The sequence below is a fragment of the Sorex araneus genome, chromosome 7 (genome assembly GCF_027595985.1).
Source record: "Sorex araneus isolate mSorAra2 chromosome 7, mSorAra2.pri, whole genome shotgun sequence".
In the NCBI taxonomy this organism is placed as follows: domain Eukaryota; kingdom Metazoa; phylum Chordata; class Mammalia; order Eulipotyphla; family Soricidae; genus Sorex; species Sorex araneus.
Genome location: NC_073308.1, coordinates 29,915,646 through 29,975,235, shown reverse-complemented (window position 1 = coordinate 29,975,235; position 59,590 = coordinate 29,915,646). Strand labels below are relative to the sequence as shown.

Below are 59,590 nucleotides of genomic sequence, written 5' to 3'. Positions count from 1 at the left end.
AATGAATTAATAATTTCAAATAAAATAAATACAATAAAAACAATTCTTAAAAACCCTTAAAACTGATGAATGCACAAAATGGATGTTTTCAGAAAATTCTTTAAATTTATATTTTAACTGTGGCTGGAGAGAGAGTACAAACCACATGGTGTTTGTCTTACATGGCTCTGAGCTGGATCCGATCCCAACCACTCCAAGAGGTCTTCCAAGCGTGGTTAATAATGAACGATAATCATATAGCCAAAAATAAGCCCACAACACCACCAGGTGTGACCCCAAATCTCCAGTGTTTGCTGAGAGCTAGAGAGATATTTCAGAGGCTCCTGTGCTTCCCTTTCATGCAGCTGACTCAGGTTCAGTTCCCAGCACAGCGCATGCTCCCTGGGTATCACCACGGTGATCCATTAGCATGGATCCAGGAGTAAGTTCCTGTAAATAAGAACAGTCACATGGACAAAACATGCTTAAAAGCAAGCTCCCAGAAGAGAACGATGCAGAGGGTCTATTGCCCGCATGACTGGCTGTCTTCCCTGGGGCCCCTCAGAGAGGATAGTCTCCAGGTTTCCTCCAGCCCTGAGCAGAGCTCCCGGTGGCTGAAGATCAACAGAACCTAGCCAATGCCATGCTCAAGGCACCACTCCACACGTTTGGATGAGTCAAATGCATGAAGGTACCAGCAGAGTAACCCAGGTGTGTGTAAATCCATCAACAGCCAACATCTAGAGACTTAAAAGCAAGCTCCCAGAAGAGCGTGGCCACAAAGTGGCCCTGTGATATCTTAAAACCTACCTCTCCCTCTGGGAGAAACTAGCAAGCTACTGAGAGTTTCCTGCCCACATGATACACATGGGACAGCCTCGCAAGCTTCCCATGGTGTATTCATATGCTAATGCCAGTAACAAGCAGGATCTCATTCCTCTGACCCTGAAAGAGCCTCCAGTGTGGCATCGTTGGGAGGACCAGTGGAGAGATGCTTCTAAAATCTCAGGGATAGGATGAATGGAGAGGCTACTAAGCCCACTCGAGAAATCGACGATCAACAGGATTTTGTGATTCGTGATTCGTGAAGTAAGAACAGTCACATGGACAGAACATGCACCCCTCCCCAAACACATACCCAGGGGTCCCAATTCTTCACAAATGGAAGTAGCACTGCATAAACTTTGTATAAGTTTCAGGTGTGTCATTATAATTTAATACAGAAGTTCACCATGGAGTGCATTTCTAGCCTTTTTGAAATAATTGACATATTTTCTACAATGTAACCCCCTCCTTTGCCTTCCACTTTCCTTGCGGGACAGACATAGTGGTGCTACCAAATTTTGCTCAGTCTCCAAAGCGACTTCTGCACTTACTTTGCAACCTTGCTAGCAGTTCACTTGAGGTCATGCATTGCTGGAAATCACCTGGGCTACCCTGCCAGTACTCCTTGGCCCCAGAGTCACATTCTGCTAAGTAATCCAGCTCTCTGGGCCCACATCTAACAGTGCTCAGGATTCACAAGGTGATGAAGAGTCTAGCAGATCAGGCAATGTCTTGGAATTCCTGAAATATCTGGATCAGGCACTGGTTGAACTCTTCAAGAAGAAAACATCCAACCCCATCATAAAATTGGGCAAAGAATTGAACAGAAAGTTTCTCAAGGAAGAGATATGAATGGCCAAAAAGCACATGAATAAGTGTTCTACATCACTAATCATCAGGGAGATGCATATCCAAACAACCATGAGATTCTACCTCACACCACAGAGACTGGCACACATCCAAAAGAACAAAAGCAACCACTGTTGGAGAGGATGTGGGGAGAAAGGGACCCTTGTACACTGCTGGTGGGAATGCCGACTGCTTCAGCCCTTTTGGAAGCAATATGTATGACTGTCAAAAAATTAGAAATTGAGTTCTCATTTGACCCAGCAATACCACTACTGGGAATATATCCCCGAGAAGCAAAAAAGTATAGTTGAAATGGCATCTGCTTGTATATGTTCAACGCACTGTTTACAATAGCCAGAATCTGGAAAAAACCCGAGAGCCCTAGAACAGATGACTGGTTGAAGAAACTCTGGTACATCTATACAATGGAATACTATGCAGCTGTTAGAAAAAAGGAGGTCACGAATTTTGCATATAAGTGGATCAACATGGCAAGTATCATGCTAAGTGAAATGAGTCAGAAATAGAGAGACAGACATAGAAAGATTGCACTCATCTGTGGAATATAGAATAATAGACTAGGAGTCTAATACCCAAGAATAGTAGAAATAAGTACCAGGAGGTTGACTCCATGGCTTGGAGGCTGGCCTCATATTCTGGGGAGAGGGCAACTCAGAGAAGGGATCACAAAGTATAATATGGTCGGAGGCCACTCAACACCTTTATTGCAAACCACAACACCTAATTAGAGAGAGAGAGAACAAAAGGGAATACCCTGCCACAGTGGCAGGGTGGGGGGTGGGGTGCAGGGGGGGGAGATGGGATTGGGGAGAGTGGGAGGGATGCTGGGTTTACTGGTGGTGGAGAATGAGCACTGGTGAAGGGATGGGTTCTCGAACTTTGTATGAGGGAAACATGAGCACAAAAATAAGTAAATCTGTAACTGTACCCTCACGGTGATTCACTAATAAAAAATTTTAAAAAATGTAAAAAAAATATTTTAAATGTACTTAAAAAATAGACTCTCAGAAATCCCTGGAAGTTCTAGAAAGAGGTGGTACAATATTAGAATGAAAGGAGGAAGTAGGCAGAAGAGTCTAAGTCAAATTTCAAAATATAGACATTTTACAAATAGGATACACAACATTATTTGTTAGAAACTTTTAATGTGTTACGTTTAAAATGTAATTCATGGGTCTCTTAGATTAAAACTGCATCAACCACATAATGTGTACCTAGCTTGCTAACTATGAATAAAGTTTAAACATTAAAAATGAGTTGAGAGTAATGGATTATCAATGAATATTCAAAACAAATGTATATATTTTAAGTTTCTGATTGCAATATAAATATTAATTTAAAATATTCCAATTTATATTTAAATTAATATTTCTTTAAATATTAATTTAAAGCACAAGTGGGAAATGCTAGTTTTACATCACTACAGGGTGTTCGAAATGATTCAGGTGGTGACACTCTATGATATCCCCGTTTACAATCAAATTCAACATAGTCCCCTGACTCAAGATAAAGTTTCTTTTTATCCACCCATCGGAACGCTATATTATGTTCAGTCAAGATGTCTTCTGATATTACACAGGGTTCTGTAAAGGAAAAATTATAGACTTTAAATAGTATAAAAATACTACTCACAAATGTCAGACTTTCAAGCAGAGTTTCCTACACTCATCCAAAAATTTAATACCAAACTTTTGACAAACCAAAATATTGACAACCCATCATGTGAATTTAAAATTTTTAAAGTGTGAAAATTAAGAGTTATAGTGAAAGATTCCTGATGTCATTTATCATATTAAGAGCCTATGTTAAAGAGAGTTTCACTGTTGTGCTTCAAACAAGGAGTATTCGAACTTTATTTCCTTTTATATTCATATTTTGTAGTCATGTATTCAGGAAGATTTGTTAATCTGTGAACTTTTTTTCTAAACATCAAACTGTCATTTAGATCCTATCATTTTCCTTGACTCCTTCGGCATATTAAAATAATTTTTAAAAAATAAATAATTAAAATATAATACTTTCTTTTTTCCTGTTTTGGGTCATACCTGGCAATACACAGGGGTTGCTACTGGCTTTGCACTCAGGAATTTCTCCTATCAGTTCTCAGGAGACCATACGGGATACTGGGAATGGTACCCAAATTGGCCTTGTAAAAGGCAAATGCCCTACCCACTGTATTATTGCTCAAGCCCCAGGCATATTAAAATACTTACCTATGCATTTGGGTGGTTCTGACCACTGCCCATTTTAGCATACTGTAGTCCTGTGTCCTTCGAGTCTATAAAGGGATTGGCACTGGTACTCAACTCTTGATTCTGGAGCATATTCCTTCTGTTGCTGTGAAATGGTATCTCCATTTGCTATCGGTGGAGGGGGACCACACTTTCCTACAGCGTCTGAAAAAAATATTTGGTTTATTGAAACATATTGATTTCATGGTAATATCCATTACATTTACTGGGAGAGAAAGAACAAATGTTTAGGATAAAAAATAAATGGGTCAAACTGTAACGTACACAATATAGTCATAATGTTACATGATCAAAAGATTCAATGAAAACTTTCGATTTATAAATTGTCATGCTTATAACCATTTCCTTTCAGCCTGCATAAAAGCAGATAGAGCATTAGCGAATGTTTGCTTTAGGGACTCTAATATTACAAGTATTTTTTCATGGGACTGGAGTGATAGTATAGAGGGCAGGGTGTTTGCTTTGCACACAGCTGACCCAGGTTCAATCCCCAGCATGCTATATGGTCGCCCCAGTCTGCCAGGTATGGCCTAAAAGGCAGAAAAAAAATAGATTTTTCATAAACCAATTGTGCAGAACAAAAGACATCTGTTACAGTGGAAGTGGAGGAAAGGTGAAGGGCACCACACCATCTCGTGATTATGTGGTGAAATCTTCTTCTTAAACTTTAATTGGTCTTTTAAATTTTAGCAACTGAAGAGGTACCCAGAGAAATAAAAAATGAAAATGGTTGGGGGAGTGGAAAACAATGTGACATCAGAGGGTTTATGGCTGGTACCAGCCTCTTTGACCCCTCCTCTGTGCCTGGGTGGATGGCAGGAAAGTGGCACAGGGCCCAAGAGAAAGCAAACTCATGGGTCAAAGAGCTGAGGAGATGCAAGACCCCAGTGAAAGGAGACAGAGCTGCTGTCACTAGCAAGGAGACATGGGTGTCAGGCTTCAGTCACTGAGCTCAAACCCAGAAGCCAGGCTCTAGACCAAATATGATGGGGGACAGGACCTGGTCTTTGGACACTGGGAGATATGGGATAAACAGGTTGAGTCACACCACACGTAGGTAAAAGAATGAGACCAAGACATGGGGAAGGACCTAAACCATCCTACTTAAACTGTCAATGAATGGTGATCATCAATCTAAGCCTTTGAAGGTGAATATTTCATACATTACTCAAGGATTGGCACATTTAAGAGATAATCCTATTTCACAGAATAAAATGAAGTATCTGGTTTTCATGAAAAATTACACTGAAGTTTGCATGGGATCTCTAAGATTTTACTGCTGTTGATTTATTCCAATGTATTTTTAATTGTACCTTTATGCATGAGGCCTGTCCAAATGTGTGGAGAGGGGCCTCGAGCATACCTGTGGCTAGGTTCCGGTGGTCATGTGGAGAGGTCTACTTCACCCTGTGGGAGAAACTAGCAAACTTCTGTGAGTTTCCTGCCCACATGGGACAGCCTTGCAAGCTTCCCATGGTGTATTAATATGCTAAAGCCAGAAACAAGCAGGATCTCATTCCCCTGGCCCTGAAAGTGCCTCCAGTGCGACATCCTTGGGAGGGCCGCACAGAGAGAGGCTTCTAAAATCTGAGGGATAGAAGAAAAGCCAAAAAGTATAGTCGAAGTGACATATGCACTTATATGTTCACCGCAGCACTGTTTACAATAGCCAGAATCTGGAAAAAACCCGAGTGCCCTAGAACAGATGACTGGTTGAAGAAACTCTGGTACATCTATACAATGGAATACTATGCAGCTGTTAGAAAAAATGAGGTCATGACGTTTGCATATAAGTGGATCAACATGGAAAGTATCATGCTAAGTGAAATGAGTCAGAAAGAGAGAGACAGACATAGAAAGATTGCACTCATCTGTGGAATATAGAATAATAGACTATAAGACTAACGCCCAAGAATAGTAGAAATAAGTACCAGGAGATTGTTTCCATGGCTTGGAGGCTGGTCTCTCATTCTGGGTAACTCAGGGAAGGGACCACCAAGTAAAATGTGGTTGGAGGTCATGTGGGGGAAGGGTGATGCGGGCCGAATACAGACTAGAGATTGAACACAATGGCCACTCAACACCTTTATTGCAACCCACAACACCTAATCAGAGAGAGAGAACAAAAGGGAATTCCCTGCCATAGTGGCAGGGTGGGGTGGGGGGAGACGGGACTGGGGAGGGGGGGAGGGATATTGGGTTTACTGGTGGTGGAGAATGGGCACTGGTGAAGGGATGGGTTATCGAACTTTGTATGGGGGAAACATGAGCACAATGATGTATGGATCTGTAACTGTACCCTCACGATGACTCTCTAATTAAAAATAAACTAATAATAAATAAATTAATTAATAAATAAATAAATAAAATAAAATCTGAGGGATAGGAAGAGTGGAGAGGTTACTGAGCCTGCTTGAGAAATCGACAATCAAAGGGATGTCGTGATTCGTGATTCATGATTTTTAATTAAGACACACTTATTTACAAATAATTCAGTGTACAGTGTCAGGAATACAGTGTTCTAACATGAATCCCACCACCAGTGTCACCTTTCTTCTCCCAGTTTCCCCACATTCCCTCCCACCATTCTGTATCCTGGACAGACACATTTTAAAGTTTGGTTACTGTGGCTTGGATCTCCTGCTGACAGCGTGGCTGGCTCTGTGGTTTAGATATGTGCCTTTAACATAATTCTGTGCCACAGACATGGCTGAGGCCCCTCAGCCTGAACAAGTAGCCAGAAAGAAGTGCTCCAAGAAACCCACAGGGAAGATAATAAAAAGGAAAGAAAAAACAAAAGAAATAGCAAGAAACTCACCTGATAATGAGGAATCCAGCATCTAATTAGCAATAATTACTGATAAAAGTCTAGTATGATAGAAAATGGGCTAGAACTGGCAAGGAGGACACAAAGACAAGATGTATCTGTGTTCTATCTTCAAGAAATTCTTCATACTTAAAACATAAGTGGATTCTAAGAAAGGGCTTGGGGACATGTATGTACCAGTAAAAGTTATCTTGAAAAGCTAGAAGTAGCCCATGTCCTAATTTCTTCGATGGCTCTCCTGATTTTCTGGACATGCAATTCAGGAGTGCCCCATGACCGAGATGTCAGACTTCTCTATAGATCTATTAATTTCCTCCATGAGCTACGCAAGACAGTATGTCTTTAAATGTAATTCATGTACTGGAGAAGTCCCACTTCATTATACCTTCTAGGATGACTATTTGCCTAGTCTATGCCTCCAAGTGAAGTGTTGAGCATGCAAGGTTTGGTGACCCTAGGGGTTCCAGATTGCAAATCTGAGTGAGCCATATGCAAGGCGGGGACCCTACCACTCTCTGTCCCCTGCCCCACACTTATGCAATTTTAATACCTTTGAATTTAACTCAGGAAATAAGAGCCTGAGACCTTAAGTCCAGGACTAATTTTCTATGACTCAGATAAAATATTTCATAAAAATCAACCATTCATAAAAATAATTTGATTTTCAGCATACTCATTTTGTTAAAATATGTCATAGGATTTCCCATATATGCTTGCATGTCTGTAGCACTGTAGTACTGTTGTCTCGTTCATCGATTTGCTCAGGCGAACAACAGTAATGTCTCCATTAGGAGAATTATTGTTACTGTTTTGGGCATATCAAATACACCATGGGGAACTTGTGAGGCTCTGCTGTGTAGGTGGGATACTGTCAGTAGCTTGCCGGGCTCTCCGAGAGGGATGTAGGAATCGAACCCAGGTCAGCCATGTGCAAGGCAAATTCCCCACCCACTGTGCAATCGCTCCAGTACATATATGTTTTAATATGTTACCTTAGCATATTTTATTCAGGACAAATAAATAATAACATAGGTATAATAGCAAAGGGAAGTCAGATACGCTACCTTTACACTGAGGAGGTGTTGTCCATTTGCCATCTAAACACTGCACTTCTGCTGTGTCTTCGTAGAGCTTAAAAGGTTTTTCACATTCATAATGCAACTGCGCACCAGATGGATACCTCACCATCTCATTTTGTATGATAGCATGTTCAACCATGGATGGCCGACCACAAGAAACAAAGAGAACCTCCAGTCCAATGGCTAAGTAAGAAATCAACAAATGGAATTTGAATCATATTTTAAAATCCAAACTTCTGGGGACTGGGGAGTAACATAGCTAATGAAATCAATTTTGTGGTTCAAATCTTTTTCTTTTCCTTTAATATCTTGAAATTGGTGTCACACCCAGGGACTACTCCTAGTTTGCTGTCCAAGATACAGTCCTGGCCACAGATCTGCCCCTCCTGCATGCAAACTTGTTATGTGTCACAGGGACACAGACCCTATTTCAATTTTTGTCTTCTATCCTTCACAGACAGTTAATAGACTCTTTAAGAAAAGTGAATAATAAGAATTTCTATTTGTTCCCCTTTGGTCTAATCAAATTCATGTTATTAACTATATAAATTTTAAATAAATATATTATAATAAATATTATAATGAATTCATTGACATGAGAATTTGGTTTGTAATCAGTCTTTTAGTGAACCATAATTTAAAGCACATTCCTTAGGGACAACAGCAACGAACACAATTTAGAAGACAAACTTGAGGGAAAAGGATGACGAGAGGATTCAAACAGTGTACTTGGAAAAATAACAGAATGGATGCATTGCTTATGAAAACACCCTTTTACAACTTTTCCTTTACAAATGGTTCAGACTACTCCAATGAGTAAGAGTAATTGCTCGGGAAGATTCAATGGCTATGTAAGATAGACAAGACTACAGATAGAATGCACAAAGATTTCTTTGGAAGTTAATTTTTTTCTGAGGGTCACATTTCTTACTGAATTACCTCGGCGTATTGGCCCTCCTCTCCATTTGCTGTTAACACACTGTGCATAACTGGGTCCATCTAGTTGGTAATTATCTGAATATTTAAAAGTCACCTTCTCTCCTGACTTATAGGAGTTCTTCACTGAACCTACAAGCATGGCGTTATGGAATTTGGGTAAGCTTATGCAATCTGTTTCAAAAAAAAAAAGAATATAAAGTATATATATACTTATTTTAAAAATCTGTCAAGAAAATACCCATAATGTCCTTTAGTTAAATTCTAGAATAATAGAAGCATATCAAAACATATATGTCAAAATATAATATAATTTTTTAAAGTCTAATATAATTTTTATTAGTAGCACTGTAGCACCATTTTCCCATTGTTTATCAATTTGTTTGAGCGGGCACCAGTAACTTCTCCACTGTGAGACTTGTTCTTACTACTTTTGCACATCGAATTTGCCATGGGTAGCTTGCCTGGGTCTGCCATGCTGGCGGGATACTCTCAATAGCTTTCCGGATTCTCCAAGAAGGACAGAAGAATCAAACTTGGGTTGGCTGCATGCAAGGCAATCGCCCTAACTGCTGTGCTATCGCTACAGTCCATAATTATAATTTTTATTATAATTAGAAAAATACCAACATACTGACTTAACTGCATCAAATGATTTGTTTTACATTTATCCAAAGTAGAACATGGATATGGTGATATTGATATGGTGATAAATGTATATGAATACATGTGTGGTGTGGAGAGCATCCACAGGACCGTGCTTCGTAAACAACACCTGTTTCTTGTTAATTTCACCATGCTTCGAAAATAACTCCTAATAAGAAAACAGGATGTCCTGTCATGCCCACAAGGTGTAACTAGCCTATCAGCTGCAGACACTTGGGCGTAAACAAGCAGCGAGAGGTATATAAGGAGGGAAGCTGCCTAGCTAGTGGGTTCCTCCTCGTTTGTCCTCCTCGTTTCTCCTCTTTCCCATTTCCAATGATGAGGTCTCTGAATAAATCGCTGCAAGAATAATCTCTGGGTTGCGTGTTATTTTACAGTGTGGCTTGACGTCATACTTCTAATATTCAAATTCCTTTCTGCCCACATAGGTCGGTGCCAAAACATGTGTGTTTTATATGTGTGTGTATGTGTATACTGTCTGTGAAAATCTGCTAAGTTGAATGTTAAATGTTTTGTAAAACATTTCTTAATAAAGAAATCATAGAAAGTTGCATACTAATAAAGTTGATGAGTTATTTAACAAATAGGAAACATCTAATGGCAAATGTACATTAGAAGTACAGATATATCAGAAAGAGGATTGGAGAGAGAGTGATAAAGAAAGACAGAAAGAGAAAGAAGGAGAGAAAGAGAGAAAGAGAAAGCGAGAGAGAGAGAGAGGAAATTTGCTTGCCATAGACACAATGTGGGTGGAGGAACAGGAGAGGAAAACTGGGGACCTTGGTGATGGGAAATGTACACTGGTAGAGGGATGAGTGTTGGACCAGTGTATGACTGAAAGCCAATTGCGAACACCTTTGTAACTGTGTACCTCACTGTAAAGTAAAATGTGTATTGGAGAGGGAGGATGTTGAAACCGTAACCAAAGTGATGTGAAAATGTCATAATTTAGCTCATGTCGTCAATTTTTATTCCTGGGGAAAATACTTCTACCAATTTCAAGAACTTTCCAGTGATAGTTTTATAAATTTTAGAATTACTGCTTAGATTAATATTTATAGTATCTATGTTCTGAATTAAAAATATCTGTTAGCCTTAGAAGAATATAGTACACTATACCTATGGATTCTGGTGGACTGGACCATTTTCCTCCTAAACATGTTGCAATTGCAGATCCATCCATTCCATAACCTTCAGAGCAGCTGTACATAACTTCTTCTCCGTATTGGTAACCATCTCCCTCGAGGACTGAAGGATACCATGGGAAATCTGTGGTGGAGGACCACAAGGAAGTCCTATGAAAGAGAGGAAAGAATGACTCTATAATTTACTAACATTGAAATTTGTTGATTTTATTAACTGCTAATGAAATGTAATATGCAGTTTTAACACTTGACAATTTAATTTTCTTTTTATTTAATTAGTATTTGGTTTGGGGGCCACATGTGGCAACGTGCAAGGCTTTCTCCTGGCTTTGTAGTCAGGAAACACTCCTGACGAACTGGGGGCACTGGATGTGCTACTGGGGATTGCACCCAGGTCGGCAGCTTGCACAGCAAGCGCCTTATGCTCTGTGCTTTTGCTCAAGACCCAAATTTTATTTGAAACTAAATCACAACTCAGCAGCTAATATAACATAGAAGGTGCACATACAGATCTGAAGTCAGCCTTCTAGCTTGTATCTAGCTGCTAATCTGAGCAAGAATTTGAAGCTGGGGGCCGGAGCGATAGCACAGCGGGTAGGGTGTTTGTCTTGCACGCGGCCGACCCAGGTTCGATCCCCGGCATCCCATATGGTCCCCCAAGCACTGCCAGGAGTAATTTCTGAGTGCAACGCCAGGAGTAACCCCTGAGAATTGCTGGGTGCGACCCAAAAAGCAAAAAAAAAGAATTTGAAGCTAAGAATGTACATACATATATCTATATATGTATATGCATAGGAGAATATATGTTAGAATGTATATATATGAGAAACTATCATTTATTTCCTAGCCACTAATAACAGTAAAAGAAAACACTATTGAAATTAACTATCTTAAGAAATGTATCTTACATTGTAAAAAATTGGGACAACGTGGAAGAAAATAAAAAATCTGACTGGAAAGTAAACACTACATTCTAGGAAACACTGCATAGTTCCCATATAGTACTTATGTGCTTTTAGAGGCACAGTATATGAATAGTAAGCTTAATTTCATTCTACACTGAGTTATAACAGAAAAAATGTTCCATTTTTACAAGTGATATTTATAATGAACTTATATTATTGCCAATGGTAGATTGATTTGAGCATACCAAAATTGTTTGTTAGAGTGCATAACTCATGCATACCAGAGTATAAATTTATAAACCTGAATAGTTCTCACATATCATTTTGATGGAAATTGGTTCTTTTTACAAATTTTACTGAAAAAAATGTTCTTGTTCTATGCTCATCTACTCATCGAGGTGGAGAACTACACTGTCCCATGGAGCATGTTATCTTGTTGTCTTCTTCAAATATCCTAAAGTCAGCTTGACAAGAATAATTCAGTATCGTGCCATGTGGGTAAACTTTGGGCCCTAGTGAAGACCTAGCTAATGTAGTGCTTCCATGTTCAATCTGAGGTGGCTGAGTGTAGGATAATATGGGGTTTGTCCTTTTAACCTTGCCGCAGGGAACTTAGTTTACCTTAAAGCAATGTCCTTTCTTTATGGACACAGGAAGACAGTTAATATTATGCTTTGTAACTTGGGAGCTGGTTGACTCCAATAATATTTACTCTTGGGTATCTGCTTTCGCAACTCAGTTGCCCTTAGGTCCCAGCACCCCAAAAGCAGGGTCCCAATGAGAGTGGAATGGACCCAGGGCAAGCTGTGAGCTACCCTGGCATCAAAATGGGCCAGGCCAAAATGCCACAATACTCAACTCAACTCAGGTTGAGAGCATGGTCATAGACAAATGCTGTCATGATCCAAAAGTAATGACGAGACTAGGACCCTGCTGGGGTTAGGAAGACTAACCTGACCTGAGGACTGGAGTCTAGAAAATATAGTGAGATGTCCTCAGAAAGAACCAAACTTTAAGTTTGATATATCTCTTTCTGTGCTCATAGAGAATGACATTGCTAGAATATTTGAAGTAGATTTACTACAGCTATTTAAGTGGATTACTAGCTGAGGAAGGAAGAAAGGGACACACCCTGACACACCCTTGTTTGGACCCCACCCTTGAGCAGAACTCCTAGTAATCTGGAGTAATCTCCTTAGATGAGATTTTTGTTAATCTCCTGGAGGAGTGATTTTACCCCTCTTTGTTGATTTGTTAATGTCAACCCACCTTTCTGTCACCACCCTATGTGATTGCTATATAAACTAAGACTGGGGGAAGAGATGGGAGACAACAGAGATAGAAGAGGAGAAGCAGAAACAGAAGAGGGGACGGCAGAGACAGAAGAGGGGACAGCAGAGACAGAAGAGGAGACAGCAGAGACAGAAGAAGAGGCAGCAGGACACAGAAAGTGATAGCAGGACACAGACAGAAGAAGACACAGCAAGGGGAGGACAGAGGCAAGACAGAAGCAAGGAGAAGACACAGAAGTGGGGAGAAGGCACAGGAGTAGAAACAGCAGAGAAGACACAGAGAAGAGACAGAGGCAAGAGAGAATCAGAGAGAAGACACAGAAGCAGAGACAGAAAGAGGTCAGAGAGACCAGAGGAGAGACTACAGAGACAGAGACATAGATAGAGAGACAGACAGAAGAGAGCACAGTAGCACACACAGAAGCAGAGCACAAGGAGGAGTCATCCCTATCTAGTCCATACAGAGTGGCTCGAGAGCACAGAACAGGAGCTGCACGCTCGAGAGAGAATTGCCCCGAGAGCCCTCGAACAACATGACACAACACCACATCACCCCTCCTGCGCACGTGTGTCTTTGTAATATTTTTACAGCTGAGAACATGGAAGTTTTTCTAGAGGAATAACAGAGATAAAAAAGAAAATGTTTTATATAAATTTGGTATTGATTAAAATGTTAGATTGAAAGAAATCAATACAGCACTGGCATTTTATATGAGAAAAACGTGGACAAATTAAATTGCAAGTTCCCCCCCAAAAAAGAAATGAAGCCTGCATGCTTAGATATTACATATATGTTTCAATGTGCCCCAACCCACTTGTCCAATGTTTTTATGAGTAGGAAAATAGTTGTAAGTAAAACTTGTAGCTGCTTTCACATAGCAACTTCCATTTTTTCCCATTTGTTCCTCAGGACAAGTAGAAAATTTTTAATTAATCGGTTTACTTGTATTGGTAATTTACTATTTCCCAGGAGAAAGTAACTTAACATAAAATTTTCACTGCTTTTATTTAAACAAAACAACAGTTTTGAAATAATTGTTATAACTATAGAATACTGACCTACACAGCGTGGTACTGACTGCCAGCTTCCATTTTTGCACTCCATTTCCTCTGATTCCTGCATTAGATAATTTTCTAGGCAGAGAATTGAAATTTTTTCTCCATCCCAGTAATTGACTGTGGTCGTCATAATTTGACTATTGGAATCTGAGGTGGAGGTGGGCAGACTTGTATTGGTTTATCTAAAAATAATAAAATTAAATTTCTTGATAAAAATCAGGTTAAAGGGTTACAAAGATAATTCAAGAAATGCAAAACTCAATAAGAAAGTATCCTAATGAATACATGAGAATATGCTCTATGTATAATATGTCATGGTTTTGGAATTTCTTGCTCTTATACCTTTTGTGATCATATTTAATAATCTTCAAACTTTTATAATTTTATATCTATTACAGACTCATTTATAGACACTTAATATTGCTCAAGAAATTTTAAACAAATCTATATGCATCTGTGAGTACAACAATGTTTAAGGATTGTTACATTACAAAAGGTAGGGGGATACATCAAAGTGCTGGAGTTCTTGCTGGGAAGGCCCAGTTCATGGGGAAGGCCCAGGTTCACTCCTTGGCACCACATGGTCCCAGAGCACTTTCAGAGCAACTGCTAGTGCACAGTACCCGGAAATCGTCCCTGAGTCCTTCTGGGTGTGGGCCAAAAATAACAGTTTTAAGACCAAAATATTTTCAGCACAGTTTACCAGTGGATGCTGATTTATCAGAGGAGGATATGTATTTCGAGAGTAACAAACATAGGAACGTATTTGGGCCAAGATAAAAATGAAATATTTTCATCAATTACAAGATTTGAAATTCAAAACTTCCCTGGAGATACAATAATTAATCTGCTTCTACTGCCTAGAGAGAAATATTTAAATTAACAAAATGTACCTGGTTAACAAATTATTAGCCTGATATTCGTTTGAAGAGCAGCAGAAGTCAAAGATTTCTTTATAATCTATAATCCTGTGTCTAGGTTCTTGTAAAAAATATCTCAGCTATTTCTTTGAAGCTCATAATCTGGAGATCTCTTCAAACAAGGGGATTTTTGGACGTCTATACCTAGAAAAATTTGGGCTCCACTATTGCTCATTCATTTTTCTTTCTTCTATCATACTAAGTTTATCTCATTCAAAACTATATGAGAATATGTGTAATGACACCTTACAAATCTTTCAATTTCCAAAATTGCATACTCAATTCAGAAAAATATTTGACTAAATATCCTTTATTCATACTTATTAACACCATCAGGTTTTCCAAGTTAATAGAAATATTTGTAATTAGTCAAAATATTTTTCTTAAAAGTGGGGAAAGTATAGCTGGCAGGGCAATGCCTTGTATGCAGTGACCCAGATTAAATCCCCAGGCCCCCATGGGGATCCCCATTCTCTCCAGGAATGATCCTATACCTGGGTGTAGACCAATCCTCCCTAAAATATTTTAATATTCCTGTTTTTAATAACTTGGTGGATTTCTCTTTTCAATAAATTCACAAGGATTTATTTTCTTCTATGTCTGATGTTCAAACACCTTCACCTACAAATCTAAATTTGCACTGCCACTTGGTAGCTTTGCTATTTGTTGGACCAAACATGAAACTTCACTCATCATTTTGAGTATCGCTGTTTAGCTTTTAATTTTTTTTCTGTCAATTTACATTCTAGTTACACTTTTGGTGTATGTCCTTTCGATGAATATTTTCTAGGTACTAGATTACAATATTGTCTTAACTTTGTTCCTGGTTTTCAAATGCCTTTGTAAAAGCTATAGATATTTTTGCTCATGCAATATCCAAAGATTTCAGTGTCCACTGCTGTCATTGTAATTTTACTTTTTGAAGCATATTGGACTAGTGAACTCTTGGTAAGAGCTTGTTTATCTTTCCAGATTTTTGAGACGATGGAACAGCAAGAGTCCTTATTTTTATCTTGGTTCATAATTTTGGGAATGATATGAGTATATTTAGTTATTGCAACAAATACTTAATGTTGAATAGTATTTTTGAAAATTTCTTCATCACAGGAAATTACTAATTTTCAAACTAATCTGTTATATTAAAAGAAAAAAGAAGAGAATTGATTTGAAAACAAAAAACATTAAAAATGTATTTGATCTACGGGTCTACATGGTGTAGGCCCGCCAGAGGAGCTGGGAGAGCTTCAGCTCGGTGTGGTCTCCCCCACTTCACATCAAAACTGTGCGGCTGCTTATGCAGCCATGCAACATCTATTGTCCCCGTCCTCACACCTTATCAACCTGCTGGAACACCACAGGGATACATGGTAGAATTAGTCCACCTTAAAACTTCTTCCATTTCCATTGTGAGACCCACTCCTATTGCCTCTTTTCTGCACCACAGTAGTCCTACTCCCTCTGATCCAGCATCATTTGTCAATTTCACCCTTGAATTCTAGACCAACATCACCTGCCTGGACTTGCATCTTTTCTAGCAGCTCCATAGTTACCAACCACAAAATAAAGAACAAGAAAATTAGCTCCTAAGGCATATGGGACATATGTCCAGAGGTAAACTCAAGCAATTACAATTTTTGATGCACACACAGATTTTGACACTATTTGAGGATGAGCAATTTTCATGACAATAGAGAAATTGAGAGAAGTTCTGAAAGAGAAACTCAATAAACTCAAAGAAAAATGGATGCAAAATATTAGAGAATACATTGATGGAATGGAAAGAGATCAAGAAGACAGTATCCACTAACAGCAGTAGAATTCAGATAGAAGATTGTCAGTGAAGACAAAGCACAAGCTAGCATCACAGAAGTGCAAAAAGCTTCTACAAGTGGGAAATAAAAAGGCAACCACCATTGACTGAGCTTATCCACAATCCTTTTTCGCAACAAGAGGAAACAGGAATACTGATTTTCAAGGTCTCTCTTCCATACCACCACAACAACATGAAGAAACACCGCAAATCCCCACCGCAAGCAGAGGACGATGAAAGGAGTCCAGAAACCGCAATTGGCATTTCCTACAAACTTCAGCTCTCTGATAAAGAATTCAGAGTTGAAATCCTCAACATGTTCAATGAACTCAATGCAAAGATTGACAACTTCAAGGAGGACCTGGCAGAAACAATACAACAGACAGCCGACAAAATACTGGAAGAAATGAGAGCAGAAATAAAAAAAACCTTCAAAAAGAAATGAAGGATTCGGAACATGAAATCAAAAACTCTCTGGCTGCCCTCAAAAATAGAATGACTGCAGCGGAAGACAGAATGAGTATGCTTGAAGATGAGCTGCAAGAAGCCTACAGGCAACAACAAACCATGGCAAGAGACCTCAAAATAGCTCTAGCCAGAATCAGAGTCCTAGGGGGATGATTTCAAGAGGAACAACATGAGAATCACTGGACTACAAGAAGGACAGGGAAGCAACCCCAACGAAAAAACCACAGTCAAACAAATCATTGCGGAAAACTTCCCAGAGCTGGACAATGTGGGCATCCAGATTCAAGGCGCCCGAAGGGTGCCAGCTAAAAGAGATCCTAACAGAAAAACCCCAAGACATATCATAGTTACAATGATGGACATCCTTCAGAGAGACACAATACTGCAAGCAGCAAGGTCCAAGAAGGAAATCGAATTCAAAGGAGCACCCCTTAGATTCACAGCAGATCAGAGGAAACCCTCCAAGCTCGAAGGCAATGGTGGGATATAGTGAAAAAACTCAATGAAATCAACGCTTCACCAAGAATACTTTATCCAGCCAAACTCTCATTCAAACTCGAAGGAACCATACACTACTTTGGGGATAAACAACAGCTCCGGAACTTCATAGACGCAAAACCAAACCTAAAAGAAGCACTAAAGGGGCTATTGTAAGACAAGAAGAACCCCTACAAGCACGACAAACCCTTACACAAAGATGGCACAAAATCCGATAACAATAATCTCCTTTAATGTCAATGGTCTTAATTCACGAATTAAGAGACACAGACTGGCAAAATGGATTCAAAGACTGAACCCAACATTCTGCTGCCTGCAAGAAACACATCTGAATAGCCAGAACAAACAAAGACTCAAAGTCGAAGGATGGAAAACAATCCTGCAAGCAAACAACTCCCTCAAGAAAGCTGGGGTGGCTTTACTAGTATCAGACAACATAGACTTCAGGTTGAAAAAGATTAGAAGGGATAGTGAAGGCCACTTTTTATTAATCATGGGATATGTACAGCAGGAAGAAATCAAACTCCTAAACGTCTATGCACCCAATGAGGGACCAGCTAAATACCTACAACAGCTGCTAAGAGACCTTAAGAACATTGTGAGCAACACAATAGTAGTTGGAGACTTCAACACTGCACTGTCTCCTCTGGACAGTTCAAGAAGATTAAAACTCACCAAGGAAATACTGGCTTTGAAGGAAGAAATAGAAGAGAGAGGGCTAATAGATCTATACAGGGCTTTATATCCCCCAAAAAAGGAATACACATTCTTTTCCAGTGCACATGGAACATTTCCCAGAATAGACCATGTGCTGGGCCACACAACATACCACAACAGAATCAACAAGATAGACATTGTACCAGCTATCTTTTCAGACCATGATGCACTGAAGATAAAAGTTAATCATTAGCAGATGCAGAAAACCAAATCAAACACCTGGAAATTAAATAGCTTATATTGAACAATGAGTGGGTCAAAAAGGAAATCAAGGAAGAACTCAAAAGGTACCTGGAAAAAAATGAGAATGAAGACACGAGCTACCAGAACCTGTGGGATGCAGCTAAAGCCGTATTAAGGGTAAAATTTATAGCTCTACAAGCATATCTCAGGAAAGAAGAAAAGACCCACATAAATAACTTGACTTCACAGCTCAAGACCTTAGAAAAGGACCAACAAAAGGAGCCCAAACCAGGCAGAAGGAAAGAGATAATAAAACTTAGCGCAGTAATTCACGACATGGAAACCCAAAAGACAATCCAAAAGATCAATGAAACCAAGAGCTGGTTCTTTGAGAAAATAAACAAGATTGATAAACCACTAGCAAGACTCAAAAAGAAAGAGAGACATAGAACCCTTATAAGCCGAATCAGAAATGAAAAGGGGGACATCACAACAGAAACCAATGAAATTCAAAAGATCCTCAGAGACTACTTTGAAAATCTGTATGCCACAAAACAAGAGAACCTAGAATAAATGGATAAATTCCTCGACTCCTATTATCTCCCAAGGCTTAACCAAATAGACCTGGAGTACGTGAATAGTCCAATTAACATCAAGGAAATTGAAATGTTAATCAAAAGTCTTCCCAAAAACAAAAGCCCAGGTCCAGACGGATTCACTAGTGAGTTCTTCCAAACATTTAAAGAGGAGCTATTGCCAGTCCTTCTCAAGCTATTCCAGGAAATTGGAGAAACAGAAACCCTCACAAACAGTTTCTATGAGGCTTATATATCCCTATTACCAAAAGCAAACAAAGACACCACAAAGAAAGAAAACTACAGGCCAATATCCTTGATGAACACAGATGCGAAGATTCTCAACAAAATATTAGCAAATAGAATTCAACAACTCATCAAAAAGATCATACACCATGACCAAGTGGGATTCATCCCGGGGATGCAAGGATGGTTTAACATTCGGAAATCAATCAACATAATCCATCATATCAACAAAATAAAGGATAAAAGTCAAATAATCATATGAATAGATGCAGAGAAAGCATTTGACAAGATCCAGCACCCGTTTATGATGTAAACACTCGCCAAAATGGGTATAGAAGGGACCTTCCTCAATATAGTCAAAGCCATTTATCACAAGCCTATCGCAAGCATTGTCCTCAATGGGGAAAGACTAAGAGCCTTCCCTCTGAGAACAAGGACGAGACAAGGATGCCCACTCTCTCCACTTCTGTTCAATATAGTACTGGAAGTACTTGTAATAGCGATTAGGCAAGAAAAAGATATTAAGGGCATTCAGGTAGGAAAGGAAGAAATCAAGATCTCACTATTGACAGATGATATGATACTATACCTGGAGAACCCTAAAACCTCTACCAAGAAACTTCTAGAAACAATGTACTCATATAGTAAAGTTGCAGGCTATAGAATCAATACCCAAAAGTCCTTGGCTTTCCTATATGCAAAAAATGAGAGAGAAGAAAGTGACATGAGAAAAGCAATTCCATTCACAATTGCGCCTCAAAAAATCAAGTACCTCGGAATCAGCTTAACAAAGGAGGTAAAGGACTTGTATAATGAAAACTATAAAACACTACTTCAGGAAATAAAAGAGGGCACGAGGAAATGGAAGACATCTCCTGCTCATGGATTGGAAGAATCAATATTGTCAAAATGGCAATTCTCCCCAAAGCATTGTAAAAATTCAATGCGATCCCTATAGGGATAACTTGACATTCTTCAAAGACATGGAGCAAACACTCCTGAAATTCATATGGAACAATAAGCCCCCACGAATAGCTAAAGCAATTCTTGGGAAAAAGAAAATGGGAGGAATCAACCTCCCCAACTTCCAACTCTACTACAAAGCAGTAACAATTAAAACAGCATGGTACTGGAACAGAGGCAGAACCGCAGACCAATGGAACAGGGTTGAATACTCTGACACACACCCCCAAATATATGATCATCTAATCTTTGATAAGTGAGCAAGAAATGTGAAGTGGAGCAAAGAAAGCATGTTTAACAAATTGTGCTGGCAAAACTGGAGAGCTACATGCAAAAAATGGGCTTAGACCTCCACCTATCATCATGTACAAAAATCAGATCAAAATGGATTAAAGACCTCAACATCAGACCAGAATCCCTAAGGTACATTGAAGACAAGGTCGGCAAAATCCTCCACGACATTGAAGCCAACAGTATCTTCAAAGCAGACATGCCACTGGCAAAGCAAGTTAAAACAGAGATAAATAAATAGGACTATCTCAAACTAAGAAGCTTCTGCACCTCAAAAGAAACAGTGACCAAAATACAAAAACAATCTACAGAATGGGAAAGGATATTTATGCAGTACCCATCTGATAAAGGGTTGATAACAAGGATATACAATGCACTAGTTGAACTCCCCAAGAAGAAAACTGCCAACCCGATCAAAAAATGGGGTGATGAAATGAACACAAACTTTCCCAAAGAAGAAATCCGAATGGCTGAGAGGCACATGAGAAAATGTTCAACATCACTAATCATCAGAGAGATGCAGATCAAAACAACAATGAGATATCATCTCACACCACAGAGACTGGCCCACAGCCCAAAAAACAAAAGCAACCAGTGTTGGCATGGATGTGGGGAGAAAGGGACTTCCCTTCACTGCTGGTGGGAATGCCGACTGGTTCAGCCCATTTGGAAGACAATATGGACGATTCTCAAAAAGTTAGAAATTGAGCTCTCATTTGACCCAGCAATACCACTCCTGGGAATATATCCCGGAAAGGCAAAAAGGTATAGTAGAGATGACATCTGCATTTCCATGTTCATTGCAGCACTATTTACAATAGCCACAATATGGAAAAAACCAGAGTGCCCAAAAACAGATGATTGGCTAAAGAAACTCTGGTATATCTACACAATGGAATACTACATATCTGTCAGAAAACATGAAGTCATGAAATTTGCATGTAAGTGGATCAACATGGAAAGTATCACACTGAGTGAAATGAGTCAGAAAGAAAGAGACAGACACAGAAATATCGCACTCATATGTGGAATATAAAGTAGCTGAGAGGTACAAGCTTACAATGTTGTGATTTCTGGCAGATATTTCTCTGGACTTAGTTACTAAAACACTAAAATACAGAAATCCAAAACTGTGCGGCTGCTAACGCAGCCTCCTGACCTCATATCTCTTCATTCTCAGCAATGGAAAACAAATTACCAAATGCTTTCTTTTCAGCAGGTCGACTTCAGGGGGGAGAAACTCCAAATCAATAATAGTGAATTTTTTGTTGAAATATTGAATGTAATCAAAGTAAAGTGAAAGTAAAGTGAAATTTACCAGTTACACATGTCCTTCAGGTACGAGGACCATCCCTCGGCCACGCCCTCCGCCCCCCTCTCAACAGGAAGACACTGGGGGCGTGGCCTGTGTCTTAGTGGGCGTGGTCTCAAAGTGGGCGTGGCCTACTTTCGGAGCGGCGGCCGCTAACGGGGCCGCAGTTATTCTTTGCTACCTCAGCTCAATCAGTACTGTGTATTTCTTTGAAAATTCACTTTTGCGATCTCAAACACTTACGCGAAATAGCCATTAGCTTAGGCTGACACTATAAAAGCTATCAGTGAATAAGGGAAGTTTAGCACAATCAGAGCCCCTTCTTCTCACAAAAAGGAAGAGGAATAAATAACTACAAGGTTCCAACTCTATTCTCCCGTGATAATATGAAGAAGCAGCGAAAATCCCCTCCGCGAAGAGAGGGGGAAGAAAAGATACCAGAAACCTCAACAGGGGCTTCTCACATCTACGACCTCTCAGATAAACAATTCAGAGAGGAAATCTGGAGGAGAGTCGACCTACTCCAAGCAAATATGGAACAGACATCCAATAAATTAAGGGACGAGATGAATGAAGCGCTGGAACGGTCTACCAAGAAAATACAGGAAGAAATGAGAGCAGAAATTTCAAACTTTCGAACGGAAGTCTCACAAATAAAGGAATCGGTAGATGAAATAAAAATCTCACTAGATGCCCTCAACAGCAGAATGACTACAGCCGAAGACAGAATCAGCGAGCTTGAGGATGAGCTGCAGAAAGCTTACAGACAGCAACAAATCATGGCCAAAGACCTCAAAATGGCTATAGAGCGAATCAGAGCCCTGGGGGATGACTTCAAGAGGAACAACATAAGAATCATTGGAGTACCAGAACCGCAGGGAAGTAACCCCAATGAAAAAAACACAGTCAAAGATATCATTGCTAAGAAATTCCCAGAGCTGGAGAAGGCAGGCATCCAGATACAAGGAGTCCGAAGAGTACCAGCAAAAAGAGACCCGAATAAAAAGACCCCAAGGCATATCATAGTCAGAATGACGGATACCATGGATAGAGACACAATTCTGCAAGCAGCAAGGTCAAGGAAGGAAATCACATACAAAGGAGCACCCCTCAGATTTACAGCCGATCTGTCAGAAGAAACCCTCCGAGCCCGAAGACAATGGTGGGACATAGCATCCCTGATTCTTGATTGTCTACAGAGGTCGGAACTCCAGATTCCTTCTCTCACTTGAGTGAAATGTAATACTCCAAGCATAGCTCTTTCCATTCCTCTTTAGGATACCCGAATAGCGTTCTCATCTTATTTTCATAGGACCAGGTCTCTGAGGCATATGTTAGTGCAGGATGAATCGTGGATTAGAAAAGATGTGCCCAGAGCCGGAGGTTCTTCATCTTCTTCGACAATCTTGAAGGTGTGCCACTCTGCTCTCTTCCTCCTGCATAATTCTGGCACCAAGTTATTCCTCATGTTGAGTTCTCGACTCAGGTTCACATAGCTGCTGCATTCAGAGATGTTCGTTCCATTGAGAGCAAATGGAATGTCAGGAGCTAATTTGTTTTTCATGAACATTGTCTTTGTGAGATTTAGCTGCAGTCCGACCTTTCCACACTCAATGTCGAAGTCAGCCAGCATTTGTGCTGCTTGGCTAATGTTTGGCGTTATGAGAACGATGTCATCAGCGAAGAAGAGGTGGTGTAGTTGCCAACTGTCTATCTTCACTCCCACTCCTTCCCATTCCAATCATCACATGATGATCTTGAGGGTGGCACTGAAGAGTTTCAGTGAAATAGTATCACCCTGACGAACCCCTCTCTTTACGTCAATGATCACTTCCTTGTAGAATGGTGAGATCCTGGTGGTTTAATCTGTAATACAGCTCATGGAGGATCTTGATGTACTGAGTTTGAACGCCCTGTTTAGCTAGGGCTTCGATGACTGCTTCAGTCTCAACAGAATCGAAAGCCTTCTTTAAATCGATGAATGTTAGACAGAGCGGCATCTTGAACTCTCGTGTAACTTCAGTGAGTTTGGTCACTGTGTGGATATGTTCAATCATGCTGAATCCTTCTTGGAACCCGGCTTGCTCACATGGTTGTCCTTTGTCTAGTGTTCTGCCTATTCTATTCAGGACAACTCGAGTGAACAACTTGTAGACGATGAATAACAGGCAGATTAGCGAAAGTTGCTGATGTCTTGTACAACAGAATGGTCCAGCTGGTTTTCCACTGGTATGGAACCTTGCATTCAGACAGGTAGCATGTGAAGAGTCGAGCCAGTGTATTGACGAGTACTGGCGGCAGATTCTTCAGGTGTTCGGGTCTGACATAAACATAATATAAAATGCGAACATAATACAAAATGCAAAATATTTCATGCATAACAGCAGAAGAAGCCTTGAGTCCTAGGATTCCTGGAAAGAGAGGTAAAGTTAGTGAGACTGATTGAAGCTGAATACTTCCCCAATCAGGAGATGTATGCATAGGATTTGAAGGCCCAAATAATACCAAAGGAAACAGCTCCAAATAGAAGAACACCAACACATATTGTAATAAAACTGGAAAGAAAAAAATCTCAAATTACTTAAAGTGTCAAGAGAGAAGCAAAATCTAAAATACAAAGGAGAGAAAATCAAACTCACAATGGATCTTTCATAATAAACCATACAAATAAGAAGACAATAGGATAATATATTAAAAAAACCACAGGTAAAAAACAATCTCAACCTATGGCTCTCTACTGTGCAAAACTATCATTCAAATTGAAGATGATAAAAACATTCTCAGACAAACTGGAGTGCAAGACATTTGCTATATCTAATCCAGCTCTGTAATGAATATTAAAGTATCTCCTGTCAAAAACACAAATATCTAAGGACAAAAATAAAATCATCATAGAAAACTGATATTTTAAATGATATGATATTTTAAAAACTAATTTGTATCAATAATTTCTCTGAATGATAATGAATGAAACTCTCCCTTTAACATCATAGAGTGAGTCTTGCTCATGAACGATACCCATCCCCACGTAAGCTCATCTTTATGGGTCTTATTCCAGAGAGTTACAAATAAATCTTGAAAGAGATCGACTAGCTGCAAAAATTTCTCAGGCACCCATACCTGGCTGAGTCAAAAGGACATTCTCAGAGTGAGGACACTCTTGGAGGAGGGTGCCCACCTGAACAAAGCCACATCAGCCACTTGCTTCCATACCCCAAAGCTGCCCATCATACTCTGGCCAGACTCCATCACCTTGGGACTACTGACTGCAGAGTGAACGTAACCCAGTGGAAACAACAGATTCCTGGGATCCTGTGGCTGAAGGCTCCTTGCCGTCTCAGAATCAGAATGGGCAACCTTCACCCATCTCCCTGTACTTTCAGAAGCCCCAGCAATTAAGCCCTTGAACCACCTCCACTGCCATATAAAATCAGCAGTAAAAATTTAACATCAGTTGCGCTGAGCTTTTAAAAACTTTGTATTTTGAGGTGTAGACAGCTCCAGACTCTACAACATTGACAATCCACACCAGATTCAATGAGATTTAGTAGTAGCACACCAGATTGAACGAGATGTAATGTAGAAACCAAGCAACCTCAACTTACAAAAACATAAACACAGAAGCTTACTTGTAACAGAATTTTAATAATCCATCCTTCAAGGTCTTAATGGACTGGAGCGATAGCACAGCAGGTAGGGACTTTGCCTTGCACTCGGCCGACCCGGGTTTGATTCCTCTGTCTTTCTCAGAGAGCCCAGCAGGCTACCAGCTACCAAGAGTGTCCTGCCCACAAGGCAGAGCCTGCCGAGCTACCTGTGGTGTATTCGAAACTCAAAAACAGTAACAACAAGTCTCACAATGGAGATGTTACTAGTGCCTCCGCAAGCAAATTAATGAAAAATGGGAAAACAGTGTTACAGTGCTACAAGGACTTAATATTCACATCGTGGGATACAATTTTCAGTAATTTTCTTCTAGAGAAATACATTTGATCATTCTGACAGCCATTTATGGGAAATAAGCAATACAAACTAAGTTACTGTGGGCCTGCCAGGGGGGCAGGCTTGAGCGGTGGTTGGAAAAATGGAGGCAATGATGGAGGGAAGGAAATACTGGTGTTGGGATTGGTGTTGAAATACTGAATGTCTGCAACAAATCATGGTGAAAGGCTTGTAAACTACATTATTTAAATAATGTGTGAGTTGATCACAACAGCTAATTAGAGAGAGAGAACAGAAGGGAATGCCCTGCCACAGTGGCAGGGTGGGGTGGGGGGGAGATGGGATTGGGGAGGGTGGGAGGGATGCCGGGTTTACGGGTGGTGGAGAATGGGCACTGGTGAAGGGATGGGTTCCCGAACTTTGTATGAGGGAAGTATAAGCACAAAAGTGTATAAATCTGTAACTGTACCCTCACGGTGATTCTCTAATTAAAAATAAATAAATTATAAATAAAAAAAATAATGTGTGAGTTGAAAAAAAAGGAAATCAAAGGGTGACTGTATAAATCAGATAACTGTATCAAATTACTTGTTGCTTAAAGAAAATACACCTAAATTTACAGGATAAATGCAGGTGCAGAGTGAAAGGATGAAAATCAATTAAACAAGCCAATGTGCAACAAAAAATAGCTTGGAAGACCACACTTAAATCAAAACAAATAGTATTTTATACAAATAATGCAATTAGAGATCTAGCAGACACTACCATTTGGTTCCAGGAACACAAGATCAAGAACTACTAACTCTTATCAACACACATGAACCAAATGAAGAAACAGCAAATTTGATAAAACTGTTCACAAATCTATAAAGCAGCTCAGACAGAAACAAACCAAGAGTGATTTTAACACTTTGTTCTTGCCATTAGACACATCAAGAGGACAGAATATCAGTAGAGATATAAGAATCTTAAGTGTGGAATTGAAAGAACTGAGGTTAATGGACATATATGGGGTCCAATACCCTGAAAAAGCTGAGTTAATATTTCATATGTTTTTCTCTAGCAGACATGCAACTGGAGTAAGTAGATATCTATGTCCAGGATAGATCACATACTGGGGCATAATTCAAAACTACATATATTTAGGAATATAAAAATCATACCAAGTGCCCACTCTTACTACAAACCACAAGGTAAGTTTAAATCATATGAAGATGGTGAAATCCTGGCATATTTCTAGTGAAAACGTAAATTGGTGCAGTAATTTTGAAAACAAGTATGAAGCATCCTCTAAATACTAAAACAGAATTGCTACCTGATGAAGTAATCTCACTTCTTTCCACAGAAGATGAAATTATTAACTCAAATATAGGTACTAGGTACTACAGTCCTAGGTACTGCAGTGTTGGTTGCACCATTATTTTTTAATATGGGAACAACTTGTTTCCAAACAAAAGTGTTACAAATTTGCCACCTTCAGCAAAATGAAAGGTACTTGAAAGGATTTTCAATGCAAAACAAAAATGTCTAAAGTAGAAAGGAAAAATATTGTATGATTTCACATATATATGCAATAAGGAACCCAGCATAAAAAGGGAAAAATTAAACAAAAATAAACAAGTAGGCTTATGATAGAACTGAAGTAACCAGAGGGGACCAGGGGAGAGGATTTGAGCAAGAGTGGAGGATGTCTAGTGGATGGCTGTGTATGTCTCATAAAATACAATGCAATGAAATATGATAATGAATGTGCTTACTTTCTAGGTGGTTGGTTATTGAACTGATATACATATTTACATGTACATGTATATATATCTATACAATATAACTAAGTTTATAAGCATTTTGGTTAATATTTAATTTATATTTCACTTGAAGTTACCTGTAATAATTAATAGCTATTTTTAAAAGAAAGAAAAATAGATTATTTCCACAATTTACGGAGAAAAGAATAATAAAACTTAACAAGAGCTCACCTTCGCAGTTTATTTCAGGATCCCATTGTCCATTTATACAGGTTGAGGATTTCATATCTGATTTCTTTGTACATCTGTAATTCACATTGTCATTATGATTAAATTCATTCTTATAAGTTAAGCTTGGGTTAGATGAAAATATTTTTCTCTTCTACACTTCCTTATTTCATGTGTTGCTATAAAATGAAAATATAATGTTTAAAAGACTATAAGTACTAACAAAATGATTACAAAGCTAAGGAGACAGTGTCAATAGTATAAGGAAATGATAGCTTGACTAATTAAACACACTTCTATTGAATGCCTCTTATAGGTAAACCAGTTGTGTGCTGCAAGACATCAGTGAACAATACATTACTCTAATGGTCAAAGGTCTACACACTTCTTGGAATAAAGAATGAACTAGAGAACTGGTAAATAAACAAGATTGGAGATCCAAGTCCTTCTTAAAATATAGGACCCAGTCAAAGTCTTCGGGACAAGGTAATTAAGGGAAGTAAAGTTTTTTCTAGTTGATCACTCAAGATTTGGACATCCACCCTCCCACCCACCCATACTAACTTCTGTTCTGTTGTAGCTGAAAGAGAATTGATCGTTATCATTTTGAGATATCATTTAACTCTCTAGGAGGAGGGCAAGTAAGCTTTCTCAAATTTTTCTTCTCCTTCCAGCATCTAAAAGAAAAGACACCCTATAAGAAGCCATCATATTTTCCTGTTTATTAGAACTAATAGCTGAATCTATGAGTAACACATAGCTCAATACTAGCAAATAATCTTATGTCAATGATGGATTCATAAGATTGTATTGTCGATTTCTATTTTTCCTCCATTGAAACATTTTGTGCAATTACTGTTCAATTTGAGACTTCACATATTCAAGAAAAAATACTTAAATTTAAAAAATAAGTTTTCATATGAAGACAATTTTAGTAATGAAATTTGGGAGATATATTCATACCAATGAACTTAGGAAGTTGGGTCCATCTTCCACTAAAACATGTAACTGATTTCTCTCCAATCATTGTGAATCCATCCATGCAATTGAACTCAACTGAATCTCCATGATAATAAGGAGGGGCAGAGGAATCAGCAAAGCCATTCTCAAGTTCAGGTTTATCGTTGCATGTACTCTTCTCCGCTGCAAAAATTGTCATAAAATTATTATTTCCCCTCAGGTTGCAAGTTATATTTATACATATAAAAACACAGAAGTCTCCGTTTCATTAGTGCTTAGACAGTACCAATGCACATAGGCAGAGCTGTCCAATTTCCATCAACACACTGAATCTTCCTAGAACCTTTCATCAGAAACCGAGAATCACAAACATATTCCACCACGGCACTGTGTTTATAGACTTCTCTCTCCATTTTTGTCAATTTTCCATTCAAAAGTGAAGGTGGGGGACCACACTGCTTTATGTGGTCTACAGTAGAAGTGTATAATAGATGGTTAGTTTGCATATTTTAAAACGTAGAAATTCAGCACATGGTAATATTTCTTTAATATATTTATTAAATAATTTATTATAGCATTCTTAAGCTGTGCAAAAAAGTGTGATTTCAAACAAGATTCATGTTTATATTATATTATGTATATTATTATATAGAACTTATTTACTGTAACTATATTTAAGCTCAGAAAATGTATTCAGGAATCTAAATATTACTATAAACTTTATTTATATCCATTAATATAATTAAGATTCATGTTTATATTATATTATGTATATTATTTTCTAGAGCTTATTTACTATAACTATATTTAAGCTCAGAAAATGCGTTCAGAAATCTAAATATTACATACTTTATTTATATCCATTAATATGATTTTCCAAAACATTTAAAAAACAAAGCACATGTTCAATAAAAACATTAAAAATTTTTAAAATGCTATCATTGATGTTTCCATTTTATTACTATATTTGAATATTGTTTAAGCCATGCATGGAATGAATTGATTTTGGTCTTCTAGAAGATTATTTTGATATACTTGAAACCATAGTGAAATCTCAGATGAAGTCAACGACTTGGATTATATTCAAAGTTAGTGCATTTGTAGGCAAAAACAAAATATTAGCAATTACATAGTGTCTTATTATATTTACACTACATATTTCATGAAACAATTGTAAATCACATTCTTAAATAAGAAAATATGAGATATCTGCTACCCAATATATATCTTTCGTGAACACAAACCTGTCTAATTGCATTAGATCACAGAAACGCTAAAAGCCTATGTATAACTGAGAGGAAAAATGTTGACACACAAAAAGTCTATATTTTTCATTCAGTAATTGTAAGATAACTATTTACCTCTACATGATGGATTATTTGGAGACCATCCAAAGGGGTAGCACTGAATTGATTCTGGTCCAACTCTCACATGTCTATATTTACAAGAGAATTTCAACACCTCTCCAACTTTATATTTTAATTTTCTGGGTGTAGCAATGGTGTATTCATCTAATGTAGGGACAGCACATTCTCTCTCTCAACAAAGGTAGAAAAGGTGAATGGAAATATGGAATTAAGCATTGGCAAAGTAAACTTCATGTGTCATATGAATATGAGGTCTACAGTGTCAAACAAGTCCACTTATTGGAACATATTAATCATAATTTAAATATCTTTCAATATCATATTGGAGTCTGAGCTATGTTAATTCACTGAGCAGAAATAGATGCCCAGCAATGTATATGAAATCAACTTGCTTGACTAAATATAAATTTATCAATGACATGTTTAAATTTTAATGTAAATTTTGGGGTTCTTAAATCATAAAAGTAATGTTTTATATTAAAAGAATTCGACAAATTTTAAGTTGCTTAGAAACAAAAATGTATGTGTGTTTAAAATACTTGAAGGCACAAAGGCCTTCAATGTACTCTAGATGACAAATAAAATCATTCATAAAAGAGAAATTGCATTAAAAACCATCTCGTTTAAACATGAAATATAAAAGCATCGTTTTCAAGCTAATAAAAGAGTGTAGATTATGTGTCCCGAACATATACATAGCATACTATTGTGTTCTGCCTCTTTTGCTTATATTTCTGGTCATATGGGTTGCGGGGGTAGGGGACACGTTCACCAAGTGGGCCTCAATGGCTTTTTTGTTGCAATATCTCTGGGTCATTGTTGGGAAAACATGCCCTCAATAACAACCAAAGCATTTTTATTTCTTAGAGGGGTGAGAGAGCTAGTACAGAAAGTAAAGCTCTTGCCTTAATGTGTCTGACTCAGATTCAGTCCTAAGGGCTTTTGCACCTGAGCACCTCTCGAGTGATCCCTGAATGTGGCAGAGCCAGGAGTAAGACCTGAACACAGCCAGCCAGATGTGGCCCAAATGCCAGAAGACAGAGAGAAGAGAGAGAGACAGAGAGAGAGACAGAGAGAGAGAGAGAGAGAGAGAGAGCCTGCTTATTGGCTATTCATAAAATAGGATATTCCTCTAATTCTACCCATTGTGTTATTTTAAAACATCCTCACCATTTACTGAGACTATCATTTAGTTCTCTTGATACAATTCTTGCTATATTACCTCTAGCTTCACTGCCAATCCAGACTCAGACTTTAGGATGATTAAGCTTTTTATTTTGTTTTGGTTTTAGGCCACACCAGAAAGGGTTTAGCACTTCCCCTGGGCTCTGGAATCAGGGATCACGCCAGGTGGAATCGGGCAAGCGTATGGAGACCAGGGATGAAACCTAGGTTGGCAGCGTGCGTTGCCACCGCACTCCTTGCTGCACTGTGCTCCAGTCCAGATGGAGCATTTTAAATCTAGGTTCAGTTCTTTCTGCTTCACCCATTGCACATAACTCTATCTCTCCCGGAATAATTTTATTTAGTAATGTCTCTTTGCGTTGCTGCATTACTAAATACAGCAAAATACTCACATCTGTCTTTTCTAAAGCCTTGAATTCTTTTGCTTCTTTGAACAAAAGATATTTGAAAATGATCACTCTGGATAAAAGCTGAGTGCTGAAAAAAGGTAAAGGAACAAAAACGAGAACCTTTCCATATCTATATTGCAAACACTAATGCCAAAATGACAGGAGAGGTGAGTGGAGGAAGTGCCTGCCATAGAGACAGGCTGTGGAGGGCTGGTGGCAAGAATGAAGTGGGGGCATTGATGGTGGGAAATGTACACTGGTGGACATATGGCTGTTGGAGACATTTATGACTGAAACTGAACCATACACAGCTCTGTAGCTGTATATATTATGGTGATTTAATTTAAAAATTATACACAATATTTATTAAAAAATACCTTCAAACTTTGAGTTTTCTGCCCTCTACAATTTTAACAGAAGATTCACCTCTCTTTTGCTTCCTGCCCAGACTTTTATCACAAAAATCATCCCACATTTTCTATAGCTTCCACTCACCATTATATTTCTTGAATGTTGGCTTTTCACAGGCATAAAAAGCACTGTCCCTTGGCGTAGATCACTTTGCTTTAATTTCTCCCACATAGTCAAGTCTTATTTTTTAGCTCTTTAAAATATTTACTGATCAACAAACCCAAAACACACTTGTGTAATAGTCCCCAGATCTTATCCTGGTCTATACATAAGGGATTTCTTTGGAAAGATAATAAATAAAAGTCATGTGCAGAATTGCCTAAGAAGTTCTGGAAAACTATACTTGTACTCCTGCATGCTAGGTTTTGTATAATGTGGTACCTTCAACTAAGACAACAAGATAATCATCCTTCACTCACAACGCCATAATGTACAGAATCCAGGAGGTAATGCATTGTGTTCAACATAGATCACCCTCTTTGTGCTTCGAAACACCCATCCATCCTAGTTCACATTAAGTTGCAAGATAACACCTTGATTTATATTATAATTCCTTAAAAATAGCTCTAGATAATCATTCATCTTATGATTCTGTAAAAGAATACTTGAAACACAGAAACAGGACTTACCAAAACATGCAGGTTGATCAGACCAACCGTCGTGCTCACACACTATAGAACCACTGGTCCTTCCTGCTCTGTTTTCATAGCCAGGTGTTTGCATTCATAGTCCAGCTGGTCACTGAGCATAAACCATGCACCATTTCTTTTACTTAGAGCATTCTTAAATCCTGGCCTCTCACAAGATTCTAATGCATACGAGAATTAGATGTTTCCATCCTTACATTAAGAAGCAATCTAATTGTGTAACTCCAGTCCCAATGGGGTTAAAGACATATTCTTTAGTATGTTTGTCAAAGGTATCATAAAATAATCCAGGAACATCAATGACAGACCACTCACTGGAAAGAGTTACTCAAGAGGAAACAAAAGGTTTTGTATTTACCTTTTCGAAAATTTAAACACATCATTTTCATTTATATTTATAGATTCATAGCATACTGGTAATAAATTGTGTCATTACAAATATGTGCATTTGAAACTGCATTTGTTTTTGTGGTTTTTGCCCACACCCAGTGATGGTCAGAGTTTGCTCTGAGCTTAGGAATCATCCTGGTGGTGCTAAGGGGACCATATAGATACCGATGATTGAACCCAGGTTGGCCACTTGTAAGAAAAGCACACTACCCACTACACTATCTCTCTAGCTCAGATTTGTGCAATTTTGCACTAACTAAAATTTAAGTTGTGTACTAATATACCAACAATATTAGAAGTTCTGAAATATATGACAATGAAAAAAGATTTATTAAATAACAGGTTTAATTTTAATGATACAATAAAATTGTAAAATGTTGTATTAACCTCTTATTTTTTAATAAATGTGATTTTAAAATGCAAGTACTGATTCTGTTTTCTTCAGTATTTGGCTCGTGGTTATTATGCCTATTAAGTTGAATGCATACATAGTTCTATTGCTAAGAATTAGTGTTAAAAAGTAAAATGACCAAAAAAATCCATTTTCAAGAAAGTTATACTATAGTGGTGTTAATAAAGGATATAAAGATTTACTAACTTAAGTTAAATATGATGATTTATTAAGTATCCAGGCAAGTTAAAACTTACAAAAGTAGAGAAGGCTAATGAAATATTAGACATGTTTGACTTCCATAATAAGTGTGTTATAGCCTTGAATTGAATATAACTAAGTGTAAAATAAGCTTGAGTTGAGGGTAATATTTTCCTTTATATTTTTTCTTTGGTTAATGTACATAGCATAGAAATGAAAAAGAAGAAAAAAATTGTCCGGGTTAAATGACCACAAAATTATTCACCATTTAATGATATTTTTACTGGAGTGATAGCCCAGTGGGTAGGGTGTTTACCTTGCGTGAGATTGACCCATGTTCGACTCCTCTGTCCCTCTTGGAGAGCCCGGCAGGCTACCAAGAATATCCTGCCTGAATGGCAGAGCCTGACAAGTGACCTGTGGTATATTTGATATGCTAAAAACAGTCTCACAATGGAAACGTTACTGGTGCCTGCTCGAGCAAATTGATGAGCGACGGGACAACAGTGCTACAGACAGAGCTGTATTTTCATTTTAATGTATATTTTCATTTTAAAATTATGATTTCTCAGTTACATTGTATTGGTCTTCAGCTCACACATGGAGATCTTCAGGGGTTGCTTCTGACTCTGCACTCAGAAATTACTGCTCTTGATCCTTTGGGATCCATACTGGATGCCAGGGATGGACCCTAGATCTGCTGCATGCACATCAACTTGCTGTACCACCTCTCCTGCCCATATGCTGTGCTTCAAAATAAAAATTACTGAAAGGTGTGCTGATATTTCTCCTTACTGAATATTTATCTTAAATGCCCCAAATTATTCTAATTTAAGAGAAACTTATTTATTTCTAATGCTTTAATTTCTTTATTTTATTTGGGTTTTGGATGAACCCAGCAGTGCTCAAAGATTATTTTGATTATGGCTCTATGTTCAGAATCACTCTTTGAGAGCTTGGAAAACCAATATTTATATTTTCTCAACGGAAATACATCAGCACCCTTCTCCCAACTTTTGAAACATCATATTAAAGTAATCCTTATGTAATGATGATTAGCATCGTAAATGGTGACTAATTACTTACTAATGCACACAGATTGAGCTGACCATCCATTCTGCTGACATGTAATTGTTCCTGATGTTTCACCATTTGCTGTTGCCTATCCTGGTTGACACTTATATTGTCCTTGCTGATTTAAGGAATATTGAGTAGTAGCTTCAGAAAAAAAACCATTCTGTATTGTTATGTCTGATTGTGAACATGTTCCTACAAAAGGAGAAAACATAAAGAAAGGACAAGTATGCATTTGATAATCACTTTCCTAAGGAGTCAAATAGTACATAATCATGTAATGATTTTTAGAAAATGTAAAAGATCTTAATCTACCAGTTCATTGGTCAGAGAAAGTAGATTGAGTTTCTCAAAAGATTTTATTAACATATATTATGAAAAAATTATTGAGGCCTAGAGGGATAGTAAAGGTGCTAATTTGTATGTTTGCCTATGGCTGGTCCCAGCTCCATGCTACAAGATCCTCAGGGCATTCTAGGTGAAGACCTGAAGGGCTGCAGGCCCTGTCATGGCGGGCAGCTATCCCATGCACTGCAGGGCCAGAAAAGCACTGAGCACTCTAGTCTTTGCGTTCAACTGCTGCCAGTTGGGAGCCACTGCTCTTCCATGTACCTCTTGGGGAGCCTAAACAAACAAACAACATTGAAGCAAAGCAACATTAAAACACTCCATTTTCTGCTCTGGAATCATGAGAGATTTGCCTAACAAGCATGGGACCCCTATCGTATCCAAAGCTCTTCACATATTGTGTTCTGTACTGTCTTGTTTTATTTTATTTTATTTTATTTATTTTTTACATTTTGGGTTACGCCTGGCTCTTCACTCAGGAACCATTCCTGGCGGTGCTCATCGGACCATATGGGATGCTGGGAATTGAACCCAGTTTGCCGCATGCAAGGCAAACTCCCTACCCACTGTGCTATCACTCCAGCCCCATAAGTCTTATTTTAAATACTTCCATGTTTTATTCTCTTAAGAAGCCCAACACTACAATTCACCAATTGCAACATCTCAACCTAAGACCTTCCACAGCTCAGGAACAAGACAAGGATGCCCACTCTCAACACTTCTGTTCAATATAGTACTGGAAGTACTTGGAATCGTGGTTAGGCAAGAAAAAGATGTTAAGGGCATCAGATAGGAAAGGAAGAAATCAAGCTCTCGCTATTCACAGGTGATATGATACTACATTTAGAGAACCCTGTGGAGCAGGGTGACAGACACTGGTGCAGATAAGACCCAACCTTGCAAAGCAACTCAGAAGCAAAGCCTCGAAAGAGGGAGTATCTGGGCAAAGTTGGCAAGAACAGGGTGTCAGCCAGCACCACGTGTTTGGCCTTGAGCCTTACTCAATCTCCTAGTCACATGAGCCCTAGACACAGAAACTGTTACTTACGCTAAGCAAGTTATACTAACTGCAGCCTCTGGGCTGGGATTGGACCAGGACAAAACAGAGAAGTAGCAGTGAAAGGCCAATAATACTGAACTCCATGTGATTGGACCTTCTTGTAAAGCCAAGACCCTCTATAAAATATGTGTGTATGACTCAGCAGTGAAGAATCCTGGCTGGTGGGCACCGCAATACCGGAGAATGCTCGGGGCCCCAAACAGAGCCAGATGGAGCAGGCGCAGTCCCCCCACCTTCTCCAGATGGAAACCAAGCAACCATGAGCTTCTACAAGCATGGTTCCAGTATGTGGGGACCAGGACTATTTCTCCGAACCACGCCACAGCTTACATGGCTTGTAATCTTTCCTGATATGCAAAGTGAGTAATGGAAAATAGCATTTGCCCCTAGAAGGTAGGCTTGAATGGTGTCAGAATATCCAAGCAAAATATAATGCCCAAAACTATAGAGATTATCTGAACAATTGTCTGCCGTAGAGGCAGGGTAAAGACTGAAATGGAAAAGGAGGTGATAATGGGGATATTGGTGGTGGAAAGTTTGCACTGGTGGCGGGATGAGTGATCGATCATTGAATTGCTGAATATCAAACATGTGGATTTTGGCAGAAATGCGTCCGGAATAGGCATTAGATTTCTGACACCGGACCACCGCAGGTGGAAATGGGTTTTGAGCCTTGGCCTGTTTCACCTGGTGCCTCAGTCCCCGCTGCCGTCTTCCAGAGGCATGGGGACAGCTAGGGAGGGGCCCACAGATATGAGGAATGCGGGGCCTTATGGGATGGGGGTAGAGCAGGCTTCCCCCCACCCCGCCCCTAAGAGTCCCCAAGTTGCCACCCATGAATGAGCCCTCTGGCTGCGGATTGAGCTGCTGATGGGCCATGATGCCAGAGACTCAGAAACAAAGCTCAGAACACAGAGGGTTTGGGCAGAAATCCCTTTAGATTTTATTATTAAAACTTCAAAATTCCAAAATCGCGCAGGCGCAACAGCATATCATCCTATGCAATTCATAATCAGTAATAGAAAACAAATGTTCTAATGTTGCCTTTCCAGAAGATCTGAGTGTTGGGGTAAAACCCCAAGTAATAATGGTGGGTTTGGTGTCAAAACGTTGAATTTAATCAAAGTAGAGGGATTAACGTGGAAATGGTATGCCACACAGGTATGTACTGTATCACACCAATACAAGTAAGGAAATGTGGATTTTGTCAAATGTTTCTTCACATCCTTGTTGCCTTTCTCTGAGAGTAAAACACACAATTTTTTTAAATTAATAGTTTATTTTTAATTAGTGAGTCAACATGAGGGTACAGTTACAGATTTATACATTTTTGTGCTCATGTTTCTCCCTTACAAAGTTCGATAACCCATCCCTTCACCAGTGCCCATTCTCCACCACTAATAAACCCAACATCCCTCCCCCCCTCCCCAGTCCCGTCTCCCCCCACCCCAAACTGCCACTATGGCAGGGTATTCTCTTTTTTTTTTTTTTTTTGCTTTTTGGGTCACACCCAGCAATGCTCAGGGGTTACTCCTGGCTTTGCACTCAAGAATTACTCCTGGCAGTGCTTGGGGGACCATATGGGATGCCGGGGATCGAACCCGGGTCGGCCGCATGCAAGGCAAACGCCCTACCCACTGTGCTATCACTCCGGCCCCAGGGTATTCTCTTTTGTTCTCTCTCTCTCTCTGATTAGGTGTTGTGGTTTGCAATAAAGGTGTTGAGTGGCTATTGTGTTCAGTCTCTAGTCTATATTCGGCCCGCATCACCCTTCCCCCACATGACCTCCAACCACATTTTACTTGGTGTTCCCTTCTCTGAGTTGCCCAAAATGAGAGACCAGCCTCAAAGCCATGGAGACAACCTCCTGGTACTTATTTCTACTATTCTTGAGTGTTAGTCTTATAGTCTATTATTCTATATTCCACAGATGAGTGCAATCTTTGTATGTCTGTCACTCTCTTCCTGACTCATTTCACTTAGCATGACACTTTCCATGCTGATCCACTTATATGCAAACGTCATGACCTCATTCTTTCTAATAGCTGCATAGTATTCCATTGTATAGATGTACAAGAGTTTCTTCAACCAGTCATCTGTTCTAGGGCACTCGGGTTTTTTCCAGATTCTGGCTATTGTATACAGTGCTGCGATGAACATATAAGTGCAGATGTCATTTTAACTATACTTTTTGGCTTTTCTGGGACATATTCCCAGCAGTGGTATTGCTGGGTCAAATGGGAGCTCAACCTCTAGTTTTTTGAGAATCGTCCATATTGTTTTCCAAAAGGGCTGAACTAGCCGACATTCCCACCAGCAGTGTAGAAGGGTCTCTTTCTCCCCACATCCTCTCCAACAGCGGTTGCTTTTGTTCTTTTGGATGTGTGCTAGCCTCTGTGATGTGAGGTGATATCTCATGGTTTTTTTTTATCTGCATCTCTGATGATTAGTGATGTAGAGCACTTTTTCGTGTGCCTTTTGGCCATTCGTATCTCTTCCTTGGTAAAGTTTCTGTTCATTTCTTCGCCCCATTTTTTGATGGGGTTGGATGTTTTCTTCTTGTAGAGTTCAACCAGTGCTTTATATACCCTTGATATCAACCCCTTATCTGATGGGTATTGTGTAAATATCCTTTCCCATTCTGTAGATAGTCTTTGTATTCTGGTCACTGTATCTTTTGCGGCGCAGAAGCTTTTTAGTTTAATGTAGTCCCATTTGTTGATCTCTGTTTTTACTAGGTTGCTTAGTTCCATGTCATCTTTGAAGATACCTTTATTTTCAATATTGTGGAGGGTTTTGCCTACCTTGTCTTCAAAGTACCTTATGGTTTGTGGTCTGATGTTGAGGTCTTTAATCCATTTTGATCTGACTTTTGTGCATGGTGTCAGTTCGAGTTCTAAGCCCATTTTTTTGCATGGAGTTGTACAGTTGTGCCAGCACCATTTGTTAAAGAGACTTTCCTTGCTCCACTTCACATCACTTGCACCTTTATCAAAGATTAGATGATCATACATTTGAGGTTGTGTGTGGGGATATTCCACCCTGTTCCATTGGTCTGAAGTTCTGCCTTTGTTCCAGTACCATGCTGTTTTAATTGTTACTGCTTTGTAGTAGAGTTTAAGGTTGGGGAGGGTGATGCCTCCCATCAACTTTTTCCCAAGAATTGTTTCAGCTATCCGTGGGCGTTTATTGTTCCATATAAATTTCAGGATTGCTTGCTTCGTTTCTTTGAAGAATGACATGGGTATCCCTATAGGGATCGCGTTAAATCTGTATAATGCTTTTGGGAGTATTGCCATTTTGACAATGTTTATTCTCCCTATCCATGAGCAGGGGATATGTTTCCATTTCCTCATGCCCTCTTTTATTTCATGGAGTAGCGTTTTATAGTTTTCTTTGTAGAGGTCCTTTACTTCTTTAGTTAAGCTGATTCCAAGGTATTTGATTTTCTGGGGCACAATTGTGAACAGGATTTCTTTTTTCATGTCCCTTTCCTCTGTCTCATTGTTTGCATATAGGAAAGCCATGGATTTTTGGGTATTGATTTTATAGCCTGCGACTTTACTGTATAGGTCAATTGTTTCTAAGAGTTTCTTACTAGAGCTTTTAGGTTTCTCTAGGTATAGTATCATATCGTCTGCGAATAGTGAGAGCTTGATTTCTTCCTTTCCGATCTGAATCCCCTTAATATCTTTTTCTTGCCTGATGGCTATTGCTAATACTTCCAGTACTATATTAAAGAGAAGTGGTGAGAGTGGATATCCTTGTTTTGTCCCCGATCTTAGAGGAAAAGCCCTTAGTTTTTCTCCATTGATGATAATGCTTGCCATAGGTTCATGGTAGATGGCTTTGACTATCTTCAGAAAAGTTCCTCCAAAACCCATTTTGGTGAGAGTTTTTATCATGAATGGGTGTTGGATCTTGTCAAATGCTTTCTCTGCATCTATTGATATGATCATATGGTTTTTATCTTTATTTTGTTGATGTGATGGATTATGTTGATCGATTTCCGAAAAAACACACAATTTTTTAAATGAAAACTCTGAACAAAATAGGGATAGCAGTAAATTTCCTCAATATTGAAGTCATTTAGAAACTCAACTAAATAAGAAAAAGATATAAAGGGAAACCCAGATAGGAAACAAAGTCAAGCTATCTGCTTCTGCAGATAACATAACATTATACTTATAAAAAAAAAAAACCTTAAAGACAACACAAAAGACTCCTAGAAACTATATCTGTATACAGTGGAATGGTAAAAATATGCAGGCACCCATGCATTTTCTATCAAATGGTAAAAATAAAAATAAAGCAATTTCATTCAAACTGTGCCCTAGGGCATCTAATACCTGGAAATCCACTTAAACACAGAAGTCAAAAGCAAAAAGAAAGCTACCAATCTTTATTAAAATGAAGGAAGATGCAAAAAAAGTGAAAAACCCACCCATTCTTTGTGGTTTGGAAGGATTATCATTGTTCAAATAATCATGCAGTTCATGACACTTACAAGTGCAGTGCTCTACCCACCAATATTCAGAACTTTATATTTATTTATTTATCTATCTATCGTTACACCTGAATTTCTCAGGGGCTATGTCTGGCTCTGCCCTCAGGAATCACTCCTGGCAGTGCTCAGAGGAAATATGAGATGCTGTGGATAGAAACCAGGATAGAGCATGCAAGACTAGCTCTTACCTACCATAGTATCTCTCTGGCCCATCATAGAGATACATTTAAGTGATGTAGAAATAATAGGATAGATAGAGTAATCAATTTCCAAGCAATTCCAGGAAAACAAAGATGAGAATCTCTTCTTTACCCATGCTCTCTATATCAAGGAAATAAGTCAAAATATTAAGGTAGCAGTTCCCACCAGTGAGATGAGAACATGTCAAAAGAGGCAAACTAACAAGTGCTGACAAGAATGTTTAGAAAAGGAACCCTCATCCACTGTTAGTAGGAACGGGCTCTGGTTCAGACTCTTGGGAAAATAATCAGAATCAGCAATTCCACTTTTTGCATATAGGCCAAGAATCCAAAAACACTATCATTAGAAAAGATATTTGCACTCTTGTGTTTATTATACGGTGTTCACAATAGCCAAGTTCTGGAAAAAAGCCAAGTGCCTAAAAACAGAGGAGTGAATAAAGAGAGCACAGTTCAAATGCACCATGAAAGACTACTCAGCTATGGGGACTCGTGAAATCATGTATTTTGCTGCAATGTGGATGAGCGAGATGATACTATGGTTTTAATCTATCAATAAAATGTTTTAACGTGATTTTGGGTTGCTGAGTCTTGTTGATGATCTTCAATTTTTTGTATGTTTTCTGTATTCCATGTAGGTGTCAGACAGATACATTTCAATCCCTTTTCCAGTGCACTTTCCTCCACCAGTGTCCCCAGTTTCTCTTTCAAACCCCAGCCTGCTTCTGTGGCTAGCCCTTTCCCCCTCTCCATTGTCCTAGTGTTCCCTTTCCTAATTTATCCCACTCATCCCTACCCCACTGTCAATCTGCCTACTGAAGACCACTTCTCCGGCTCCTCATCTTTCTTGCCTTTGGGCATTATATGGTCCTCTACAAGGTTTCTGTATATCCCACATATGAGACAAAGCATTCTGAGATGATACTGTATTGAGTGAAATAAGCCAGAGGGAGAAGGACTAACGCAGAGGAAATTCTTTTAATTTTTTTAAAGTATTAAGGCATGAGCCCTCGCTGTGCGCCAGGCCCCCGGACCCAATCTCCAGCCAGCGTCCAGTAGGCAGGACCCCACCCCTCGCCACCACTGATTCTGCGATTCCTGCTTCCTCATCCAGGTGTGCCTCTTTATTTATTTATTACATTTATTTATTTATTATATTTAGAGAACCCCAAAGCTTCTACCAAGAAACTCCTCAAAACAATACACTTGTATAGTAAAGTCGCAGGCTATAAAACCAATACCCAAAAGTCCATGGCTTTCTTGTATGCAAATAATGAGAGAGAAGAAAGTGATATGAAAAAAAGCAACCCCGTTCACATCATGCCTCAGAAAATCAAGTACCTCAGAATCAACTTAACCAAGGAGGTGAAGGATCTGGACAGAGAAAATTACAAAACGTTACTTCATGAAATAAAAGAGGACAAGAGGAAATGGAAGCACATCTCCTGTTCATGGATTGGGAGAATTAGCATTGTCAAAATGGCAATACTTCCCAAAGCATTATACAGATTCAATGTGATTCCTATAAGGATACCCATGACATTCTCCAAGAAAGTGGACCAAACACTCCTAAAATTTATATGGAACAACACACCCCCACGAATATCTAAAGCAATTTTTGGGAAAAGGAAGATAGGGGCATCACCTTCCCCAACCTCAAGCTCTACTACAAAGTGGTAATAATTAAAACTGCATGGTACTGGAACAAAGGAAGGTCAGCAGACCAATGGAACAGGTTAGAATATCATTTCACAAAACCTCAAATATATGATCATCTAATCTTTGATAAGGGAGCAAGAAGTGTAAAGTGGAGCAAAAAACCACTTTAACAAATGGTACTGGCAACACTGGACAGCTACATGCAGAAAAATGGGCTCAGACTTATACCTAACCCCATGCACAAAAGTCAGATCATAATGTATTAAAGACCTCAACAATAGACCAGAATCCATAAGGCACATTGAAGACAAGGTTGGCAAAAACCTCCACGACATTGAAGCTACAGGTATCTTCAAAGAGGGCTCGCCACTGACCAGGCCAGTGGAAACAGAGATAAACAAATGGGACTATCTTAAACTGAGAAACTTTTGTACCTCAAAAGATACAATGACCAGAATACAAAGACAGTCTACAGAATGGGAAAGAATATTTACCCAATACCCATCAGATAAGGAACTGACATCAAGGGTTTACAAGGCACTGGTTAAACTTCACAAGAAGAAAACATCCAACTCTATCAGAAAATGGGGAGATGAAATGAACAGAAACTTTCTCAAGGAAGAAATCCAAATGGCTAAAAGACACATGAAAAAATGCTCCTCATCACTAATCATCAGGGAGATGCACATCAAAAAAAACAATGAGATACTATCTCACACGACAGAGACTGGCCCACATCCAAAAGAAAAAAAGTGACCAGTGTTGGCGCGGATGTGGGGAGAAACGGACTCTCCTTCACTGCTGGTGGGAATGCCGACTGGTTCAGCCCTTTCCGAACAGTATGGACGCTTCTCAAAAAATTAGAAATTGAGCTCCCATTTGACCCAGCAATACCACTTCCGGGAATATATCCCAGAGATGCAAAAAAGTATAGTAAAAGTGACATCTGCACCTATGTGTTCATTGCAGCACTGTTCACAATAGCCAGAATCTGGAAAAAACCAGAGTGCCATAGAACAGATGACTGGCTACAGAAACTTTGGTACATCTACACTATGGAACACTATGCAGCTGTTAGAAAAGATGAAGTCATGAAATTTGCATATAGGTGGATCAACATGGAAAATATCATGTTACGTGAAATGAGTCAGAAAGAGAGGGACAAATATAGAAAGATTGCTCCCATCTGTGGAATATAAAGTAACAGAATGGGAGACTAACACCCAGGAATCGTAGAGATAAGTATCAAGAGTAGTACTCCACAGCTTGGAAGCTGACCTCACATGCTAGGTGAAGAAGCAGCTCTGATAGTGAAGGGATCACCAAGCAAAGGGTGCTAGAAGGACCCACTGAGGAGATACAGGCTGAAAATAGACTACAGACGGAACTAGATGCCTACTTAATACCTCTGTAGCAAACCAAAACACCCAAAAGAGAGAGCGAGCTATTGGGAATGCCCTGCCACTGAGGCAGGGTGGGGTGAAGGGGACAGGGTGGGGATGGTGGGAGGGATGCTGGGACCATTGGTGGTGGAAAATGGTCACTGGTGGAGGGATGGGCACTCAATCATTGTATGACTGAAACGTAAGCATGAAAACCTGTAAGTGTGTAAATTTGTCTCACGGTGATTCACTAATAAACAAATAAAAAAATAAATAAAAATACCAGATACTTCCTTAAGATATTCCCTTAAAGTTTATGCACAGATTATTGTAGTCATAACCAAACAAATAGAAGATAGAAATTCAGAGATTCAACAATTATTTGCTTTTAAAGCAAAAAAGTTGATTTTGCTTTAAATAAAATTAATATTCATTGAAAATTATCTTAATATATATCTCTCCTTTAATGACTTTCCTGAATAGATAATTTCCATTTACATAAAATGTAATACATTTGAATCTTTAATGAAATGTGGCATATTAAGAATTTTCTAAAAAAATAAAGCATTAAGGCATATATTACAAAGTACTTTATACCTGAATTTCAGGTATTCAATGTTCGAGGATAAATTTTTTCACATGTGGAATATTAAAAAGCTAGAGGATAATAACAGAACAACAGTAAAAGAACTAAATAAAAAGTGAAGTGAATCATCAAAATTGGGGACAGAGGTATAGTACAGTGGGTGGGGTGCTTGCCTTGATTGCAGCTGACCCAGGTTCAATATCCAGCATCTCATTGGGTCTGAGCATGCCAGGAGCGATCCTAATTTTTTGGAGACATATCAGATATCTTCCCAGAAGGAGGGAATCAGTCAGCTATCTCATCAGCAATGAGTTGACTATCTATTTTCCTCACATCCTCGCCAACACATGGTATTGTTTGTTTGGTTTTTTTTATGAATACCAGTCTATGTTGTGAGCTGGTATCTTGTTGTTTTAATTTGTATTTCACAGATAATTAGTGGGAAAAGTATTTCTTCATACGCATATGGCCAGTTGTACTTATTCTATGAGAAAATCTCAAAGAAATTTCCCAATTATTGATGGGGTTAGATGTCTTTTCTTGTAAAGTTCTACTGGAGCTGAATATATGCTAGGTATTAAACTTTTGTCAGACTAGTGGTCGGCAAATAATTTCTCCCTTTTTGAGTTCCAGACGCCGCTTTGTCTAACATTCATTGATTTAAAGAAGGCCTTTGACTCTTTTGAGACTGAAGCGGTCATCGAAACCCTAGCCAAACCGGGTGTTCAAACTCAGTACATCAGGATCCTCTGCGAGTTCTATTATTGATTCACCACCATGATCCCACTATTCCACAAAGAAGTGATCATGGATGTAAAGAGACCTGGCACCTGAACTGTGGAGGAGGAAGAGAGCAGCGTGGAATGCCTTCAAGAGTGTCAAAGAAGTGGTTAAGAGAACAAAGAACCTCCAGCTCCAGACACATCTTTTCGACTCCACCATTCTTCCTGCACTAATATATGCCTCAGAGACCTGGGCCCTACGAAAACAGAATGAGGTATCCCAAATACCAAATCCCAATTTGGGTATCCCAAAAAGGAATCAAAAGTGCTTGGATACTTGGAGTACCATGTTTCACTCAAGTGAGAGAAGGAATCCGGAGTTCTGACCTCCATCGATGATCAAAAATCAGGGATGACTCGTGGGAGATCTCTGGGGAAACTGCTTTGGACACCAACAGCTCGCAGAAATGCCTCTAGACTGTGAACTGAGCCACTGCCCCATGCGGCACCAGGGAGGGAAGGGTATCTCTCGCTGGGATTTTCCATCTTATGAGCACCACAAAAGGGAAGTAAAAGCTTGCAGTGATGCAATTTCTGGCACAATTTTCCCTGGACTTTATACAGAAACCCAAAACCACACGGCTGAGACAGCCTCATATCTTAATTGTCAGCAATGTGAAATGGTTCCTTTTTCGTAGGTCTGACATTGGGGGGAAACTCCAAACAATAATAGTGAATTTTTTGTTGTTGTTGAAATACTGAAAGAAATCAAAGTAAAGTGAAATCTATCAACTACATAGGCGAGGGGTGGGGGTGGGGGTGGGTGGTATACAGGGGCTGCTGGTGGTGGAAAATGTGCACTGGTGAGGGGATGGGTGTTTAGCATTGTGTAACAGACACTTAGACTGAAAGCTCTGTAACTTTCCACATGGTGATTCAATTTAAAAAAAAAGAATCAGGGATGCTGTCTCGTTTGCCAAGACATCAAAAATCAGATGGGCTGGACATCTAATGCAATTTAGAGATGACCACTGGACTAGAGCTGTTACCGACTGGATTCCACGGACGTCAAAAGACCATGTGGCCGCCCACCTATGATATGGTCAGACTTTTTCGTCAAAACCCTGAATAAACAGTTTGAGGCTCTTTGTGCTCCAGGAGCAAGCAGATGCCATTGAGCTACACTAGCACGTGACAGTTGTTAAGGCTCCCGCTTGAATAAATCGACGAACAAGAGGAGGACAAGTGATTCAAGTGATTTCTTTGGGCTGTCCTTGTTTTCTGATCATGCTTTCCTCTGAGCACAAAAGACTACTTTGAATGATAAATATGTCCTATTGTAGATTAACTGGTTTGATCATCTCTGTTTCACATTGGCAAATGTATATTGTATTTTCTTTATACATTGGGGTAAGCATGCAGGCATTCAGAGAAGCACCCAGCCCAGACCTCCACACCCTCCCAACCACATGAAATAAATTAAGGGAAAGTAAAAAACCAAAACCCAAGACTACAAAAATCTCACCTTGTGAACACAGAAATTCAAGACTGACCAGACCTAACCCCGGCACCAATGCCGACCCCAAGCAGGCTTGATCCTCTACAGAGAGGAAAACCTTCAGCAGAAGGAAAACACTGCTATAAGGACACAAAGGAAGAACACCAAAATCTTCAAAGCTCTTCCTTTTTAACAATAGCTATTTAGCTCTCATATCCATAGAAAACTCCAGGCCATGGCAACTGAAAAATCTCTCTGTTGGCTAAAATATAATAAATATGATTTATTCTAAGTTCAAGTAAAATACATATATCTGGGTGTCTGCCAAGAGGATTTCAGAAAGTTGCCACACTTCGCCCAACAATTCTTGAGGAAATATTTTGAAGAATATTGATATAAAAGCAAGTTGTCTTTGGAGAAGCCCAACATTTTTTGCCTGAGTTCACTACTTTCTTTGTCTCCTTCCCTGCCCTTTCTCAATGCATTTAAATGAAACCTGCTTTTAATTCATTGCTCCTCTCTTCCTGAGAGTCTTTTCTGAGAGTAAAAGCAAAGGACCCAAAAGTTCTGGCTAAGGTGTAGAGCTTGCCTTGACCTGGGATTTGCTGCATCCGTGAGAGCTGATTGGCTCTCGAACACAGGAACCTGTGCCCCAGTCCTTTGAGTTTCCTCTCCTGCCTAACCGTCTGCTGCTGCAGTCTCACTCTCCATCCAAGTTTTCTGTCCAAAACTTGGCCATCATTAGTGACACCATCACTTTCTAACACTTGTATGGCATGAGAGCAACGATAATCTCAAAGAAAAGATATTCCTCTCTGCTTGCATCTTAAAAAATATAGACATGAAATTAGATAAGACACAAAGTTACAGTGAATCTCAGTGTCCAGATATACGGTTGGACTGACCTTGCCCGGGAGCACAGGATCCCCACACGATGAGGAAGACACTGATCAGAATCCACATTTCAGCTGTTCCCAAGAGCCGATGAGTCTGAGCAGACAAGTTGTGCTCCTTGAGCTTTGACTACGTTTGAGTTCAGAGGTTCGTATCTTCACTAGAGATAAGAGCAAGCTTGACTCTGATTTTAAGTGAAGTTCCAGGAATTCAGAAAGCTGAAGTTACTTAGTAAATATCAAACTTCAAAGAAATTTGCACAAACTCTATTCCTACATACTTTCCCAATACTTCATGTTTTGACAACTTGCATGAGAGAAAGAACTTGATTCAGAGATTGATTTCAACAGGCATAGAAATTACCTTTTCAATCCTACATTACTTAAAATAGGTGAATTATTTCTTCACCAAGCAGATTATACATGAAAGGTTTTGAGTTCATGGCAGTATATTTTCTCTTTTATTTTATTTGCCTTTACACATTTAGTTCCTTAGCCTCCTATGAAAAGCAACCATATATTTAAACCCGATTTGACCAACATTATTATAATAAATAAGCACTATTTATTATTTGCTGTGCTTTTATTTTTAATTAAAAATGTATTTTTTAAAAACTAAATGCCAGCACTTTCTGTATAGCTCTTTTCTTTTTCTGAACTTCGCCTATATTTCCTCACATAATCTAGTTCTGTTATCAATTTCCAATAGTTTATAGTTTGTTCATCTGTTCAATAATTTATAGTCTTATATTGTATGTGTCGGAGTGCAGACATCTTTGTATTTTAGTTGGTGAAGGACAGGCAAGCATTGTGAATACTTTTCCTGGGTCTGCCGCATCAGCCAACACTGCTGCTCTTCTCTCTTTGAGGTCTTCCTCTATCGCTTCTCTGCACAGCTTTGCAAGCTTGGATGTTAGCTTGTGGTTGCCTGAGGTTCGTGCCAAACCTCGTTGGCGAATGAGCTCGATAGTTTCCTAAGACAGGCGTCTGTAGTTTTCTCACTCTTGGCATTCTTCTAGTAGTCATAAAGGTGCTGAACCAGTGATCGTAATCCTCGTTGATGTCATCAATGACAGCATCTTCCCATGTTGCCCCAGTAGTGCCAAAGAGCTCCCAGTTGGTGGTCATTCTGGGAGTTCTCTTTTTAAACTTAAACTTTGCAGACCTTTCTCCCCGCTCTGTGAAGAAGAATATTGCATGAAGGAGACGGTGGTCCAATCCAGTTATGAATTTTGGGACAACTGCGACATCGGTCAGGCAAAACCTTTGATTGAATATGATGCGGTCAATTTCACTGTAGAACTGTCTACCAGGAGACTCCCATGTCCAATGTTTAGACTCGGCCTTCTGGAACTGTGAGTTACCATGGATAGTCTTGTTCTACATGATGAACTCAGACAGTCTCTCACCCTGTTTGTTCCATTCTAGTCCATGGGATCCAATGTGGAGTTCTTCGGGAGACCTTCTCGGTCCTATCTTGGCATTAAAATCACCAACAATGATCTTGTAGAAGGTGTGGTCTTCTTTATAGAACTTCTCCAGATCCATGTAGAACTTCTCAATTTTTTCTTTGTCATACTTGGATGTTGTTGTGTAGACAACAAAGATAGAAACACCCAGCAGTGAGCCACATCTATTCAAGTGTAATCTTGAAGCTCAAATTTGATTGTGAGGATAACAAGTAGATGAAGCCCATGCTTCCCAGTACTTCCGGAAGTTACAGATCTACATGGGCATCTCCTGTGCTGAAATTGCTCGAACAGTCTCCTCTAAGAATCCGAAAGAAAATGTGGAAAGAGCAGCCCAGCTGGCCATCAGAATCATGGCTACCAATTCCAACCCACCACAGTGAAAAAACCCAATAGTCTGTGCCTAGACACCTGTACTAATAGAACGCATAAAACTGCAACACACAAACAAACACATTATAAAATTAGGCTGCTTCAGTGGGAAAACAGAAATAAGAATATTGTCCAATCTTAGAGAGGATGACTCAATCAGTTACATCCATAGAATTAGTATATTGAATGAAAACACACTGACTTCCCATGATATAAGGATGACAGAGTTCAAACAGAAAGCAAGTGGGTCACTTAAAAGATATCAGCGGCTAATGGATCTACATCTGACCCTGAGAAAAGAAACCACTGGCTTCCCAATGGGGAAGCCCCATTCAACCTGTTGATTTCCACTTCTATCTACACTGAGCTCGGGGTGGGGAGGGAAGCTAGAGCCCATCACCTCCGAGGGGCCCTGGGGAAGACAGCCAGTCATGCAGGCAAGAGTAGATCTGCATCACTCTCTTCTAGGAGCCTGCTTTTAAGTCTCTCTCTGGACGATGGCCATTGAAGCTCCAGCTTCCCTCCCCACCCCGAGCAGAACTCCCGGCGGCCGAAGACTACCAGAACCTAGCCACATCCAAGATCAAGGCCCCTCTCCACATGCTCAGAAGACAAGCCTCATGCATGAAGGTACCAGCAGAAGAACCCAGGTGTTTGTAATCCCATCAACAGCCAACATCCAGAGAAAGACTTAAAAGCAAGCTCTCAGAAGAGAGTGATGCAGGGGCCGGAGCAATAGCACAGCGGGTAGCGCGTTTGCCTTGCACGTGGCCGACCTGGGTTCAATCCCCTGCATCCTATATGGTCCCCCAAGCACTTCCAGGAATAATTCCTGAGTGCAAAGCCAGGAGTAACCCCTGAGCATCGCTGGGTGTGACCCAAAAAGCAAAAAAAAAAAAAGAAGAAGAAGAAGAAGAGAGTGATGCAGAGAGTCTCTTGCCCGCACGCCTGACTGACTTCCCCAGGGCCCCTCGGAGGGGATGGGCTTCAGCTCCCTTCCCCACCTTGAGCAGAGCTCCTGGTGGCCAAAGACCACCAGAACCTAGTTACTACCATGCTGGAGGTCCCTCTCCACATGTTTAGACAAGCCTCATGCATGAAGGTACCAGCAGAGGAACCCAGGTGTGTGTAATTCCATCAACGGCCAACATCCAGAGAGAGACCTAAAAGCAAGCTCTCAGAAGCGATATCTTGTAGCCTACTTCTCCCTCTGGGAGAAACTGGCAATCTTCTGAGAGCTTCCTGCCCACATGGGACAGCCTTGCAAGCTTCCCATGTTGTATTCATATGCAAAATCCAGTAATGAGCTGGATCTCATTCTCCTGACCCTGAAGAGCCCCCAGTGCAACATTATTAGGAGGGCCGAGTAGAGATGGACTTCTAAGATCTCAAGGAAAGGACGGAATGCTATGTTACTGAGCCCGCCCGAGAAATTGGTGATTAAGGGGATTTCGTGATTCGTGATTCGTGACCTACACGGAGCACAGCATAGAGTCAAATTCCATGCAGTGCCCCGGAAGGCAGTTTTGAAATATTCATGTATCATCAGGTGAAGAAGAGCAGGTTAAATTTCAAAGCAAATATTGTTGTGGACAAAGATCTGTAAGTCTGTGCAAAGAAGCCAGTGTCTAGCTATCCTGAATTAGTCCAAGCTCACCATTAATTGGCTACAGGACTCAAGATTTAAAGTTGTAAAGAAGCCACAAGTTATTAGTAGTAAAGATAGGAAGGATTGCCAATTCCCAGGGTCATCAGAGTGTAGCAAAAGGTTGTTTAGGATTTGTGTACTTTCTCTTCCCATGACACTAAATTGTGCCACTGCTCTATGAATACTAATGTTACCAGTTTTCTATTTTAAGTGACTCACTGAGGTATTTTGACATCTCCAGATAGGATTTTGAAGACATGACTCAGTTGTCATTTATCAACACCTCACCTCCAACTCTGTGGCTTTGACTATGAGTTGGGCCCTTTGGAGGCCTCAGGCTGTGCTAGTGCTGAGACCTTGCAGTAGAAAGACCGTACTTTGAGTGTGAGATGGGACTATGTCGCCTTCCTGAGAAAATAGGTGACTCTTTCCATTTTTGGCCTGCAAAGAATTGTAAGCATTGTCCCTGCCTGAATCTGAGGAGTCCTTTTCAGAGTGCCTCAGAATTTCTTGTAGCAAACTGATGCTGCTTGTAACATAGTTTTAGATAAAGAGTTTCTAAGAAACTACAAGGGAAAATCAAGGAATTCAATACTGTATAATCCAAATCCTAATATGTTATTTAAAAGTCTTCAGTACAAGTGTCATACTGTCATTAAATGAATACGCTTTTGGAGTAAATACTGTATACCAGGAATTGGCTGGTGACTGTATACTTCTACTAAAATTTCAAGTATTTAAACAAAATAGAACTCCCTTCTTTAGAAAAGAATATGTTCCCGGGTGCTTTATGGGAAGCCCAAGAGCACTGCTGCAAATTAAATTCCCTACCTGCTAAACTATCTCTCTGGCCCCTAAACTCATGTAAAATTGCTCTACAAATTATGAATTTTAAGATGTTTTGGCATTAAATATTTATTAATATAATTTGTCATTCTTCATAAATTAGCATTAATATATTCAGATGAAATTAATAATTTACCTAACTGTAAGAATTTAGTAGCTAAAATATTATCAGCAGTCCTTTCACTACTTAGAAACTTTCTTCCATAATTTTTGAGTATTAAGTAGTACTAATCTTTTAAGAGACATGTGATATAAAAATATTCTTCCAAGCAGATAATACAGAAATCTGTCCCTGTTTTCAGAAAGAATGCATTGAACAATTCTATCTCTTTATTTTTCCATAATTTCACAATACTAAATAACCTAGTAATGTTTATATAATTATGAATTCCAGAATTAAAACATAGCTTACATAAGACAAATCTATACCCAAATCACAAAGAGAAACAAAGTGCTTCTTGAGAAAACAAGCAAAATCCCACGAAATAGCAAAACTTTGAAAGAATGAGATAAAAGTGTGGAATCTGCTGTCTTCATATTTTGGGCTTTAGGAACACCCTTGCCTGTCTTAGCATAAAGTTGGTAGAGCTCAAGTAGGAAGCAAGGGTCTGACTAGGGAACAATGTGACATCAGAGTGGAGTCTGCATCCACATCACTCACTGAGAAGGTAAATCGGTGGGGAAATCCCCATTTGTCTGTTTATCATTATACACATGCTGAGCCTGCACTGGTCAAACTCCATGGATCCCTGTTGAAAGCAACTGCTGCAAGAACAAAAACTCTGAAACATTCAGATAACACTCTGTGGAGAGGAGGAATGTAAGGGTCAAGGGCGGTATGATTCAATCATTTCGATTAAACTTCATCCCGTTGATGAAGTTTCTCAAGTGGTCTCAGTAACATCTCCATTCGTCCAAGCCCTGAGATTTTAGAAGCGTCTCTCTATTTGTCCTTCCAACGATGCCATACAGGAGGCTCTTTCAGGGTCAGAGGAATGAGACTCAGCTTGTTACCGGTTTTGGCATATTATACACCATGGGGACCTTGCCAGGCTCTCCGATGTGGGCAGGAAATTCCCAGTAGTTTGCCAGGTTGTCCCAGGTGAAGAAGTAATCTATAAAATATCGCGTGGCCGCAAAGCGGCCGGGTGCTTCCGGGAGCTGGCTTTTAAGTCTTTGGATGTTGGTCATTGACAGGATTACACAGAGCTGGGGGCGGGCCCTGGGTGTGACCACCTAGCTACTGGGAGATGGGAAATCTGGGCAGAGGAGGCCCAGTCCTGATCTGAGCAGCCTTGGAGGTCTCAGCCCCGGGTCCCACATACCTGGGTTCCTCTGCGTTCATGCGTGAGGCTCATCTGAATGTGTGGAGAGGGGCCTTGAGCATGGCTGTGGCTAGACTCCAGAGGTCTTTGGCCACTGGGAGCTCTGCTCGGGGTGGGGAGGGAAGCTGGAGCCCATCCCCTCCAAGGAGGCCCGGGGGAAGACTTCTAGGCACTCGGGCAAGGGACTCTCTGCGGTGCTCTCTTCTGGGAGTTGGCTTTTAAGTCTCTGGATGCTGTCTATTGACAGGATTACACAGCATGATTAAATTTAAGAGGATGTATTTTAGGAGTTCTCTATCCCAGTAGATGGCTAAGGGCTCTATATCTGTAGTAGGTGTTCTGTCGCTCACTACATCTAGAAAACAAAACAGTTGCAAACCTATTTTCAAGACTGCAATCTCCCCAGGCCAGCCCATGGGGCCCCAGAGCACTGCTGGGTGTGACCAAGCCTCCTCAAGCCCTCACGCTGGCTGATTTACTCTGGATGTGGCCCCCTGTTCCCAGAACACTGCTTAGCAGAACCCTCCATAAAAGATGAAAATGTAAGAACATTTTCTGAATATCTCAAGATTAGTAGTTGTATGCTTGGAAAATTGTTCATATTTGTCTTTGAAAAGCTCTTCCAGGTACAATTGATATATTCAGGAAAAATGCAAACTACCTCAGAATTCCTAGAGACAAAAGAAGAGTCTCTAGGAAGGAAGAAGAGAAAAGTTAAGACTTTGACCTTCATGAGTTTCATCTAGACAGACCTGGGTCTGGACAGAGTGAACTGATTGCCATGGGTTAGTTTGAAGAATTTTGTCTGACTAAAGTTTTAGAGATGCTCTTGAAATATTCATCGAATTCCTGGAATGATATGGGAAAAGATTCCTTCCTCCTTGGGCTAAAAGTTTCAATAGAGACGATGACGACTGGGTTGTTCACATACCAAGGCATGCTCCTGCTTCATCATTTCCATTTAGCAAGGTTCTATAGAATGCCAAGCCACTGTAATATACAGGAAACTTAAACTATTTAGAATATGATTTCCTACTACAGGAACAGTCTATCATTTGAAGCAATATCAGAATTAAAAAATCTACAATTTTATTGTGAAATTAAAGAGCATTTGTTTACATGTGTGGAGGGGAGCAGAAAATATTTCCAGTATTCCAAGAAAGAGCTATATCTAAACATATGGATCAAAATCTTCTAAGCCAAGTAACAAAGTAGGTAACACTGTCAAATATCTGTTAAAAGCCATCATTATTATGTCTTCTGATGAAAAATTGCTCCCTTTGTAATAAACAACTTCAGTCCAGCAGAGGACAATGCCACAGAGGAAAAAATCAATTTCAAGGTGGATTACTAGGGACAATATAAGTAACATCACCAAAAAGTGCGTTGTGGCCACACAGTATACATTGAATGCTGATTTAAGACATCTAGATTTCTAAGTTAAATCAAGTGAATGCAAGTTAATGCCTGAAAATCATTTATAAAATATTTTAAATTTATTAATAATTTTAGACTTTGAAAGTCTAAAATTTGTTTTGTTTATCAGGTAAAATTATCCATTTAATGTTCCAGACGCAAAGCCAGATTACTCTAAAACTTAAAACAACTTTAACATAATGATATTATTATAAGAGTTCAAATGACAACTGTTATTAATTTTTTTAGTACATTTAGAGTACTTTTTAACCTTGGTTTATTTGGTCAAAACGGAAACAGCTTTAGTGGAGCAGAAGACCTAAAATCCTAATATCCACTGAAGATGAGTTGCTGTTTTAATATGCACATTTAGGAACGGAATCAAATTTAGGACCTATCTAACTGCACCCCATAGGCTTCAACATTAAATAATTTACATCTTCTCTAAGAATTTTCCTACAACATCTGTTATTCCTAGGGATTTTTTTTCTAATCTGATTTTGCAGAATCTCCTTTATTATATACACTAACATTCTTTTAGTTGTTCGTGTTATTTATTTTATGGCCATATGTATCTCTGCTCAGAGCTCCCTCTTGGCATTGCTCAGAGGACCATATGTGGTGGTGCCAGGGATCAATCTCAGGTTGACAGCATACAAGGCAAACCCCCTACATTCTGAATGATATCTCCAGCCCTTCTGCATATTGTTTTACACAGAGGCTAAACCACACAACATTAACATCTACAGTGGGGAAGTTTCCTTTTTGGACACACCCCACTGGCACTGATTTTTTCATAATCTACCACCTCAGTATATGCCGTTCTCATTGATGTGAGATATTTCATTATTTTGTTTTGCATTTCCATGAAAATAAATGACAATAATTTTTATACACCTGCTTGACCATGTTTGTATATCTCCTCTCCTCTTCCATTTTTATGTCATCCCCATCTTTTATATAGTCCATTAACCTTAATATTTCTTTATCACTGTGTCTTACACAAAGTGTTTCCTTGAATTGAATTACTGTATCTATATGATTTTGCCTACAGATATAGTTTATTTATAATCCTAGAAAAATTGAATGCACCACAAACATTCAAGAGACTTATGAAAAATAGTCCACTAGATCTTTGTCATGGTGTTAAAGAAATAACATGTTTCATTACCTGCAGAACTTTGCACTGAGGTTGGAAGTATAAAGCCAAACTTTCTGGTGCAAAAGAGTTGAGCAAGTTCCAGAAATAAAAATGTTAGTAAAGCTTTCTAGTGTTTCACGATGCAGATGTTTAAAATGAGTATGAAAAAAGAAACGTCCTCTACTCAACAACATCTAAGTATTTTCCCCATGTAAAATAATACTTTAGTGCATATTTTTGGAAGACACATTGCATTTTTGTATCTTAACGGATCTCAAGATCTGGTCCCCAAATCTCACTTACCTGAGGTTAGAAGAATGTACTCCTTGTTAAGAATATTTTTATTAAAAGCAAAAGCAGTTTTTATGATCAAAAATTTTTGTTGACCATTGTAAACTGTTGAGGATAAATTATGGTAAATTAGAAAATATAAAAATTCATTTAGGCAGTAGATGGCATGAACCAAATTGGTTTACATGCATAACTGGTCATTCTCCTGTGAATAAGGTATAATACCAGCTTAGTAGGTCTTCTAGCCACCCATCTCCTTTCTGTTGCATCTAACAGAGAATGAATAGATCACTCTCCTTGTAGAGAGAGGCAGGAATAATTAGGGGAGAAGAGCAAGTATTTTGTTCAATAGTTTTCCTTATCTCTGGGCCTGAAAGGAAAGATACATTATAGAAACAAGCACAGTTACAGTTTCCTGATTAATAGAACTTACATTTGCATCCTAGGAGTATCTGTAACTCAAGTTTATCTTTGTATTTGGAGAAGACATTTGCATTGGGGAGAGAAATATTCATAACATTATTTTGTCACTGTCATTCCGTTGCTCATCGATTTGTTCGAGCGGGCACCAGTAACGTCTCTCATTGTGAGACTTATTGTTACTGTCTTTGGTATATCCAATATGCCACGGGTAGCTTGGCAGGATATGCTGTGTGGACTAGATACTCTCGGTAGCTTGCCGAGATCTCCAAGGGAGTGGAGGAATCAAACTCGGGTCAGCCATGTGAAAGGTGAAAGCCCTATTGCTGTGCTATCACACCAGCCGAACATTATATTGCTAACATATATTTTTCTCAGTAGGTATATATTTAAGTATGAACAATACACGTTGACTTCATTGTAATTTAAGACCTTACACTTTCTAGAATATATCAAATTTTTGATGAGTTTCCAGTGAAAATGCTAATTTTTAGTAGATGTAAATTTGAGAAATATACTAATTCCAATGCATTTAGGAAGCTAGGTCTACATTTCACTGACACGTGTACTTTACCTGGGTTCAATCATTGTATTAGCTTCTCTGAAATTGAACTCAACTGAATTTCCATGGTAAGAGTGAGGAACAGTAGGTTCTTAAAAGCCATTCTCAAGCTTAGGTATCGCCTGCCATATACCACTCTCTTCTGTAAAAATGGATTCTCAAAATAATGTTCACCTGAAAATATATTATATTTATAAATATGAACAAAAGTTTTAGTTTTTCAATAGGTTTTTACTTTCCTGATGCCCATAGACAGAGCTCTCCATACTCCATGAAGACACTGAATCTTATGAGAACACGTAAACAGAAACGCAGGATCACAAACACATTCCACCAGAGCAGTGTGTTCATAGACTTCTCTCTCCATTTCTGTTGACTTTCCTTTGAAAAATGGACGGGGCGAGCAAAATGCTTTACATGTTCTACAGTAGAAATGTATAATTGATGGATAATGTTTATATTTTACCACACAAAAATTCAGTACATGCTAATTTTTCGTTAATATATTTATCAAACAGTTTATTATAGCATTCTTAAGCTATGCTAAAAGTATGATGATATGCATAATTCATATTTTAGTTCTACTACATTGAATTCATTTACTATAACTACATTTAAACCCAGAAAATACATTCACAAATCTAAATATTAGTATGATACCTTATTTATATTTCATTTACATGTTTTGTCAAAAAATTAAAACTCCAATGCCCATATTCAATTAAAACATCAAAATATGTAAAAATGCCATAGTGATGTTTCCATTTTATTACAATATTTGAAGATTATTTCTGCCACACATGTGAACTAATTTATCATGACTTCCGAATTATTATTTAGATATACTCAAATGCTCAGTGAAATTTGAGCTCACATTAAAGACATGCATTAGATCCCATGTTGCTGTTGCAATTGTTGGCAAAAGCAAAATACAGCAGTCACATAGTTTTTATACACAGTTATAGTGTTTACACATATTTATACTCACACTACATATTTTATCAAACAATTGTAAGTTGCATTCTTAAATAAGGAAATATCAGATATCTGCTACCTGAAATATATCCTTCATGGACACATATCTGTCTAAATACATTAGATCATTGACACAGAAGAAACCAATGTGGAAGTGAAAGGAAAAATGTTGATGCAAAAACTCTGAATTCTTCATTTAGCAATTGTAAGATAAACATTTACTGCTCCATGATGGATTATTAGGAGATCATCCAACGGAGGATCACTGAATTGAATCTGGTCCAACTCTTACACATTTATTTCTGAAGGAGAATATCAACACCTCTCCACCTTTATATTTTAATTTTCTGGGTGTAGCAATTATGTATTTATCTAATTTCAAGAGAGGGCATTCTCTTTCTATTCAAAGGTAAAATAGTTGAATGAAAAGATGGAATCGAGCATTGGCAAAGAAATTTCATGTATCTGTGAAAATGTGGTCTACAATGTCAATTGAACCTTCTTCCTGGAAATATTCATCATCCTGTGGATTGTCAAATTCCTCTAGCAGTCTCAGTAACATCTTCATTTGTCCTAGGCCTGAGATTCTAGAAGCCTCTCTCCACTTGTCGCTCCCAAGGATGCTGCAGTGGAGGCTCTTTCAGGGTCAGGGGAATGAGACCCAGCTTGTTACTGGTTTTGGCATAGGAATACAACATGGGGAGCTTGTGAGGCTTTCCCATGTGGGCAGGAAACTCTCAGTAGCCTGCCAGTTTCTCCCAGAGGGAGAAGTAGGCTATAAGATATTGCACGGCCACATTGTGGTCTCTTGCTTCCGGGAGCTTGCTTTTAAGTCTCTGGATGTTGAGGGGATTACACACACCTGGGTTCCTATGCCGGTTCCTTCATGTGTGAGTCTCTTGCTCGCGTGCCTGGGTGTCTTCCTCAGGCCACTTGGAGGTGATGGGCTCCAGCTTCCCTCCCCGTCCTGAGCAGTGCGCCCAGCAGGCAAAGACCTACGGAACCTAGCCACAGCCATGCTCAAGGCCCCTCTGGAAATATTAAATAGTCATCATTTACATGTCCTGAAATTTGATATTGGAGTCTGAACTATCTTAATTTACTGAGCATCAATAGATGCCCGACAATATTTGGGAAATCAACTTGCTGGAATTTAAATAAATTTATCAATGACATGTATAATTTTTTAAATTTTATTGAATCACCGTGAGATAGTTACAAGCTTTCATGTTTGGGTTACAATCTCACAATGATCAAACACCCATCCTTCCTCGGTGCAATTACCCACCACCAATATCCCCGGTATATCCCCTTTTTCCCACCCTCCCCCTTACTCCATGGGAGACAATATTCCCCATACTCTCTCTCTAATTTGGGGCATTATAGCTTGCAACACAGACACTGAGAGGTCATCAGGTTTGGTCCATTATCTACTTTTGGCACACATCTCCCATCCCGACTGATTCCACCAGCCATCATTTTCTTAGTGATCCCTTCTCTATTCCAAGGAAGGAAGGAAGGA

General features: G+C 39.2%; 1 pseudogene; it reads right to left on the bottom strand.

Moving 5' to 3' along the window:
- Window positions 1-336: 336 nt before the first annotated feature.
- Window positions 337-40,979, bottom strand: LOC101538899 (complement factor H-like; annotated as a pseudogene).
- Window positions 40,980-59,590: the final 18,611 nt, after the last annotated feature.